General features: G+C 45.4%; 1 protein-coding gene across 1 annotated transcript; it reads right to left on the reverse strand.

Moving 5' to 3' along the window:
• Window positions 1-27,122: 27,122 nt before the first annotated feature.
• TADA (tRNA arginine adenosine deaminase) lies at window positions 27,123-35,744 on the reverse strand. The gene is made up of 4 exons (XM_048685124.2): window positions 31,296-35,744; window positions 31,122-31,209; window positions 30,530-30,657; window positions 27,123-27,653 (listed from the first exon to the last, which is right to left on the reverse strand). Exons 1-4 carry the CDS (start codon window positions 35,597-35,599, stop codon window positions 27,380-27,382), a joined length of 4,794 nt encoding a protein of 1,597 aa, XP_048541081.1. The 5' UTR covers window positions 35,600-35,744; the 3' UTR covers window positions 27,123-27,379.
• Window positions 35,745-72,089: the final 36,345 nt, after the last annotated feature.

Genomic DNA, 72,089 nt, shown 5'->3' on the forward strand with positions numbered 1-72,089 from the left:
AGAGATTTAGCAACAAAAGTCTTGCCTTCGGATCTGTGATAGAAGGTGTATCCAATAGTTTCCTTTGGATATCCTATGAAGACACATTTCTCCGATTTGGGTTCGAGCTTATCAGGTTGAAGCTTTTTCACATAAGCATCGCTGCCCCAAACTTTCAGAAACGACAACTTTGGTTTCTTGTCAAACCACAGTTCATAAGGCGTCGTCTCAACGGATTTTGATGGTGCCCTATTTAACGTGAATGCGGCCGTCTCTAGAGCATAACCCCAAAACGATAGCGGTAAATCAGTAAGAGACATCATAGATCACACCATATCAAGTAAAGTACGATTACGACGTTCGGACACACCATTACGCTGTGGTGTTCCGGGTGGCGTGAGTTGCAAAACTATTCCGCATTGTTTCAAATGTACACCAAACTCGTAACTCAAATATTCTCCTCCACGATCAGATCGTAGGAATTTTATTTTCTTGTTACGATGATTTTCAACTTCACTCTGAAATTCTTTGAACTTTTCAAATGTTTCAGACTTATGTTTCATTAAGTAGATATACCCATATCTGCTTAAGTCATCTGTGAAGGTGAGAAAATAACGATATCCGCCACGAGCCTCAACATTCATCGGACCACATACATCTGTATGTATAATTTCCAACAAATCTGTTGCTCTCTCCATAGTACCGGAGAACAGTGTTTTTGTCATCTTACCCATAAGGCACGGTTCGCAAGTACCAAGTGATTCATAATCAAGTGGTTCCAAAAGTCCATCTATATGGAGTTTCTTCATGCGCTTTATACCGATATGACCTAAACGGCAGTGCCACAAATAAGTTGCACTATCATTATCAACTCTACATCTTTTGGCTTCAACATTATGAATATGTGTTTCACTGCTATCGAGATTTAATAAGAATAGACCATTCTTCATGGGTGCATGACCATAAAAGATTTTACTCATATAAATAGAACAACCATTATTCTCTGATTTAAATGAATAACCGTCTCGCATCAAACAAGATCCAGATATAATGTTCATGCTCAACGCTGGCACCAAATAACAATTATTTTAGGTCTAATATTAATCCCGAAGGTAGATGTAGAGGTAGCATGCCGACCGCGATCACATCGACTTTGGAACCATTTCCCACGCGCATCGTCACCTCGTCCATAGCCAATCTTCGCTTAATCCGTAGTCCCTGTTTCGAGTTGCAAATGTTAGCAGCAGAACCAGTATCAAATACCCAGGTGCTACTGCGAGCATTAGTAAGGTACACATCAATAACATGTATATCGCATATACCTTTGTTCACCTTGCCATCCTTCTTATCCGCCAAATACTTGGGGCAGTTCCGCTTCCAGTGACCAGTCTGCTTGCAGTAGAAGCACTCAGTTTCAGGCTTAGGTCCAGATTTGGGTTTCTTCTCTTGAGCAGCAACTTGCTTGCTGTTCTTTTTGAAGTTCCCCTTCTTCTTCCCTTTGCCCTTTTTCTTGAAACTAGTGGTCTTGTTGACCATCAACACTTGATGCTCCTTTTTGATTTCTACCTCCGCAGCTTTCAACATTGCGAAGAGCTCGGGAATAGTCTTATTCATCCCTTGCACATTATAGTTCATCACGAAGCTCTTGTAGCTAGGTGGTAGTGATTGGAGAATTCTGTCAATGACGCAATCATCTGGAAGATTAACTCCCAATTGAATCAAGTGATTATTATACCCAGACATTTTGAGTATATGCTCACTGAGAGAACTGTTCTCCTCCATCTTGCAGCTATAGAACTTATTGGAGACTTCATATCTCTCAATCCGGGCATTTGCTTGAAATATTAACTTCAACTCCTGGAACATCTCATATGCTCCATGACGTTCAAAACGTCGTTGAAGTCCCGATTCTAAGCCGTAAAGCATGGCACACTGAACTATCGAGTAGTCATCAGCTTTGCTCTGCCAGACATTCATAACATCTGGTGTTGCTCCAGCAGCAGGCCTGGCACCCAGCGGTGCTTCTGGGACGTAATTCTTCTGTGCAGCAATGAGGATAATCCTCAAGTTACGGACCTAGTCCGTGTAATTGCTACCATCATCTTTCAACTTTGCTTTCTCAAGGAACGCATTAAAATTCAACGAAACAACAGCACGGGCCATCTATCTACAATCAAACATAAACAAGCAAGATACTATCAGGTACTAAGTTTCATGATAAATTTAAGTTCAGTTAATCAAATTAATTAAAGAACTCCCACTTATATAGACATCCCTCTAATCCTCTAAGTGATCACGTGATCCAAATCAACTAAACCATGTCCAGTCATCACGTGAGATGGAGTAGTTTTCAATGGTGAACATCATTATGTTGATCATATCTACTATATGATTCACGCTCGACCTTTCGGTCTCAGTGTTCCGAGGCCATATATGAATATGCTAGGCTCGTCAAGTTTAACCCGAGTATTCTGCATGTGCAAAAATGGCTTGCACCCATTGTAGATGAACGTAGCGCTTATCACACCCGATCATCACGTGGTGTCTCAGCACGAAGAACTTCCGCAACGGTGCATACTCAGGGAGAACACTTCTTGATAATTAGTGAGAGATCATCTTAAAATGCTACCGTCAATCAAAGCAAGATATGATGCATAAAAGATAAAACATCACATGCAATCAATATAAGTGATATGATATGGCCATCATCATCTTGTGCTTGTGATCTCCATCTTTGAAGCACCGTCATGATCACCACCGTCACCGGCGTGACACCTTGATCACCATCGTAGCATCGTTGTCGTCTCGCCAATCTTATGCTTCCACGACTATCGCTACCGCTTAGTGATAAAGTAAAGCATTACAACGCAGTTGCATTGCATACAATAAAGCGACAACCATATGGCTCCTGCCAGTTGCCGATAACTCGGTTACAAAACATGATCATCTCATACAATAAAATTTAGCATCATGTCTTGACCATATCACATCACAACATGCCCTGCAAAAACAAGTTAGACGTCCTCTACTTTGTTGTTGCAAGTTTTACGTGGCTGCTATGGGCTTAAGCAAGAACCAATCTTACCTACGCATCAAAACCACAACGATAGTTTGTCAAGTTGGTGCTGTTTTAACCTTCTCAAGGACCGGGCGTAGCCACACTCGGTTCAACTAAAGTTGGAGAAACTGACACCCACTAGCCACCTTTGTGCAAAGCACGTCGGGAGAACCGGTCTCGCGTAAGCGTACGCGTAATGTTGGTCCGGGCCGCTTCGTCCAACAATACCGCCGAACCAAAGTATGACATGCTGGTAAGCAGTATGACTTATATCGCCCACAACTCACTTGTGTTCTACTCGTGCATATAACATCAACACATAAAACCTAGGCTCGGATGCCACTGATGGGGAACGTAGTAATTTCAAAAAAATTCCTACGCACACGCAAGATCATGGTGATGCATAGCAACGAGAGGGGAGAGTGTGATCTACGTACCCTCATAGACCGACAGCGGAAGCGTTATGACAACGCGGTTGATGTAGTCGTATGTCTTCACGGCCTGATCGATCAAGCACCGAAACTGTGGCACCTCCGAGTTTTAGCACACGTTCAGCTCGATGACGATCCCCGGACTCCGATCCAACAAAGTGTCGGGGAAGAGTTCTGTCAGCATGACGGCGTGGTGACGATCTTGATGTTCTACTGTCGCAGGGCTTCGCCTAAGCACCGCTACAATATTATCGAGGAATATGCTGGAAGGGGGCACCGCACACGGCTAAGAAAACGATCACGTGGATCAACTTGTGTGTCTTAGGGGTGCCCCCTGCCCCCGTATATAAAGGAGCAAGGGGAGGAGGCCGGCCGGCCCTATGGCGCGCTAAGGAGGAGGAGCCCTCCTCCTAGTAGGAGTAGGACTCCCCTCTTTCCTACTCCTACTAGGAGGGGGAAAGGAAGGGGGAGAGGGAGAAGGAAAGGGGGGCGCCCCCCCCCTCTCCTAGTCCAATTCGGACCAGAGGGGGAGGGGGCGCGCGGCCCACCCTGGCCGCCCCTCTCTCTCTCCACTAAGGTCCATAAGGCCCATTACTTCTCCCGGGGGGGGGGGGGGGGTTCTGGTAACCCTCCGGCACTCCGGTTTTCTCCGAAATCACTCGGAACACTTCCGGTGTCCGAATATAGTCGTCCAATATATCAATCTTTATGTCTCGACCATTTCGAGACTCCTCATCATGTTCGTGATCACATCCGGGACTTCGAACTAACTTCGGTACATCAAAACTCATAAACTCATAATATAACTATCATCGAAACCTTAAGCGTGCGGACCCTACGGGTTCGAGAACAATGTAGACATGACCAAGACATGTCTCCGGTCAATAACCAATAGCAGAACCTGGATGCTCATATTGGCTCCCACATATTCTATGAAGATCTTTTATCGGTCAGACCGCATAACAACATACGTTGTTCCCTTTGTCATCGGTATGTTACTTGCCCGAGATTCGATCGTCGGTATCTTAATACCTAGTTCAATCTTGTTACCGGCAAGTCTCTTTACTCGTTCCGTAATACATCATCTCACAACTAACTCATTAGTTGTAATGCTTGCAAGGCTTATGTGATGTGCATTACCGAGAGGGCCCAGAGATACCTCTCCGACAATCGGAGTGACAAATCCTAATCTCGAAATACGCCAACCCAACATTTACCTTTGGAGACACCTGTAGAGCTCCTTTATAATCACCCAGTTACGTTGTGACGTTTGGTAGCACACAAAGTGTTCCTCCGGCAAACGGGAGTTGCATAATCTCATAGTCATAGGAACATGTATAAGTCATGAAGAAAGCAATAGCAACATAGTAAACGATCGGGTGCTAAGCTAATGGAATGGGTCATGTCAATCACATCATTCTCCTAATAATGTGATCCCGTTAATCAAATGACAACACATGTCTATGGTTAGGAAACATAACCATCTTTGATTAACGAGCTAGTGAAGTAGAGGCATACTAGTGACGTTTAGTTTGTCTATGTATTCACACAAGTATTATGTTTCCGGATAATACAATTCTAGCATGAATAATAAACATTTATTATGATATAAGGAAATAAAATAATAACATTATTATTGCCTCTAGGGCATATTTCCTTCACACACTTCATCGAAGGGGCTATGGTGTTGATGAAGAAGCCCTCCGTGACCGATGCCCCCTCCGGCGGAGCTCCGGAACAGGCCCAAGATGGGATCTCGTGGATACAGAAAGTTACGGTGGTGGAATTAGGGTTTTGGCTCCGTATCTGATTGTTTGGGGGTATGTGGGTATATATAGGAGGAAGAAGTACGTCGGTGGAGCAACAGGGGGCCCACGAGGGTGGAGGGCGCGCCTGGGGGGGGGGGGTAGGCGCGCCCCCTACCTCGTGGCCTCCTGTTACGTGTCTTGACGTAGGGTCCAAGTCTCCTGAGTCTTATCTGATGAGAAAATCACGTTCCCGAAGGTTTCATTCCGTTTGGACTCCGTTTGATATTCCTTTTCTTCAAAACCCAAAAACAGGCAAAAACAGCAATTCTGGGCTGGGCCTCCGGTTAATAGGTTAGTCCCAAAAATAATATAAAAGTGGATAATAAAGCCCAATAATGTCCAAAACAGTAGATAATATAGCATGGAGCAATCAAAAATTATAGATACGTTGGAGACGTATCAGGGGGGGCGCAGCCTCTCCTCTCTCTTTTTCCTAAAGTCCAATAAGGCCCATATACTCCCTGGCGAATTCCCGTAACTCTCCGGTACTCCGAAAAATACCCGAATCACTCAGAACCTTTTCGATGTCCGAATATAGTCGTCCAATATATCGATCTTTACGTGTTGACCATTTCGAGACTCCTCGTGATGTCCCCGATCTCATCCGGGACTCCGAACTACCTTCGGTACATCAAAACACATAAACTCATAATACAAATCGTCACTGAACATTAAGCGTGCGGACCCTATGGGTTCGAGAACTATGTAGACATGACCGAGACACGTCTCTGGTCAATAACCAATAGCGGAACCTGGATGCTCATATTGGCTCCTACATATTCTACGAAGATCTTTATCGGTCAAACCGCATAACAACATACGTTGTTCCCTTTGTCATTGGTATGTTACTTGCCTGAGATTCGATCGTCGGTATCTCAATACCTAGTTCAATCTCGTTACCGGCAAGTCTCTTTACTCGTTTCGTAATACATCATCCCGCAACTAACTCATTAGTTACAATGCTTGCAAGGCTTATAGTGATGTGCATTACCGAGTGGGCCCAGAGATACCTCTCCCACAATCGGAGTGACAAATCCTAATCTCGAAATACGCCAACTCAACAAGTACCTTTGGAGACACCTATAGAGCACCTTTATAATCACCCAGTTACGTTGTGACGTTTGGTAGCACACAAAGTGTTCCTCTGGTAAACGGGAGTTGCATTATCTCATAGTCATAGGAACTTGTATAAGTCATGAAGAAAGCAGCAGCAACAAACTAAACAATCATTGTGCTAAGCTAATGGAATGGGTCAAGTCAATCACATCATTCTCCTAATGATGTGATCCCGTTAATCAAATGACAACTCATGTCTATGGCTAGGAAACATAACCATCTTTGATCAACGAGCTAGTCAAGTAGAGGCATACTAGTGACACTCTGTTTGTCTATGTATTCACACATGTATCATGTTTCCGGTTAATACAATTCTAGCATGAATAATAAACATTTATCATGATATAAGGAAATAAATAATAACTTTATTATTTCCTCTAGGGCATATTTCCTTCACTTATTACTTCCCAATGCCTCCCTCTAGGCCCAAACAACGGTGAAGTGTCATGTAGTCGACGTTCACATGACACCACCAGGGGGATGACAACATACATCTCATCAAAATATCGAACGAATACCAAATTCATATGACTACTTATAGCAAGACTTCTCTCATGTCCTCGGGAACAAATGTAACTACTCACAAAGCATATTCATGTTCATAATCAGAGGGGTATTAATATGCATAATGGATCTGAACATATGATCTTCCACCAAGTAAACCAACTAGCATCAACTACAAGGAGTAATCAACACTACTAGCAACCCACAGGTACCAATCTGAGGTTTGGATACAAAGATTGGATACAAGAGATGAACTAGGGTTTGAGAGGAGATGGCGCTGGTGAAGATGTTGATGGAAATTGACCCCCTCCCGATGAGAGTATCGTTGGTGATGACGATGGTGATGACGATGGTGATGATTTCCCCCTCCCGGAGGGAAGTTTCCTCGGCAGAACAGCTCCGCCGGAGCCCTAGATTGGTTCCGCCAAGGTTCCGCCTCGTGGCGCCGGAGTTTCGTCCCATGAGCTAGCTTATGATTTTTCTCCTCGACGAAAGACTCCATATAGCCAAAGATGGGCATCAGAGGGCCACCAGGGGGCCCATGAGGCAGGGGGCGCGCCCAGGGGGGTAGGGCGCACCCCCCACCCTCGTGGACGGTGGGTGGCCCCCCTCTGGTACTTCTTTCGCCCAATATTTTTTATATATTCTGAAAATAATTCCCGTGGAGTTTCAGGACTTTTGGAGATGCGCAGAATAGGTCTCTAATATTTGCTCCTTTTCCAGCCCAGAATTCCAGCTGCCGGCATTCCCCCTCTTCATGTAAACCTTGTAAAATAAGAGAGAAAAGGCATAAGTATTGTGACATAATGTGTAATGACAGCCCATAATGCAATAAATATCGATATAAAAGCATGATGCAAAATGGGCGTATCAGTCCCCAACACACCCAATACAATGGTAAATTGTATAGGTGCACTAGTTCGGCGAAGAGATGGTGATACAAGTGCAATATGGATGGTAGATATAGGTTTTTATAATCTGAAATTATAAAAACGGCAAGGTAAATAATGATAAAAGTGAGCGAAAACGGTATTGCAATGTGTCGAAACAAGGCCTAGGGTTCATACTTTCACTAGTGCAAGTTCTCTCAACAATAATAACATAATTAGATCATATAACAATCCCTCAACATGCAACAAAGAGTCACTCCAAAGTCAATAATAGCGGAGAACAAACGAAGAGATTATTGTAGGGTACGAAACCACCTCAAAGTTATTCTTACTGATCAATCCATTGGGCTATTCCTATAAGTGTCACAAACAGCCCCAGAGTTCGTAGTAAAATAACACCTTATGACACAAATCAACCAAAACCCTAATGTCACCTAGATACTCCAATGTCACAACAAGTATCCGCGGGTATGATTATACGATATGCATCACACAATCTCAGATTTATCTATTCAACCAACACAAAGAACTTCAAAGAGTGCCCCAAAGTTTCTACCGGAGAGTCAAGACTAAAACGTGTGCCAACCCCTATGCATAGATTCCTAAGGTCACGGAACCCGCAAGTTAATCACCAAAATATACATCAAGTGAATCAATAGAATACCCCATTGTCACCACGGGTATCCCACGCTAGACATACATCAAGTGTTCTCAAATCCTTAAAGACTCAATCCGATAAGATAACTTCAAAGGGAAACTCAATCCATTACAAGAGATAGAGGGGAAGAAACATCATAAGATCCAACTATAATAGCAAAGCTCGCGATACATCAAGATCGTGCCAAATCAAGAACACGAGAGAGAGAGAGAGATCAAACACATAGCGACTGGCACACACCCTCAGCCTTGAGGGTGAACTACTCCCTCCTCGTCATGGAGAGCGCCAGGATGATGAAGATGGCCACCTGTGATGGATCCCCCCTCCGGTAGGGTGCTGGAACAGGGTCCCGATTGGTTTTTGGTGGCTACAGAGGCTTGCGGTGGCGGAACTCCCGATCTAGGTTTCTTTTCGGGGGTTTCTGTATTTATAGGAACTTTTGGCGTCGGTCTCACGTCAGGGGGGGGGGGGGTCTCCAAGTCATCCATGAGGCAGGGAGCGCGCCCTCCACCCTCGTGGATGGCTCGGGACTCTTCTGGCCCAACTATTTTACTCCGATGGCTTCTTTTGGTCCATAAAAAATCATCAAAAATTGGCACGTCAATTGGACTCCGTTTGGTATTCCTTTTCTATAAAACTCAAAAACAAGGAAAAAACAGAAACTGGAATTGGGCTCTAGGTTAATAGGTTAGTCCCAAAAATCATATAAAATAGCATATAAATACATATAAAACATCCAAGATGGATAATATAATAGCATCGAACAACCAAAAATTATAGATACGTTGGAGACGTATCAGTAAACTCCAGAGAAGGACACAAGAATGACGTTACATAGAAGCCCCGAAAGATTGAATGTGAAAGTTGCAAGTCTACATACAATTGGGACAAGAGAAGAGGAAGATCTACTATAAACAGAAAACAGTACCGAATATGTGTTGCATCTCGGTAAAAAAACTTGATCGGATGGTGGCGATAACACGAGTAGTGTGCGCTAGGCGGCGACTCTGCCCTTTTCTTCTTCTTCCGCCTCAGCAGGAAGAAATGTTGCATTATCTCTAAGCACTATGTGGAGAGGACACCGCACCCTACGATTATCTTTGGATGAAAAGAGTGGACATGCCCGACAGTTTGCTTCTAATTCGATGGATCCAATGTGCTTGTTTGCACATCTACAGGGAAAAGCCAATAAAACAAGTGCATCAGTCTCTCAAGTTTTCATGTCAATGAATGGAATGTATAGAATTGACAATAAATATATTGGTATGGCCATTGCCCATTATTCAACCCTCAGTGCTCCGGCGCCACTAGGAGAAAGGGGAGAAAGGCCAACTCCTTTTTCTTCCTGCCAGGACTTCCCTCTAGATGGAAGAAGGTTTCCCTCTCTGGTCCTTGGCCTCCATGGAGGGCGGGTGAAAGGATCGATATGGTTGACTAGAGGGGGGGGTGAATAGGCAATTACCAATTTTTAACTTTTCTTTATCAAATTAAACTTTGCATCAAAGTAGGTTGTCTAGATGTGCAACTAGGTGAGCAACCTATATGATGCAATACCAACAAGCACACAAGCAAGCAAGAGAAGTAACACTAAAGAGCTTGCACAAGTAAAGGTAAGAGATAACCAAGAGTGGATCCGGTGAAGACGAGGATGTGTTACCGAAGTTCCTTCCCTTTGAGGGGAAGTACGTCTCCGTTGGAGCGGTGTGGAGGCACGATGCTACCCAAGAAGCCACTAGGGCCACCGTATTCTCCTCACGCCCTCACACAATGCGAGATGCCGTGATTCCACTATTGGTGCCCTTGAAGGCGGCGACCGAACCTTTACAAACAAGGTTGGGACAATCTCCACAACTTAATCGGAGGCTCCCAACAAAACCACGAAGCTTCACCACAAAGGACTATGGCTCAGTGGTGACCTCAACCGTCTAGGGTGCTCAAACACCCAAGAGTAACAAGATCCGCTAGGGATGAGTGGGGGAATCGAAAATCCCTTGGTGGAAGTGTAGATCGGGGCCTTCTCAACCACTCCCGAGAAAATCAACAAATTTGATTGGCTAGAGAGATAGATCAGGCGAAAATGGAGCTTGGAGCATTTAATGGAGCTTGAGCAATAAATGGAGCTTGAGGAGGAAGAGGTAGGTCAAAGGGAAGAAGGAGACCCCCTTTTATAGTGGGGGCAACAATCCAACCGTTGCCCCTCACCAACCAGCCCCGCACATGGCCGTACTACCGCTAAGAGGGGGCGGTACTACCGCTAGGTCAGCGGTACTGCCGCACCAGCCAGCGGCACTGCCGCGCAGAGGAGACTAGTAGGGAAAAGGACCCAACGCGGTACTACCGCGATGGTAGGGGTGGTACTACCGCTCCTGGAACGGTACTACCGCCTCTACAACCGCAACTAGTGCCGCAAAACCCGACACGAGAAAAAGACCCCTCGAATCGAGGCGGTAGGAGCCAGACTGCCCAGCGGTACTACGGCAGCGGGGTCACGGGCGGTACTACCGCTGAGGAGCGGTACTGCCGCTTGTGACCCTTTGGCCGTACTACCGCTTGTAGTGCGGTACTACCGCTGGGACACAGAAGAGAGAGAGAGAATCTCTCCAAAGAGGCTAAGGACGAGGCGGTAGTGCCAGGCACCCCAGCGGTACTACTGCTGTGGAGACACGGGCGGTACTACCGCTGTGGAGCGGTACTGCCGCTTGTGGCTCCTCAGCGGTACTACCGCTGGGTGGCGCGGTACTACCGCAGGGACCCAGACAGGACAAGGAAGAGAGGAGAGATCTCTTCAATGGAATGGAAAAGCTCGGAGGGTGAGAAGCTGATGTGTACGTGTTGATTCCACCCATGCAAACCCCAGCGGACCCCCTCTTGATAGTACGGTGCCCTCTACGTAACTAGTCCACCGAGAGAGAAACGAAAGAGCTACACCGTCTTGAAAGACACTCCGAGGGGAAGAAAACGTCTCGTGCCAGGGGAGAATCTGAGAACTATTCAAAGCACAAGATTAGTCCGCAAACATGTTGTCATCAATCACCAAAACTACCTTGAGAGAGATATGCCGTAACAATCTCCCCCTTTTTGGTGGATTGATGACAACTAGGGATTTGCGCAAGGAAAAGAAATAAAAGTAAGAAAGCTAAGAACTACAAAATATAGACGGGCTCCCCCAGAATGTGTGCACCTAGATAGAGGAGCATTCGGAAAGCAAGACACACACATCCAGATCAACACTCCCCCTATATTTTACAGTCCAACAATACTAAGCACAAGATATATGGGAGAAGAGTATAAAACAGGACAAGCATGCAACTCATAATAAACTACAGTACTGAATAGACATAAGTAATAAGGTAGCGATATGGAGCATATGTCTCACACCATATGTCTAGAACTTAGGTCTCACAGGCACCAAACCAAACCAAACAAAGACACCGAGAGAACACACAAGAAAACACAAGACGACAAACACAAAGCATGACACAAATCCCTACACTCTCTCCCCCTTTGGCAGCGAGACACCAAAAAGGGAAAAGAGCGACGCTACAACTCCAGGTGATGGCAAGCTGAGAATCTCGAAACATCAAATCTCAGCGTGATCGTCTGCATCTCCGTCGTTGGTCGAAAACTGCTCGGCGTCGGAGTCGGTCCAAGGGCAGTGCTGATGAATCCACTCCTCCTCTTCAGTGATCTGACCCTCAGAACCACTGGCAACTGTCGCTCCCAACTGACGCATGAGCTCCTTGTGGCGCATCCTGGCATGCTTCTCCGCCACATGAGTCATGTACTGACCATGAGACTCCATGCAGAAAAGCTTCTTCAACTTGTTTTTAAGCTTCTTCGCCCACGAGGGTTCAGCACTAGAGGGGCCAATATCCTCCTCGTGATCATCAGTGGCTGCCCCACCCTCGGTCTCCATGGCAGCAGCAGCAGCAGCAGACAGACCTCCTGTTTGAGGCGCTGGGGTGACCCAATTGTCCTTCTTCCTTAGACGCTTGATCTCATGAGAAACCAAGTCTCCAGTCTCTAGCAACACTCTAGGATAGGTCTGTGCCCAGGCCCTCTCAATGAGCCTCATGATGAATGGACCATATATCGGGCACTTGCGCTCAGACACGGCAGAGAGAAGTTCAGACCACATGACATGAGAAATATCCAGGCTCTCTCCAGTGCTTGCTTCCTTCTCATGCTGACAGAAAAGGAGCATGTCCACGAGGTAAGAGTGGACCATATCCAGATTCCCGATCTGAGGGAAGAGAGTCTCACGGAAGATGCGATGAAGAATGTCCAGATACGGAGACAACTCATAGGTCTTCTTCTCAGTTACTGGGTGAACTTTCACAGTGCAGTAGGGCCAAAGGGCTTGCTTGTGGGTGGACGTAGCATTGCGGTGAGGGCGGAAACCGACAGGAGTCTCAAGCCCGTGATCCACCACATCAAGTAACTCCATGAAAGCCTTCCACTTGACGGAAAGCAGCTTGCCATTGGCCATCCATGTCAGAGTCCTGTCGACATCCGTCCCAAGATGGACGGTGGCATAGAATTGAGTCACCAAATCCGCATCGAAATCCTTATTGAATTGCATGATCCTGAGAATGTTTAGCTGAGTGCACATCTGAAGGGCTTCGCCAAAGTACTCCAGGTCCTTCTCCATAGCATCAGTGTCAATGGAGCGAACATCAACAAAGAGATTCTTCTTGGCCTTGATCACATCAAAGTAGATGGCAAACTGAAAACGGTTCCAGAACGGGCGGTTGACCAAAGTGGGTTCTTGGTCCACCGCATAGGGGTTGCGGTGACGCTTCTCCCAAAACTCCTTGTTGGTCATCTCAGTCACAGTCTTCCCTTTTGGCTTGTTGGCGGATCTCTTCGATTGCTGAGGAGGTGGAGGAACACTTGCAGATGCGCTTGCTGGAGGCGGTTGGGTGCTCGAGGAACCACCGGGTGGCTCAGAGGTGCGGTAGCGTTTTGATGTTGCACGCCCGGGGTTGATACAGCGAGCTTGATGCTCAGAAGGGTCATCACCTGGAGCCAAACACAAGAACACGCAAAACAACCAGAAAGAACGAGCATAAGCCAACAAACACAACAAAAATAATCAAGGTAAGGTAGGAATTTGATGGAATTTGGCATGCAGGGTAGTACCGTGACATGCCCGCGGTAGTACCACCCAAGCGGTAGTACCGTCCCAAAGAGAGCAGTAGTACCGCTCGAGGTCAAGCGGTAGTACCGCTCCAACGAGAGCGGTAGTACTGCTCGAGCCCAAGCGGTAGTACCGCTCCAACGAGAGCGGTAGTATGGCTCGAGGCGGAGAAACAGCAGTTTCCTACAGCACGAGGCGGAGAAACAACGGTTTCCTACTACCGTGGTCAGATCCGGCACTACCGGCCTGCCAAATTCAAAAATATTCCTACCAAACTCTAATCGAGATAGTCTAGTTGCCTTCTCCAACCAACTCAAGCCTAGATTTAGCCAAAAATCTAGAGATGCAACCACCATTGCCCCTAAGAAACAAGATCTGAAAACGAGACAAAAGGAAAGAAGGAACGGGGGCAATACCAGCATCCATGGCAAGAGAACGGGGTGGGGATCGACTCCACCAAAGGAAATGGAGAGGGACGCCCCGGAGACGGAGATCAGCCGGAGCCCTCCCGCGGCGAGTGGAGGCTGGAGAGAGGAAGAAGAAAGAAGGGGGCGAAGCGAATGGGTATGGGGGAGAAGAAACCTCCCCTGCCCCCGAAATAACCCCCTGGTCTCGTCCCTCAGCGGTAGTACCGTGATGGGGGGCGGTAGTACCGCTTATGAGCGGTAGTACCACGCACCACCAGCGGTAGTACCGCCCAGCACGCCACGGCAACCAAACAAACAAGGCTTTTGCTCGAAGGAAAGACACAAACAGCAAGAAGAGAGAGCACACGAGCAAACGACCAAGACACACCTCTTCAAAAGAGGGCGGTGGCCGAGGCCACCTATGTTTGAGTCAAGAGGTATGGCGCCGCGAAGATTTTAACCTTGGGCCCATGACCAAAACTCATCTTTGAAACACAAGTACCATCAACAATGGCTAAAGTGAAAGACTTGATCAATTTATGCATAATGGGGGGAGGGAGAGTTCATTGAGAGAACAACACTCCCCCTATGTCCATGCCTACACCTAAACTAGACAACAAATTGAGCATGGTGGGGTGTGCAAGGGTTCAAGCCACATTGCTCGAATAAATGATATTTAGCTCATGCCTTAACTCGCGAAATATTGCTTCATCCAAGGGCTTCGTGAAAATATCTGCAAGGTTGTCATGAGTGTTGACATAGTTGAGCTCGATCTCTCCTCGCCTAATGTGATCCCGGATGAAGTGATACCGAATCTCAATGTGCTTCGTCTTGAAGTGTTGCACCGGGTTGAGAGAGATCTTGATGGCACTTTCATTGTCACACCAAAGAGGCACTTTGTCACAAGTGACACCGTAATCCTTTAAAGTTTGCCTCATCCATAGGAGTTGTGCACAACAACTACCGGCGGCAACATACTCCGCCTCAGTGGACGAGAGAGACACACAACTTTGCTTTTTGGAAGACCAACTTACCAAAGAGCAACCAAGGAATTGGCACCCTCTGGAAGTGGACTTCCTATCCACTTTGTCTCCCGCCCAATCAGAATCCGAGTACCCTACAAGCTTGAAGTTTGATCCTCTTGGGTACCATAAGCCAAAGTTTGGGGTATGAGCCAAATATCGAAAGATTCGTTTGACCGCCACATAGTGACTTTCCTTAGGTGCGGCTTGAAACCGTGCACAAATTCCCACACTCAACATGATGTCCAGTCTAGATGCACAAAGGTAAAGCAAGGATCCAATCATGGAACGATATACCTTTTGATCCACCACTTTACCATTGGGATCTAAGTCAAGTTGGCACTTGGTGGGCATTGGAGTGGAAGCCGGCTTGAGGTCACTTAGCTTGAATCTCTTGAGCATGTCTTGAGTGTATTTGGATTGATTGATGAAGGTTCCTTCTCTTCTTTGCTTCACTTCGAACCCTAGAAAGAACTTCAACTCTCCCATGGAGGACATCTCGAACTTTGAGGTCATGAGAGCGGCAAATTCCTCATTGAAAGCTTTGTTAGGAGAACCAAAGATAATATCATCAACGTATAATTGGCACACAAACAACTCCCCTTTGACCTTCTTAGTAAAAAGAGTGGGGTCGATTATCCCAACTTCAAAACCACGGTCTTGTAACAACTCGGTAAGGTGGTCATACCACGCACGTGGGGCTTGTTTAAGGCCATAGAGTGCCTTATCGAGTTGATACACATGATCGGGAAAGTAGGGATCCTCGAACCCGGGGGGTTGCTTGACATAGACCAACTCATTAATAGGACCATTAAGAAAAGCACTCTTCACATCCATTTGTTGTAACTTAAAGTTATGATGAGAATCATATGCAATCAACATGCGAATGGATTCAAGACGAGCAACGGGAGCAAAGGTTTCACCGTAGTCGATACCCTCGACTTGGGAGTAGCCTTGTGCTACCAAACGAGCCTTGTTGCGAATGATAATCCCATGGGCATCTTGCTTGTTCTTAAATATCCACTTGGTTCCTATGACATTGTGATTCCCGGTTGGTCTTGGCACCAATCTCCACACTTTGTTGAGCTCGAAGTTGTTGAGTTCTTCATGCATGGCATTGAGCCAATCCGGATCTTCTAGCGCTTCATAGACCTTGTGGGGTTCCACACAAGAGACAAACGCGTGATGCTCATAATAATTTGCTAATTGTCTACAAGTGCTTACCCCCTTTCTTAAGCTTCCAAGCACATTCGTCATGAGATGATCCTTGGTGGAGAGCTTCGAAGCAACCTTGGCGGCACGACGCTCTAATTCCTCCTCGGGGATGAGACGAGGAGTGGTCACTTAATCATCTTGAGCGTCGTCTTGGGCTTGTTCTTGTTCTTGAACTTGCTCGGAGGAGAGAACTTGACCTTGGGCATCACTTGATGTGTCAACACCGTCTTGAGCGTGATCTTGCCCTTGGTCATGTTCTTGAAGATGAGGGCCTTCATGTTGAACTTTAGAAGCATGTGGGCCTTGGGTTGGTGATGGCTCCACTTGAGTGGAGCTTTGTCCTTCTCCTTCGGTCAAAAGGGGTTCCTCAATGGGTAGGATAAAGCCAACACCCATTCTTCTTATGGCTTGGGGAGGAATTTCATCACCTACATCACAAGTGCCACTTTGCTCCACTTGGGAGCCGTTATTCTCATCAAACTCCACGTTACACGTCTCCTCAATAAGTCCCGTGGATTTATTGAGGACACGGTAAGCATGAGAGTTTGTAGCATAGCCAACAAATATGCCCTCATAAGCTCTAGCCTCAAATTTAGACAACCGAACACCTTTCTTGAGAATGAAACACTTACACCCGAATACCCGGAAGTACTTGAGGTTGGGCTTGTTACCGGTGAGTATCTCGTATGGAGTCTTGTTCAAGCCCTTGCGGAGGTAGAGCCGATTGGATGCATGACACACGGTGTTGATGGCTTCAGCCCAAAAGTTGTACGGAGACTTGAACTCCGCCATCATGGTCCTTACCGCATCCATCAACGTCCGGTTCTTCCTTTCTACAACACCGTTTTGTTGAGGGGTGTAGGGTGCGGAATATTGATGCTTGATTCCCTCATCACTAAGAAACTCATCCAAGGTGTAGTTCTTGAACTCGGTGCTGTTGTCACTTCTTATTGTCAAGATCTTTGCATTGTGTTGACGTTGTGCTTCATTTGCAAAGTCAATGACGGTTTGTTGGGTCTCGCTCTTCCTCTTGAAAAAATACACCCACATGTACCTTGAGTAGTCATCCACAATCACCAAGAAATACTTCCTACCTCCAAGACTATCGAAGGATGGAGGCCCAAAGAGATCCATGTGAAGGAGCTCCAAAGGCCTCTTTGAATAAATGATAGTCGTGGGAGGGTGAGCCTTCTCATGTAGCTTTCCTTCGATACAGGCACTGCAAGCACGATCTTTAGCAAAACTAACATTCGTTAGTCCACGGACATGGTCCCCCTTGAGGAGACTTTGCAAAGATCTCATATTGACATGGGCTAAATGGCGATGCCAAAGCCATCTCACATCAACTTTAGCCATTAGGCATGTCGCGGTCTTAGTGGTCGCTCCGAAAAGTTAATCACATATAGACCGTTCTCGACATGCCCAACAAAAGCTACTTTAAGAGTCTTGCTCCACAAGAGGGCCATGGTATCGATATCAAAGAAAGTGGCAAAGCCCATGATTGCAAGTTGACGAACGGAAAGTAAATTGTATGCAAGGGACTCAACAAGCATGACCTTCTCGATCGTGAGATCATGAGAGATGACCACCTTGCCAAGTCCCAATACCTTAGAAGATGAGGCGTCACCCCACTCGACATTGGTGGGCATAGATGGAACCTTGTGCATGTCCACCACCAAGTCCTTGCTTCCGGTCATATGATTTGTAGCTCCGCTATCGAGCAACCATGATCCTCCACCGGAAGCAAACACCTACAAGAGATCAATGCTTGGTTTTAGGTACCCATTTTGTAATGGGTCCTTTGATGTTAGTAACAAGGGTTTTTGGAACCCAAATAGACCATTCAATGTATTCATGAGGAGAACCAACAAATTTGGCATAAACATGCCCATCACTAGCACGACATAACACATAGGAAGGGTTAAAATCGCCGGCTTTGTTGGGAGGGGTGACATTGCCCTTCTTGACATTGTTCTTCTTCTTCTCCTCGAAGGCACTCTCTCCCTCCTTGACAAAGGTTTGCATGAGAGGAGGAGGTCGTTTGGTCTTGTCATTCTTCTTCTTGTTCTTGGAGTCGGGCACGTACCCAACCCCTTCCTTGGCCACAACTCCCTTTTGGTTGATCAAGAGATCGTTGAGGTTCTTCTTGCCTTGTATGCAAGTCGCAAGACCTCTCTCAAGTTGCCCCTTTAGCTTAGCGTTCTCCTCAGCGAGATGCACATGCTCACAACACGGGTTAGTAGCATTTGCATTATCAATTAACATCATACGAGGGAAAGTGGCTTTTTCCTTGGTTAGCTTTACTTGAAGTTGATCATGAGACTCTTTGAGGCTAGCATGAGCACCCTTCAAGACCTTGTGAGCCTTGTCAAGTAGATCAAACTCCTCTTTGAGTCTAGCAAGATCAACCTCAAGTTCGGCCTTCTCGGAGTTTAGCACATGAGAAACTATGAGGACATGATCATAATCTTTCTTTAACTTAGCATGATCAACGTTGTGTGACTCCTCAAGAGCCAAACGAAGACCACGCTCTTCCTCAAGAGCATTGGAAAGATCCGAAATCTCATCGGCATAGTCATGACTATGCCCTTCCATCTTAGTGATGGTGTTTTCGTGAGCCTCGATCACGTCATTGGCTTCACCAAGTTGTTCCAAGAGAGCAACAAAGTGCTTCTTGGATTTTCCCTTGAGTTTGCCCATAAAGGCCTCAAACTCGTTGGCCTCCACATTAGCTCCCTCAAGTTCATTAATGCTATCTGTCGGAGAAGGATGATTAATGATGGTAGTTTTGATATTGGGGGTTACCTTGTTGGTGGCTTTAGCCATGAGGCACTTGGCGGTGATGCTCTCATTGGGTGAGTCTAAGAGAGACACCCGTGAAGTCGTCGCAATGGCAACGGAGGCCATGGCAACCAACTCATCATCTTCATCATCGTCATCATCCTCATTGTACTCTTCTTGTACAACCAATGCCTTGGGAGGAGTCTTCTTGGTGAAGTTGTTCTTGTTGGGGAACGACTTGGCCTTGTCCTTTCGGATGAGCTTGCCACCATTGTCTTCCCTCTTCTCATACGGGTATTCTGCAACAAAATGACTCACGTTACCGCAATTGTAGCAAGTCCTTACACGTTGCTTGCCCCTCGTGCCACTCGAGTTGTTTTTCTAAAGTTTGGCCTCGAGTTTTTCTTGCTCCAAAATTGCCTTGAAGCAAGTGCCATGTGTTCATGATATGCATACTTCGTATCTTCGGGGTTGCTCTCCTCTTCTTCCTCTTCTTCTTCTTCAACGGTGAGCTTGGCCTTCAATGCAAGGTTAGGCTTCTTTGCCCGTTGAGAACGGAGCACCACATTGTCGGCGGTCTTGTCCAAAATGTTCATGGCCACAAACTCATCCAACACTTCGCTTGAGGTCAAAGTGTGGAAGTCCGGTCTTTGACGAATGACGGAGGACATGGCCTTGTGGTAGGGCATCATTGCCTTGAGGAATTTGCGCTTGATACAATTGTCATCCGTGTCCTTACTCCCGTGATCTCGTAGTGAGACCGCGAGTTTGGTTACTCTCCGATAAAGCTCATGAGGTTCTTCATATTCTTTCATAGCAAACTCATCGGCCTCATCTTGCACCACTTCATAGTTGGAGCGTTGAATGCTTGCGCTTCCCCGGTAGAGAGAGACAACACAATGCCATGCATCTTTGGCCAAGGTGAAGGGACGAAGATGAGGTAGGTCTTCGGGTGGAATTGCATCTTGAATGATGAAGAGAGCATTCTCATTGAATTGATTATCCGTGGTTTCTCGAGGAGTGAAGTTGCTTGGATCATGCGGATAAAAACCTTCTTCAATGATTCTCCAAAGGTTAGTGTTCACATGATTTAAATGACGTTTAAAGCGGTAAACCCAAGAATCAAAGTCCTCATTTTTCACAATCTTAGGGGAAGGACCGGCATGATTCAAATGAGTAGAAGGAACCGGTCCACCATAAACAAGTGGTGGTTCCACATGAGCAAAGATGCCGGTGCCATTTTTACCACTAGAAGATGGAGCCTTTTCACTACTAGCTTCCCCCTTGTCGGGGATAACATCCGTCACCTTGTTCGTGGGATCACCCACTTTCAACGGTGCGGTGGAAAGTTTAAGCCCCTCAAGAAATTTAGTAAACATGCTTTCAACCTCGGTCGTCATGGAGGTCTTCAATGTCTCTAAGGCCACATTGAATTCCTCACGAGAGACCAAGGTTCCCCCATCGCCCGTGGACGAGATCGGATTCACACCGGAGTGTTCCTCCACACCGTCTACGGTATCAACCATACTCTTTGGACGGTAAAGTCCTTAATAAAGAGACGAGGCTCTGATACCAATTGAAAGGATCGATATGGTTGACTAGAGGGGGGGGTGAATAGGCAATTACCAATTTTTAACTTTTCTTTATCAAATTAAACTTTGCATCAAAGTAGGTTGTCTAGATGTGCAACTAGGTGAGCAACCTATATGATGCAATACCAACAAGCAAACAAGCAAGCAAGAGAAGTAACACTAAAGAGCTTGCACAAGTAAAGGTAAGAGATAACCAAGAGTGGATCCGGTGAAGACGAGGATGTGTTACCGAAGTTCCTTCCCTTTGAGGGGAAGTACGTCTCCGTTGGAGCGGTGTGGAGGCACGATGCTACCCAAGAAGCCACTAGGGCCACCGTATTCTCCTCACGCCCTCACACAATGCGAGATGCCGTGATTCCACTATTGGTGCCCTTGAAGGCGGCGACCGAACCTTTACAAACAAGGTCGGGGCAATCTCCACAACTTAATCGGAGGCTCCCAACAAAACCACGAAGCTTCACCACAAAGGACTATGGCTCAGTGGTGACCTCAACCGTCTAGGGTGCTCAAACACCCAAGAGTAACAAGATCCGCTAGGGATGAGTGGGGGAATCGAAAATCCCTTGGTGGAAGTGTAGATCGGGGCCTTCTCAACCACTCCCGAGAAAATCAACAAATTTGATTGGCTAGAGAGATAGATCGGGCGAAAATGGAGCTTGGAGCATTTAATGGAGCTTGAGCAATAAATGGAGCTTGAGGAGGAAGAGGTAGGTCAAAGGGAAGAAGGAGACCCCCTTTTATAGTGGGGGCAACAATCCAACCGTTGCCCCTCACCAACCAGCCCCGCACAAGGCCGTACTACCGCTAAGAGGGGGCAGTACTACCGCTAGGTCAGCGGTACTGCCGCACCAGCCAGCAGCACTGCCGCGCAGAGGAGACTAGTAGGGAAAAGGACCCAACGCGGTACTACCGCGGTGGTAGGGGCGGTACTACCGCTCCTGGAACGGTACTACCACCTCTACAACCGCAACTAGTGCCGCAAAACCCGACACGAGAAAAAGACCCCTCGAATCGAGGCGGTAGGAGCCAAACTGCCCAGCGGTACTACGGCAGCGGGGTCACGGGCGGTACTACCGCTGAGGAGCGGTACTGCCGCTTGTGACCCTTCGGCCGTACTACCGCTTGTAGTGCGGTACTACCGCTGGGACACAGAAGAGAGAGAGAGAATCTCTCCAAAGAGGCTAAGGACGAGGCGGTGGTGCCAGGCACCCCAGCGGTACTACTGCTGTGGAGACACGGGCGGTACTACCGCTGTGGAGCGGTACTGCCGCTTGTGGCTCCTCAGCGGTACTACCGCTGGGTGGTGCAGTACTACCGCAGGGACCCAGACAGGACAAGGAAGAGAGGAGAGATCTCTTCAATGGAATGGAAAATCTTGGAGGGTGAGAAGCTGATGTGTACGTGTTGATTGCACCCATGCAATACCCCAGCGGACCCCCTCTTGATAGTACGGTGCCCTCTACGCAACTAGTCCACCGAGAGAGAAAGGAAAGAGCTACACCGTCTTGAAAGACACTCCGAGGGGAAGAAAACATCACGTGCCAGGGGAGAATCTGAGAACTATTCAAAGCACAAGATTAGTCCGCAAACATGTTGTCATCAATCACCAAAACTACCTTGAGAGAGATATGCTGTAACAGCGGGAGCCCCTCCAATATTGGATCCTTCCTCCTTGGTTTCTCTCTGTTTTCGGTTATGTTTTCTGGCCGAACACCATTTTTTTTATAGCCGGAGATCCGTAGCTCTGGTCGGGCTAAAATTTTGAGGGGATTTCCCTCATTAAATTAGCTTCCTTGTGACCGAAGGAGAGCTCCAACCGACTTGAGGGATGCCCACACGGGCCCAGGGCGCGACAAGGGGGTGGTTGCGTCATGTGGCAGCGCGGGGCCCTCGGGCACAATTTTCTGTTGATGATTTCGCCCAAAAATCACATATATTCTAAAAAACATATTAAATCACCGGGGTATTTTGACCTTCCTAAAAATTGATTCTCTGTAAAACTAAAAACATGTAGAAATAGGAACTTGCACTAGGCACTAGATGTCTAGATTAGTATGTTAGTTCAGAAAAAAATTGTTGCCAAAAATATGTAAAAGTGATATGATAATAGCATGAAACAATAAAAACATATAGGTAACAAAATAGATGGGTACAAATGGCATCATGCCGACAAGCTTCACCTTTTTCTGTAACACATTTCAGATGCTGCCTAATAACTATTTGAACCAACACTAAATCATGAATACTAAATTATGCTGGTGGCATATGGTATTATCTGAAAAAGGCCATATTATCCCCTTCCACATTCAGAGAAGTGTAGATAAACCCTCCTACTGCTCCTGATAGCCTTCCCACACTCACGTCGTCTCGGTTGTTGCCGCGTCCTCAAGTATCGGTGAGGGTAGGAATCAGGTCGTGGCACCTCTCCATCTCCCTCACCTCCCCTTCCGCTACTATGGCGTCCGTGGTAAACTCTAGTTGGCTGACGTGCCCTCTAGCTTGTGACGCACACAAACTAAAATGTACATTGTTTTTGAGTTTTTTTAAATATGGGGTATAGTTGAAATGGTTATTTGTATGCAAAAGGATGTGTGAATTGGCCAAATGAAATGGGAATTAAGTTTAGGGGATGTGTTAAATGACATCCTCGCAATGCATAGGATCTTATAGGAATTAAGTTTTGGGATGAGTTTTTGGAACTATCGTCATGTTTGGCAATATCAACAAAGAGAAAATGGGAGTTTAAAGGCGGGAGTTTATCAAGGGATTAGGCGTGGGAAGTTGATTATTGGTCTCAAATCCATGCTTGGTGTGTGTGGCGGGAATTCATAGTAGAAATTTGACAGGAAATTTCATCATGCATGAATTAACACGGGACTAAGGAAGATATATGTGGGTATTAGCCTCTTAATTATCTTTTTTTCCTTTCCTCCGTAGTTTCCTTCCCCCAACCAAACAATGGATCATCGGCTCAACCTATCTCACATATTTCCTTTCTACCTTGCCTCGCAACCCAGGTGAAACTGACCTTCCCGCAATGTGAACTAATTCATGAGTTTAATATATGAATCCAGGGGCAGAGGGTGATTACTAATCAACTAGGCAGGACATCACATTGCATTGTTTTGTACTCTTTGGGTACGCATGGTTGGTATATATGGTACGAATCTTCGCTGGCTTGCCTCATGCCAGGTGATATAAGGGGCCACCAGAATCATGTTTTAGCTGACTCGATCATTGGAAAACCAGTACGGTCTAGGAACCATACATAAAACTATGAGCAGAGAAGGTGCCTCTCATCTGAGACTGTTGTTGTTCTAGGCGAGCAGTGATAATGAGGTCAAGTCATGCTATCTAGCGGATTCGTAGGCTTGAGAGGCATAGGAATAATGTGCTCTCCTAGTGGTTGACACATGTCTCGCCATTAGTCTCTGCCTCTTTCAAACTATGAATGTCAACCACGTGCAGACTACGATTCGGGTGTGGCTTCGGTGCTGGGTGCAATCGCGGTCTGAGAATCATGCTTGTTGTCATACTTTGGATTGAGTTCTCAACAAAAATCTAGTTTCTAGGAACACGGAGGAGCCGTCTCCACACCCGTGCGCTACTCTGCAGTCACAGAAGCGGCAAACAAGCTCCCCCTCTACTTTTGACAGACCAATATCAACCTTTTCCAAAGGCTACGGGAAACTCTAATCTTGTACTCCTCAACTACACACAAGAACTTAGAACTTTCGGAGAGTAGTATTTTATTGTTTACCCCCTTACCACTAGTACAAATGAAATATAGACAAGTTCTAAATTCCCTTCTCTCTGAAAACAATCATTCACAGGTTTTGTCGACATAAACCTGCCAGAGAACTTATTTTCAGTATTATTACATCTAAATAGCCTTACATAACAAAAAGAACACAATCGATGCACAAAATGATACATTAGCTTGACAACCAAAGAAGGAGACAAGGATGACGTTGCACAGCAACCAATGAAAGGTTTAATGTGAAAGTTGTGAGTCCACATACAATTTGGACAAGAAAAGAGGAAGCGCTACTATAAACAGAAAACAGCGCCGAACATGTGTTGCATCTTTGTAAAGAACTTAATCGGATGATGGCGATGCCCCGAGAAGTGCGCGCAAGGTGGCGACTCTGCCCTCTGCTTCTTCCTCCTCAGCTGGAAGAACTGTTGCATTATCTCTGAGCACTCCGTGGACAGGATACTGCACCTTACGGTTATCTTCAGATGGAAAGAGTGGACAGGCCCGACAGTTTGCTTCTGATTCGATGGGTCCAATATGCTTGTTTGCACCTCTACAAGGAAAAGCCTATAATACAAGTGCAACAATCTCTCAAGTTTTCATGTCAATGAATGGAATGTATAGAATTGACAACACATATATTGGTATGGAATCCACTGGCCATTATTCAAAGCAGTCCACTTGTACATGACTTGACTCTCAGAACTATTTGTAGGTGATTTAATCTCATGTATCAACTGGAATGTCTAAGTAAAGTCCCCATCTAAAATTTTCGGATCTGTCAATCTGATTTGTGTCTGAGAGGGATACTAGAATGGAATGCAAAGTTAAATATGTGTTAGCTAACGAAAAGCAACACATCTAATAGGTTCTTTACTTGCTTGGACAAGTGGGGAATAATTGTTTTTACTACCATTTTAAATATAATATTAAGCTATTTAGGAGTGAGTTTACCAAGGAGCTAGGCTTGGGAAGTTGATTATTAGTCACGAATTCATGTTTGATGTGTGGTGGGAATTTGAGAGAAAGTTTCATCCCGTGTGAATTAACACCGGACTAAGGAAGAGATATGTGGGAATTAGCCTCTTAATTCACATTTTTTTTCCTTTCCTGCGTAATTTCCTTGTCCCCAACCAAAATACCTTCCAAAATCTCATCCCCTGCCACTACTTCCCCCTTAACAAACAAGTTATAAGCTTTGGGGTGGCATTAGAGTTGCTCTTAGGTGTAGGGGTTGTTCAGTTCAGCCTGAGTTGGAGACAGGACAGATATGGGAACAAGTGGAATAGGATGAGCGGATGCACTATTGACCTTGGCATTGGTGGTGCGTTTATTACATATTTATTTTTATTTACATATTTTGTGTGAACTAATTCATGGGTTTAATGTATGAATCCAGAGCCTCGGTCCACCCATCTAGAAAAGAGAGGGCAATTACTAATTAGCATAATTCTAGACAGGACAATGTATTGCATTGTTTTGTACGTTCTGAGTACACACGGTTGGTATGGTAGGAATCTTCACTGGCTTGCCTTGTGCCAGGGTGATATAAGGAGTCGTCGGGACCATGTTCCAGCTGAGTTGCACATTAGTAGATTGGTAGTACAATCTTTTGGAACTATGCATAAAACTGCGAGAAGACAAGCTAGCCTCTGATCCGAGACTGTTGTTGTTCTAGGTGAATAGTGATACTGATGTCAAGTCATACTGTCTAGCGGATTCATAAGTTTGAGAGGCATCGGGATAACGTACTCTCCCATACATCACTCTGTACCTCATCATTTTCTTTTAGAACGAAGGCTTAAGAAAAGCTCGGCTTTGAATTAACAAAGCCATCAACCAGCTAGGATTATAATGTAAAATTACCCGTGCTTCATCATTAGTGTCTGCCTCCAGCAGGAGGAACGGGAACCATGTGCCCACCACCTCATCATTTTCTTTTAGAATAAAGGCTCAAGGAGGGTCCGACTTTGAATTAATAAAGCCATCAACCAGCTAAGATTACAATGCAAAATTACATATGTGTCATCATTAGTGTCTGCCTCTAGCGGGAACAGGAACCATGTGCCCACCAATAATTTGGTGTGGCTTCAATGCTGGACTGGCCTGAGAATTATGCTTGTTGTCATACTTCTCGTTGAGCTCTAAACATGACTGGTGTTTCTAGGAACACGTAGACGCCATCTCCACATCGGTGCGCAGCTATGCATCCATCTCCACGCCGATGCAACTCTGCATCTACAAAAGTGATTAAAAAACCAAAAACCCAATTCAGTGCCTAGGCTCGTCTGCACCCGGTCAGAAAAAAATCAAAACAAATACTAAAAAATGCAAAAAAAAAATCCAATATTTTTGTGTGATAGATAATTATATGTGTGAAGTTCGTTCCAAATTTCAACTTATTTGGACATTTGAGCAGCTCTCGGCAAAAAAAAAACAAATTGGGTCAGAACAGTGTGTGAACAGTAAACTTTTTTACAGACCCTGAATTTGTCTTTTTTGCTGAGAGTTGCTCAGAGGTCCAAATGAGTTGAAACTTGAAGCACACCTCACGCATAAACTTATCTACCATACAAAAAAAATTGGAATTTTTTGAATTTGTTTTGATTTTTTTCGTTAAGGAGGATGCAGATGAGCTCGGGAGCAAAAACGCCGCACTCTGCACTGTTTTTTACACATCCATATCGAACTGTCTCAATGATAACCTTGTGCTCTCTTTTTTACCCTTTTGCCACTAGTACAAATGAAATGGACGAGTTCTAAGTTCTCTTCTCCCCAACACAAGGAAATTATTTGCAGGCTCTGTAGACATAAACCTGCCAGAGAACTTATTTTCAATATTATTACATCTAAATAGCCTTTGCATGACAAAGAAAAAACACAACCGATACACAAAATGACAATTAGCTTGGCATCCAAAGAAGGAAACAAGGATGACGTCGCACAGAAGCCCTGAAAGGTTGAATGCGAAAGCTGCCGAGTCTACAACTACATACAATTGGGACAAGAAAAGAAGTACTACTATAAACAGAAAACAGTGCCAAACATGTGTTGCATCTTGGTGAAAAACTTGATCGGATGGTGACGATGCCCCGAGTAGTGCGCGCGAGGTGGCGACTCTGCCCTCTTCTTCTTCCTTCTCAGCTGGAAGAACTGCTGCATTATCTCCGAGCACTCCGTGGAGAGGACACCACGCCTTACGATTATCTTTGGATGGAATGGGTGCACAGGCCCGGCAGTTTGCTTCTGGTTCGATGGATCCAATGTGCTTGTTTGCCCATCTCCAGGGAAAAGCCTATAAAACAAGTGCAGCTGTCTCTTAAGTTCATGTCTATGATGAATGAGGTGTATAGAATTGACAGTACATATATGATGATGAAAGCCATTGCCCATTATTCAAAGCAGTTCACTCATACATGACTTGACTCTGGAAACCATTTCTAGGTGATTTAATCTTATATATCAATCTGATTTGTGTTTGAGACTGTTAGAGTACGTAATGAGCCTAATGGCCTGGGCTGGCGGTATAGCCCATTAGTCTTAGGGTTAATTAGAGATAAGGGTCGCTTGCTTAGGAGTCAAGTAAGCCTTGCTGGGGAGTCAAGTAACCTCTCTATATAAAGAGAGGAGATATATCAATCTAATCAAGCAAGAATTAAGAAGGAAATCCTCTCCCTCTTGCCCGGTCGTGGCGCCCTCCTTCTAGCATCGCCATAACAATTTGGTATCAGCTAACTTCAGTTCGATCATGTCTTCACCGCTGCCCAACCCGTTTCTTCCGCTGCCGGTCACCTCGGCGACCACCATGACCGTCGCCCCGCTCCTACCCGTGCCGGGATCCTCCGTCGCGCCCGCCCCCGCCGTCCTCACCTCGGAGGAGGTGTCCGGGGCGCTGCGGGACCTAACCCAGGCGGTCCAGGAGATCCGCCTGTTCTTGGCCGGGTCCTACAGGCCGCACCCGGCTGCGCCGCCCATCGCCGCCACCGCGCCGTCGTGGCTGCTGTGGCAGCCGCCGCACCAGGAGGCCTCCACCGCGCTCGCAGGGCCGCTGCATCTGCCATCCACCGCCACCACCGCCCCGCCCTGGCTGCAGTGGCAGCCGCCGCTCCTGGCGGCCTCCGCCGCGCACGGCGCTCTGCCGCAGCAGCCACTGCTGCCCCAGGGTGTCCCCGCCGCGCTCGCCGAGCCGTTGCAGCTGCCATCCACAGCCACCACCGCCCCGCCCTGGCTGCAGTGGCAGCCACCGCGCCCGGCGCTCCGTGCAGCAGCCACCGGCGGTCAGCTCCGGTCCCACATCGATCGTGCCGACGGGAGTCCCGATCCACCAGATCAAGTTCCCGTCGTCGCCATCGCCGCTTCCCCAGGGCGTCCCCATCCAGCAGATCAAGTTCCTGCCGTCGTCGTCACCGCTTCTGACTTGGATCACTACCCGCCACGTGTCGGCGGCGGTGAGGCTGCAGGCTGCCGCGCGCGGCCTCCTAGCGCGTCGGCGTGTGCGGGAGATGCGTGGTCTGCAGCTGCCGCTCCTCCAAATTGCCCTTCGCTGCGCAAAGGACCTCGATCTCATCCACTGCGTCGGGGATCTTGGGCATGCGGTTTCCCCCACGGGCGACGGGCATGCTGTTTTTCCCGCGGACAGCGACCTCAAAGTCTGCGACATCGGCGGTTGGGGGACGCACCCCTCCTCGTCATTCTCCATCGCAAGCCCTCCACTCTTCCCTGTGTAGTGCAGACCAACAGCCGTCCGGCGGGGAGAAGGCAGGGTGTCACCGACAGGAGCACACCGCGTAGCACCACTGCATTCCGCCGTCGGCCGCCGCGAGGGCGCCTCTGCTGGTCGCTCTTGCGACCACTTCCAGGTGGCCATACACATGCACTCCTTTTGTCCAGGTGGTGTCCATCGGAACCAGGTGGTTGTACACGTGCACGTCCGACGTGCGGATGGTGTCCACTTTTTGTTAAGGGGTCCAAAATAAAGCATCCCAATCCATTTCAGGTTGAGAGTAATAAAACAAGCCGAGATGTAAAAGGCTTGTTTTTAGATGTTAGGTTTGTGTTGCGTCGAGTCATGGTTATAAGTTGGTTAGGCTGCAGCTCGAGGACAAGTTGCATGTCCAGGTGAGGTGTAGTGTTAGAGTACGTAATGGGCCTAATGGCCTGGGCTGACGGTATAGCCCGTTAGTCTTAGGGTTAATTAGAGATAAGGGTCGCTTGCTTAGGGGTCAAGTAAGCCTTGCTTGGGAGTCAAGTAACCTCGCTATATAAAGAGAGGAGATGTATCAATCTAATCAAGCAAGAATTAAGAAGGAAATCCTCTCCCTCTTGCCCGGCCGTGGGCAAAAAGGCCCCCGGCCGGCCCTCTCGCGCCCTCCTTCTAGCATCGCCATAACAGAGACAGATACTAGAATGAAATGCAAAGTCAAATCTTTGTTAGCTAACGAAAAGCAATACATCTAATAGGATCTTTAGTTGCTTGGAGAAGTGGGGAATAGCTGTTTTTACTTCCATTTTTTATATAAAATTAGGATATTTAGCATTACAAAGTAGATGGGCATCAGGGCAACAAGCTTCACCTTTTTCTGCAACACGTTCCACATGCAGCCTAATAACCATTTGAACCAGCAAAAAATGAATAAACGCAACTTATGGTGCTGGCATATGGTATCTATCTGATAGAAAGGAAAAGGCCATATTATCCCCTTCCACGTTCAGAAAAGGCTAACAAGATACACCATTGCCATCGCACTCCAACTAACGTGTATGTACAATCCCACCACCTGGAGTCAAGTATTCATTGACTCGAACTTGGGTTTCTATTTATCGTATTGTCGGAGCCTCCCTTGTAGTTTTTCTGTAAAAAATGTTAGGGCATACCTTGAAGATGGTGGTGTAATCATTCAACCAATAAGGTACATGGATAATCCTTTTTGGCTGTGGAGAACAGGTATGTGTGCGTGTTGGGGAGGGGGGTATGACTAGGATTTTCTCCTTAACTCACTAAGACCAGAAAACGACTAACTACAGCCCAGCATCTGAACTATAACATCATCTTGAGAAGTTAGATTGCCAGATGAATCCAAATAACAATATTTTGAAGGCAAAATATTGTGGTATAAAAAAATAACCAACTATGATATTGTGCTACATGGTAATATGGTATACTTCCCATACCTAACCCAGCTTCCATCCGCTCCAAGAAGCTTGTTCGGGGCTCCCCATACTACAGTGTCAACTCTTGCTTGAAGAATAGCACCAGCACACATTGCACAAGGTTCCAGTGTCACATAAAGTGTTGTATCCTGCATTAGTTTTAGTTAGCAAATTTGTGGAAAGGATGATACATATGTAACAGTCTAAGGATTCACAAAACTGAGGAATTTTGCATACATAACTTTTCATTAAAAAATATTTTACAAGAAATTTCAAAAAAGAAAGATGTACATTGCTTGTGATAACTGAAAAGCAATAGTCTTGCTGAACTTCAAAAATAACAACGAACAAAATTACAGACAATACATCAAGCAAAGACCAAGGACATGGACCTGTCTGAAACTATGAGCCATACACATGTAATTATTGTGCATCGTCAATTATCCATGCCCAATTCCCAAATGTCAAGTTTGAGATGATTGTGCACCATATAAATATAAATAATAATCAATATAACAAAGGAAATGACTTAATAGGAGGGCAATGGATTCTCTTGCGATGCTTTGACAGGATTGAGTAAGAAAGAAAAATGGTATTGGGTGTGAAATAGTACCGCCAGGCGCCACGTCTTCAGTTTGCTAGAAGCTTCTCTTATACAAACAATTTCAGCATGTGCAGTTGAATCCCTGAGATCTTCAACTCTGGACACAAAGTTAAGATTTCAGATTCTTTTGGCCAACTGTTGGCTACATCGTACTATAATATACGAGTATTATACCATACTTACAGATTGCAACCACGAGCAATAATTTCACCATTATGTACTAGCACAGCTCCAACTGGCACTTCCCATATATCTGCAGCCCTCTGAGCTTCAAGTAAAGCCTCCTTCATGAATAGTTCATCAGTCTTTCTCTGTTTAGCATCATGCTGGTATGCTTCCTCCCATTCATCAAATGTTTCCTTCAATACCTGCTTATTTCTCTGAATCTTTCTCCTCTTCAGCTCAGCATCTTTATCTTCTGTTCTTAAAACTTCAGGGGCCTTATGCCCAACAATCTTTTCTTTCATCCCAGTGGAACCACCAGTAGGTAATTCCGTTAATTCTGAGAAAGCAGATGAGGTAGTTTCATGTGGTACCATTGCCTGGGTCTGAGGAAACTGGTAAGGTGTTATAGCAACTGAAGGTCCATATCTCCAGCTACCTGCATCGTCACTGCGACCAGCTTCCTTAGCTTTGATGGTCGTAGAAGAGGTGCCGGCTGAGACTCCTTTTCCAGCATTAATTTCAGCGGAACCCTGAGTTGAGATTCCGGATGAACTAGCAGCTTCATGTTCGGGTGAATGTCCTACTGTGACATCTACCAAAGTTGATATGCTATCCTCAGCTGAGCTTCCGATGGTATTTCCTTTAGGTGATGCACCCACTTCAGACTGTTTTGCTCTCTCCCCTGAAATCTGCACATCATCCTTGGTTATTTTGGGTGCGGAGTCTCCTTTGGATCTACCTACTTCAGGTACATTGCCAGCTCCTGATATTTGCAAACCTTGTGTACCTGTAGGCAAGCTTTCATCCTTTAGCGTTGATGCTACTATAGATTCTGATTCTCCACTGTGTGACTTCATCAATGAATGGTCATTTTGTTTGCTACTCCAATTTCTCTTTTGAATGCCATCATTATCATGCCCGTGACTTGACAGCCAACCCTCCGACCTCTGAGAATTACTGGATGAACTTTTCCTAAATGATTTGCTGGTAGAGTCATGAGATTCACCATGCTTAACCCAACCAAGACGGACTATGTCTGCAACATAGGCCCAAAGTGACTTGTGAACTTTTTTAGCAATAGCAGTTTCACTTTTGGGTGTCTGAGAGGCTGAGTTGGTACCTCCATCAGCTGAGAACCCTTCCTCCTTATCAGCCGTCTTAAAGGTCTCTTGAGAAGTAGTACTTTGAACATCCCAAATCTCATCTGATGGTCCCTTCATTCTGGACCTGGATGACGATCTCGTTGTACCTTCCATTATGGACTTCTCGGTTTTCTTTGTTGAAGTAGTATCTGCATCTGAGACTCCTCTTTGGAGCTCACTAACGAATTGTCCTACATGAAATGTAGATGATTTCTCTAATCGAGCAGCTGATTCTAACAAGCTTTCGTTGACAGACTTTCTGGTAGATGAACCACCTTGTATATTTTCTCTTGCGGTAGTTTCAGACGTTCCCAGTATTGTTCCTCTTTGCTCCATATCTACATTAATGATAGATGCCTCTTCGGTGCTCTCGATCCCCAAACTAGTAATATCTTTGTCATCAGAGATTCTGCCAGTGCCTGTATGCTGTGAATTCAAAACTGTGTCATGGTGCACTAATCTCCCGGTTTCTTCTACTCTTGTCAGTCTTTCTCTAGAATCCTGGGAGGATTCAGAAAATGTGGTCCCAACTTGATTGCTTCTGTCTATAACAGAACCTTGTGTAATTTGCAGATCACTCTCATCACGGCTATCCCTTGCCCCCACAATATTGAGGGCTGAAGTCCTACGAGCTTCATTGTTGCTTCGGTTATGCGAATTGCTAACAACCGCAGTGTCACTAGCGTGGATCTTAGTAAGATCAATTTGTTCCTCCACACTACTAACAGTGTTTACAGATGAGGATGGCTGAAATTGATCATATATTCTTGTTTGGATATGGCTTTCTGAAGTACTTGTTGTAGCAGCATTGTTAGTACAGGCCTTAGTAAGTTCCGCTTGTTCTTGCATCTCTTTTGTGCTGTCAATAACTGAAGCCGAGTGAACTTGACCATACACTCCAGTGTCATGATGACTCTGTGAACCCCTGACTATTGTACTATCGCCAGCAATGACCTTGTTTTGATGGATTTGTTCTTGCTCGCCCCTTGCCTGGTCAATGAGACTTATGCTAGTGATAGAGTTTACATCTGATCTAGTGTCAGAACGATTTTGTGAGCTCCTAGAGGCAGAAATATCACTAGCATGAATTGTGGAAACATCAACATGTGTAACATTCTGCACATCTATGTCCGTTTCATGTATCACCTGCTGGTTTACATACCTCCTTTTGTCTCTTGTAATATGAGTTATATTTTCTACAGAGGTAGATCTATCATCGATATCCAGCTGATTGACTTCCTCATAATTTCTCTGTGAGTGAGAGGCCCTGCTAACATGTTGACTACTATCCATCTTTATATCTGTGAGCTTTTCTGTGTTTGTACTTGAGTCAGTGAGTGCGACAACCTGCTGATCCACCACATCATGCTGATCAATTTGTCTTCTACTGTCACTAGCCATCTTTACAGAACTTAGAAGAGAAGATGACTTATTATCAATGTAGTTTCTTCTATCTTCCAGTTGATTACTCCGTGTTTCTGAATCCAGTTCAGTGTTGTTACCTCTGTTTACTGATATCTCCACTATCCTCTGTGAGCTCTTTGATTCATCCTTTTGTGCCGCTACTTGCTGGTCCACATCGCTACTGTGCTTCAAAATGGAAGAGTTCTTTGAACTGGAAATCAACCTCGTATCATCCTCGGTTATAACCTTGACATCTTGTGTTCCTGTCCTATGATCTCTTACCCTGACAAGCTGTGCATCATCATAACCGTACTCATCTTTCTCATCATTTGACAAACCAACTAAGGAAGAATAGCGTCGGCCTCTCTCTTCCAATGTTTGTGAAGCTCGTCGGTCTACATTATCATCCCACCGCACCCTCGAGGATGAATTCCCCCTTGAAACTCTTGTATCAACAGTCTTCCTTGAACTCGAAGCCCTCTGTGAATCATCCTCATGAAATGCAGATGCAGACCTCTGAGACCTACCATGTGAGTAGTGCTTGCGCTCAGCAATATCTTGATCATCCTCCTCCATATACTTCTTTCTCCTTGTGTTCTGAATAACAAATCTTTCATCATCATTTCTAACGCGCCTCCCATCTCTTCTCACATCATCCTCACTATCGATTTCAAAATCCATCCTCCCTGTTCTCCGATCAAATCTTCGGTCATCCTCATTGTACCTGCCAGCTCCCACTCTTCTAGCATCATACACATCCTCATATTCAGAATCCCTTCTTTCTCTTCTCCGATCATATTTCCTGTCATTCTCACTGTATCTTCTAGCACCAGCATTCCTTGCCTCATCAGATTCAAACTCACTCCTGTCTCTCCCTTCCATCAAGTCGCTTCTTCGCCTTGCATCCTCGTCGTCGATGTAACCCCTCTGCTCCAACCTCCTCCGATGATACCGATGCCTGTCATGCATCCCATTCACATCCCGAATTTCCCTCCGTCGGCCACTGTACCCGCCTTCATCATAGTATTCATTTTCCACACCCTTCCTCTGACGGCAATCTCTACATCTATCATCTTCATCTTCTTCTTCTTCTTCTTTCCACTTCCTTCTAAAACTCGACTTACCTGGCCGCTCCCACTGAGCGTGACCACATTGATCCTCATCCTCTTCATCATCCCAATCACTATGGCATTCCGTCGAACAACTTCTGTGCGGCCACTGGCCGCCCTCATACTCCCATACTTCCTGCCGCACCGCCCTCCCCAGCAACCTCGGCGTATCCCGATGTCCACAGCTAGTTCCGAGGCCTAACCTGTCACTGCCGTAGCTGCCGCAACCGCATCCCCGCGCCTTCAATCGCCGGCAACCCACTCCGAGATCCGACCGTCCAGCGCCCTGCCCGCAGCATCGGTGCCCGCGCCCCTCCAATCCCCAAGTAACGTGCTGAACATACGACCTTCCGCCGCCGCTGCCGCCGCTGCAGCAGCAGCGGACGGCCGCACGCCGGTGGCAGCAGCTGTGCGGCGGATGCTGCGGGGGCGGGGGCCGGAGCCGCGCGGAGAGGAGGAGGAGGTGAGCGGAGTGGCGGAGGAGGTACCCGTCGAGCAGGAAGCGGGGAGAGAGGTGAGGGTTGAGCGGGAGTAGCTCGCGGTGAGCACCGTCACCGTCGTAGTGCTGCTGGCTGCAGTGGTGCGACGGGGCGTAAGGGGAATGGGAGCTATAGGCCGGCTTCGCGGCCCTGAGGGCGAAGGCGGCGGCGGAGTAGGAGCTGTACATGGCGGGAGCGGGACGAGGGACGCGCGGCGACCGCCGGCGGTCCGACCGCCGGAGAGTGGAGCTGTGGGCGCGGGGTTTGAGGTGGGAGTGTCGTCCCGGGCTGGAGACTGGATCGCCCGTGACCGGACGTCAGGGGACTGCCAAACCCACCAGACATGCTTCCCCTGCTGTCCGATCGGAAATGGACGGCTCGGATTGGGCGCCACTGGTTCCTGACACTGGTTCAGTGAGCCACCTGCGGCGCATGCTGTGTGCCGGATCAGACAGCATCGTTAAATTTTTTTCCGTCACGCGACTGCTAGCGGCTTAGCAGCTTGAATTGCGTGTACGCGACTGGTTTGCGTTTTTTTTTTGGAATGTTGGCAGGAGAGCTGCCAAATTCATTGATCAGAAAAAGATATTACAAGTAACACCCTCAGAGGAGGAATGCATTGCATAAGGCGAGTGCTAAAAAAGAAAAAATGAGAAAGGGTTGCTCAGTTTATCAAGGAAAACCGGGCGAAAACCTTAGCGGCACCTAACAAGACTAGGCCTAAAGCATCACAACACATACAACATGTCAGAAGGCCAACACCCCACGACACACCCGGCCGGGCACTCGAGCGCTTACATCGCTACCAAGGTGCACACCGACAACCGTCGTATCAATCCGGGCTGCCACTAGCATATCCACCAAACTCGACGACACCAAAGAGGAACGCTATGTCCGATAGAGCAAACATATGCCGCTTCAATCCCGCAAGGTTGGCTGACATAACTCGCCCAACACACTTTGCATGCGGAGGGTGCTTCTGCTGCTCTCACGGAGATGCTACACAAGCCGTTGCCATCCACCTACATGAGCACTGAGTCCCTCTGGCCGAGTCTAACTTCAAGACGATGTCCTCAAGAGGAGACACGATGCCAAGCAAAGCCAGCGTCGTCATTGTCCGACCCGGAAGACCGGATCTAGGGTTTCCCCCGAAGAATGTCAGACAGGGGAAGGGAGCGGCTGCGACATCGATGCCTCCAACAAGGGGACGGTGCCCGTAGGCGCCGCCATCGACTGCTCCGGCCACAATCGGAGCGCGGCTTTCACCGGCAGCCTCACCCACCCAAATCCGTGACCCAGCCAGCCCTTCCTGCATACCAATTCCATGGCTCACAAGCACCGTTCCACATCTCAGCCCTCAGGCCGCGCCCAGGAGGTCGCCGGCCAGCTATCCCGACAGATCTGCATCGGGAAAGCAAAATGCCCAGATCGGGCTCAGCCCCTGCTCACCACGCCCAGGAGCTTGATGCTCCCGCAACGCCCGCACACCTTCGCACTGTCCCACGCCCAGCCGACCGCCATACCCGCCGCCGCGATTGCGGCACGTCAGATCCACGCGTGCCCGCACCACAGCAGCTCACACTCCGCGTGCGCCGCCCAGCCTCCAGCTCGCAAGGACGTGCCGCCTGACTCCAGCGCGTGCCAGGCCGCGCCGCGCTCGCGCCCGACAACGCCCTTCACCCGCGCCACCGAGCGCCTCCTCCGCCCAGGGGAGCAGCCCCGCGCAGATCCAGCACCAGGCGAGAGGGAAGAGAAAGGCCCGCCGCCGCCGACGCCGTGCGGGCTTTGCCCGACGGCGCTCGCCGGCGGCGGCGGAGGGAGGGGGGTGCAGGTCTGCAGCCTGCGACGGCTAGGTTTTCGCGCCCGGGCCGCCCCGCGAGGGAGCGGCACGGGGCTGGGGGAGAGCTACAAAAGATAAGATACTGGTTTGCGTTTGGAAAAGGTGGCTTGCTGCAGGTCATGGGCGGCGCGACGACAAGATGCGAGATGTGGATGCAACGTGGGGTATCATGGCCTCACGGCATCTTCATGCGGAGGCCTTCGCAGACGATTTTTTCGCGTCGGCACCGAAAAAACGGCTCAGTCGCACCTCAGGAGTCCGATTTTCGTCGGTCTGGGCCAAAATCAGCGACGGCGGATTCAGGCCGAACCCGGCACGCTGGGGGCGCTCGGGGGCGCCGGGGCGAGCGGTTTTGGCGCGAGAAAGCCGCGGGCTAGCCGCGTCAGCGACACCGCGCCTCGTCCTCCCCCAACGCCCCGGTTTCCCGCGCGGGGAATCAATGGTAAGGCTGCCGCCGGTCAGCCTTGCCATTGATTCCTCACGGGCGGCTCGTCACGGGACGATGCGCCGACGCCTCCCCTTCCTCGCACGCGTACACATGGGCGCAACATGACTATATAAGTCGGTGGCCTCGCTCGCCTGTGGCCACACAAGCCCCGCCCTCGCCGCCGAGCTTTACCTCTCCCGAGCGCCGCCGCCAAGCCCTCTCTCTCCCGTGAGCCACCGCCCAGCCCCTCCCTCTCCCCCCTCTCCCGATGGTCGAGCGTTTCCTAGGAGACAAGGCGGCGGCCAACGGCTTCGGCCGCCGCACTCTCCGCGAACAGGAGTCGTGGCTCCTGTTCCAGGTGAACATCCCGGCGCCGCCGGACATGCGCGCCAGGCCGACGGGCTGGAAGCTCAGCAACGGGGGAGTGCCCATTCCCCCGTTGCCCGACGACAAGGTCGAGGTCGTGCGCGCCTCCCTCACCGACGCCCAGCTCTCCCTCCCCCAGTACGCCGCCGACAACCACGCGGCTTGGGCGGCGTACTTCCAACGCCGTCAGCAGCAGCGGCTGGCGTCCACCAACGACGCGGCGGTGGTCGGCGGCCTGAAGAACAGCGAGGAGCGCCACCTGTGGTGGGGCGTCCCCGGCCGCACACTCGAGGGCATGCTGACGCACCTCGAGGGCGACAACAACCCGCCGTTGGCGTACCCCCGGCGAGGGTGGCCGCGGCGCCCCGCCGACGCGATGGGCCATGGGCGCCAAGGAGGTTCGGCTCCTCCTCCTCTTCCTCCTCGCGCTCTTCCTTACACTCCTCCGGCACTCCGGTGCTGCTCGGCGTCAAGGCCGAGCCCGCGGCGGAGACGCGCTCGGCCGACGCACTCGCAGCGCCGGCATCGTCATCAACAAGGGCGGTCGGCGCGCCTCCTCGTCGGCTCCTCCTCCGTGCTTCGTCAAGCCAAAGACGGAGTCGGGGCTCGCGCCGGTGAAGGCGGAGCCGGGTCTCCCCGCCGTGAAGACAGAGCACGGCGAGGTTGAGCTCAACGACGACGCGACCCTTCAACCGTGAAGACAGATCGGAATCGACCGCGATCTGAATCGATGCGTGTATGACTCCATCAACCGCGTTCTTGCAACGTTTCCGCTTAGCGATCTTCAAGGGTATGAAGATGCACTCCCTCTCTCTCATTGCTAGCATCTTCTAGATTGATCTTGGTGACACGTAGGAATTTTTTGAATTATTGCTACGTTCCCCAACAGTGGCATCGTGAGCTAGGTCTATGCGTAGATTCTATGCACGAGTAGAACACAAAGCAGTTGTGTGCGATGATTTGTTCAATTTGCTTACCGTTACTACTCTTATCTTGATTCGGCGGCATTGTGGGATGAAGCGGTCCGGACCGACCTTACACGTACGCTTACGTGAGACTGGGTCCACCGACTGACATGCACTTGATGCATAAGGTGGCTAGCGGGTGTTTGTCTCTCCCACTTTAGTCGGATCGGATTCGATGAAAAGGGTCCTTATAAAGGGTAAATAGCAATTGGCATATCACCGTTGTGGTTTTGCGTAGGTAAGAAACATTCTTGCTAGAAACCCATAGCAGCCACGTAAAACATGCAACAACAATTAGAGGAAGTCTAACTTGTTTTTGCAGGGTATGCTATGTGATGTGACATGGCCAAAAGGATGTGATGAATGATATATGTGATGTATGAGGTTGATCATGTTCTTGTAATAGGAATCATGACTTGCATGTCGATGAGTATGACAACCGGCAGGAACCATAGGAGTTGTCTTAATTTATTGTATGATATGCATGTCAATGAAAATGCCATGTAATTACTTTACTTTATTGCTAACCGTTAGCCATAGTAGTAGAAGTAATAGTTGGCGAGACAACTTCATGAAGACACGATGATGGAGATCATGGTGTCATGCCGGTGACGATGGTGGTCATGCCGTGCCTCGAAGATGGAGATCAAAGGTGCAAGATGATATTGGCCATATCATGTCACTTTATGATTTGCATGTGATGTTTGTCATGTTTACATCTTATTTTCTTAGAACGACGGTAGCATAAATAAGATGGTCCATCACTAAAATTTCAAGAAAAGTGTTCCCCCTAACTGTGCACCGTTGCGAAGGTTCGTTGTTTCGAAGCACCACGTGATGATTGGGTGTGATAGATTCTAACGTTCGCATACAACGGGTGTAAGCCAGATTTGCACATGCAAAACACTTAGGTTGACTTGACGAGCCTAGCATGTACAGACATGGCCTCGGAACACGAGAGACCGAAAGGTCGAACATGAGTCGTATAGTGGATACGATCAACATGGAGATGTTCACCGTTGATGACTAGTCCATCTCATGTGATGATCAGACACAGCCTAGTCGATTCGGATCATGTATCACTTGGATGACTAGAGGGATGTCTGTCTGAGTGAGAGTTCATTAAATAATTTGATTAGATGAACTTAATTATCATGAACTTAGTCTAAAATGTCTTTACAGTATGTCTTGTAGATCAAATGGCCCACGCTAATGTTGCCCTCAACTTCAACGCGTTCCTAGAGAAAACCAAGCTGAAAGACGATGGTAGCAACTATACGGATTGGGTCCGTAACTTGAGGATCATCCTCATAGCTGCTAAGAAAGCATATGTCCTTGAAGCACCGCTAGGTGACGCACCCATTTTCCCAGCAACTCAAGACATTATGAACGCCTAGCAGTCGCTGATAACCCACAAGTATAGGGGATCGCAACAGTTTTCGAGGGTAGAGTATTCAACCCAAATTTGTTGATTCGACACAAGGGGAGCCAAAGAATATTCTCAAGTATTAGCAGCTGAGTTGTCAATTCAACCACACCTGGAAACTTAGTATCTGCAGCAAAGTGTTTAGTAGCAAAGTAATATGATAGTGGTGATAACGGTAACAAAGTAAAGATAGCAAAAGTAAGGTTTTTGGTATTTTTGTAGTGATTGTAACAGTAGCAACGGAAAAGTAAATAAGCGTAAACCAGTATATGGAAAACTCGTAGGCACCGGATCAATGATGGATAATTATGCCGGATGTGGTTCATCATGTAACAGTCATAACATAGGGTGACACAGAACTAGCTCCAGTTCATCAATATAATGTAGGCATGTATTCCGTAAATAGTCATACGTGCTTATGGAAAAGAACTTGCATGGCATCTTTTGTCCTACCCTCCCGTGGCAGCGGGGTCCTATTGGAAACTAAGGGATATTAAGGCCTCCTTTTAATAGAGAACCGGAACAAAGCATTAACACATAGTGAATACATGAACTCCTCAAACTATGGTCATCACCGGGAGTGGTCCCAATTATTGTCACTTCGGGGTTGCCGGATCATAACACATAGTAGGTGACTATATACTTGCAAGATAGGATCTAGAACTCACATATATTCATGAAAACATAATAGGTTCACATCTGAAATCATGGCACTCGGGCCCTAGTGACAAGCATTAAGCATAGAAAAGTCATAGCAACATCAATCTCAGAACATAGTGGATACTAGGGATCAAACCCTAACAAAACTAACTCGATTACATGATAAATCTCATCCAACCCATCACCGTCCAGCAAGCCTACGATGCAATTACTCACGCACGGCGGTGAGCATCATGAAATTGGTGATGGAGGATGGTTGATGATGACGACGGCAACGAATCCCCCTCTCCGGAGCCCCGAACGGACTCCAGATCATCCCTCCTGAGAGATATTAGGGCTTGGCAGCGGCTCCGTATCGTAAAACGCGATGAAACTTTCTCTCTGATTTTTTTCTCCTCGAAAGCCAATATATGGAGTTGGAGTTGGCGTCGAAGGGCCACCAGGGGGCCCACGAGGTAGGGGGCGCGCCCAGGGGGGAGGGGCGCGCCCCCCACCCTCGTGGACAGGGTGTGGGCCCCCTGGTCTTCATCTTTGGCGAGGATTTTTTATTATTTATTCTAAGATATTCCGTGGAGTTTCAGGTCATTCCGAGAACTTTTGTTTTCTGCACATAAAACAACACCATGGCAATTCTGCTGAAAACAGCGTCAGTCTGGGTTAGTTCCATTCAAATCATACAAGTTAGAGTCCAAAACAAGGGCAAAAGTGTTTGGAAAAGTAGATACGACGGAGACGTATCAACTCCCCCAAGCTTAAACCCTTGCTTGTCCTCAAGCAATTCAGTTGACAAACTGAAAGAGAAAAAGAAAAACTTTTATAAACTCTGTTTGCTCTTGTTGTTGTAAACATGAAAAGCCAGCATTCAAGTTTCAGCAATTATTATGAACTAACCATACTCACAATAACACGTAGGTCTCACAATTACTCATAGCAATAGCATAATCAGCTAGCGAGCCATAATAATAAAACTCGGATGACAACACTTTCGCAAAATAATCATAACATGATATAACAAAATGGTATCTCGCTAGCCCTTTCTGAGACCGCAAAACATAAATGTAGAGCACCTTTAAAGATTAAGGACTGACTAAACATTGTAATTCATGGTAAAAGAGATCCAGTCAAGTCATACCCAATATAAACCAATCATAATGAATGCAAACGACAGTGTGCTCTCCAGCGGGTGCTTTTTAATAAGAAGGGTGATGAATCAACATAAAAGTAAATAGATAGGCCCTTCGCAGAGGGAAGCAGGGATTTGTAGAGGTGCCAGAGCTCGATTTTTGAAATAGAGATAAATAATATTTTGAGCGGCATACTTTCACTGTCAACGTAACAACTATGAGATGGCTGTATCTTCCATACTACATGCATTATAGGCAGTTCCCAAACAGAATGGCAAAGGTTTATACTCCCCCTCCTCCACAAGCATCAATCCATGGCTTGCTCGAAACAACGAGTGCCTCCAACATTCAACGGGTCCCAGGGGGAGTTTTGTTTAATTATTTTGATTTGCTTTGATCTTTTTGGATCATGGGACTGGGCATCCCGGTTACCGGCCCTTTCTCATGAATGAGGAGCGGAGTCCACTCCTCTTGAGAATAACCCACCTAGCATGGAAGATATAGGCAGCCATAGTTGCACATGAGCTGCTCGAGCATACAAAACAGAATTTCATTGGAAGGTTTGGAGTTTGGCACATACAAATTTACTTGGAATGGCAGGTAGATACCGCATATAGGAAGGTATAGTGGACTCATATGGAACAACTTTGGGGTTTAAGGAGTTTGGATGCACAAGCAGTATTCCCGCTTAGTACAGGTGAAGGCTAGCAAAAGACTGGGAAGCGACCAACTGAGAGAGCGACAACAGTCGTAAACATGCATTAAAATTAATTCACACCGAATATAAGCATGAGTAGGATATAATCCACCATGAACATAAATATCATGAAGGCTATGTTGATTTGATTCAACTACATGCGTGAACATGTGCCAAGTCGAGTCACTCAATTCATTTAAAGGAGGATACCATCCTATCATACCACATCATAATCATCTCAATAGCATGTTGGCACGCAAGGTTAACCATTATAACTCATAGCTAATCAAGCATGGCACAAGCAACTATAATCTCTAAATGTCATTGCAAATATGTTTACTTCATAATAGCTGAATCAGGAACGATGAATCATCATATTTACAAAAACAAGAGAGGTTGAGTTCATACCAGCTTTTCTCATCCCAATGAGTCCATCATATATCATCATTATTGCCTTTCACTTGCACGACCGAACGGTGTGTATAATAATAGGAGTGCACGTGCATTGGACTAAGCTGGAATCTGCAAGCATTCAACTCAAGAGAGAAGACAAGTAATATGGGCTCTAAGTTAAATAAACAATCATGCATATAAGAGCCACTAAGCATTTTCAATATAGTCTTCTCGACCCCCAAAGAAAGGAAAAGAAAAATAAAAACTATTTACACGGGAAAGCTCCCAACAAGCAAAAGAAGGACGGGAAATATTTTTGGGTTTTCTTTTTAATTCTACTACAAGCATGGAAAGTAGACTAACTAATTTTTTTTGTTTTTTTCTTAAGGTTTATCAAACACACAAGAAGAAAGCTAGAAAAATAAATTTAAACTAACATGGATATTACAATGAAAGAGTATGAGCACCGATATCTAGCAATGAGTGTGTGTGAACATGAATGTAATGTCGGTGGGAAATACGTACTCCCCCACGCTTAGGCTTTTGGCCTAAGTTGGTCTATTGCCAGGGATAACCTGGCTGATATCCGTAGGTGAAGCTGGGGTCGTACTGCGATGAACAATAGTTGGGATCATAATGTGATGAAGAGGACTCTGACTGCCACTGGCTGGCAACCGCCTCAGGATCCCAAGAATAAACAGACATTCATGGAGGCTCCGGTTCCGAGGCTGGTGCAGGATTCCGATAGGCTTGAACAGCCGCCCACGGAACAATGTAAGTACCTGCAGACAAGTTAAACAAAGAGGGAGCAGGCAAAGTAATAGTCTCAGGGTGATGTTTATCAAAGTACAATTTATATTTAAGCGCCCTTTCGCGATTCTTAACAAGAAAATCATGCGCTACCATACTCTTATAATCTAAATAAGCACGGGGCAGCGTTGTTTCTTCTTTCTCCTCATGCCTAATAGGTATTTCAAAATGTTCAGCTAGGCGTGAAGCATAAATGCCTCCAAAGATGGGGCCCTTAGTACGGTTCATACTCAACCGTCTAGCAACAATTCCACCCATACTAACAGAGTTATTGCGGTATAAACCATGGAGCAAAATAATAATATCAGGAATACTAAGGTTCCCACAGTTCCCGCGACCAATCAAGCAACGACTAGCAAATAAGGCAAAGTAGCGTAAAACAGGGAAATGTATGCTAGTAATTCTTGCATCAGAAACCTTCCTGGTTTCTCCCACAGTGATAGTGTCAATATAAGCTTCCACTTCATTACGGTGTGGTTCATCTAAAGAACCCTCGAAAGGTATTTTGCAAACCTCGCAAAATGCAGCTAATGTCATCTCCCTCGCAACATCATATAAATGGAACTCTACTGTTGGAGGTGATTTCTTAGGAAAAAAGTAGAAGTTCTGCACAAAAGTATTTGTGAGTAAGAGATACTGATGACGTTGGTCGCGGAGGAAGTTGGTGAGGCCGGCGTTCTCAATCAATAGATAGAAATCTTCATAAATCCCGGCACTCCTCAAGAAGTCATCAGAAGGGCATTCACACGGCCGGACCTCCGCGATACGAGGCAGATTAAATTTGGGCTTATGTTCTTCTTCCTTTTGTTTCTCCTTAGAACTTCGGCTCGACGAGCCCCTCAAAAGTCTCTTCATTATTTCTGAAACAATCTGAAATTTTTAGTAACTTCAAACAAAGTGAACCAACTTCAATAAGATTGATAGCAACTACTCATACAAGTGCCTAAAGCATATATCAAGCATTAGAACTACTTGGAACCACATATATTTGACATGCAAGCTCAAGAACATGGTCACCTATGCAGCACAAATTTGTAGTGAATAAAGCACTAGAACAAAAACTAATTGGACCAATGGAGGAGTCACATACCAAGGAACAATCTCCCCAAGCAGTTTTGTGAGAGGTGCTTTGAGCAAGGAGATCGAAAATCGCAGCAAAAGTTGCTAGAACACGAGCTTGAGTTGGTTTTTCGGGTTTGTGCGAGACAGAGGAAGAAGATGGGTGCAGGAATAAGTGGAGGAGGGCCACCATGGGCCCACGAGACAGGAGGGCGCACCCAGGGGGGTAGGGCGCGCCCTCCACCCTCGTGACCAGGTGGCAGCTCCCCCCGCGGTAATTTTTGCACTAAAAATCCTTAAATATTCCCGAAAAATCATATTAAATTGGCATGGCATTCTGAGGACTTTTATTTTCGGGATATTTTTATATTGCACGGATAAGTCAGGAAACAGACAGAAAAATACTATTTTACTTTATTTCTACTAAAGAACAGAAAATATAAAGAGGGTACAGAAGGTTGTGCTTCTAGTTTCATCCATCTCATGCTCATCAAAAAGAATCCACTAACAAGGTTGATCAAGTCTTGTTAACAAACTCATTCCGATAATCATGGAACCGGAGAAATTTCGAATAACACTATGTTACCTCAACGGGGATATGGACATCCCCAACAATAAGTATATCATATTTCTTTTTGACAGTAGGAAGAGGAAATTCAAAACCTCCAAATATAATCGATGGAATTTTTCCAATAGAGTTGACACTATAAACTTGAGGTTGTTTCCTCGGAAAGTGCACCGTATGCTCATTACCATTAACATGAAAAGTGACATTGCCTTTGTTGCAATCAATAACAGCCCCTGCAGTATTAAGGAAAGGTCTTCCAAGAATAATAGACATACTATCATCCTCGGGAATATCAAGAATAACAAAGTCCGTTAAAATAGTAACATTTGCAACCATAACAGGTACATCCTCACAAATACCGACCGGTATAGCAGTTGATTTATCAGCCATTTGCAAAGATATTTCAGTAGGTGTCAACTTATTCAAGTCAAGTCTACGATATAAAGAGAGAGGCATAACACTAACACCGGCTCCAAGATCACATAAAGCAGTTTTAACATAATTTCTTTTAATGGAGCATGGTATAGTAGGTACTCCTGGATCTCCAAGTTTCTTTGGTATTCCACCCTTAAAAGTGTAATTAGCAAGCATGGTGGAAATTTCAGCCTCCGGTATCTTTCTTTTATTAGTAATGATATCCTTCATATACTTAGCATAAGGATTTGTTTTGAGCACATCAGCCAATCGCATACGCAAAAAGATAGGTCTAATCATTTCAGCAAAGCGCTCAAAATCCTCATCATCCTTTTTCTTGGATGGTTTCGGAGGAAAAGGCATGGGTTTCTGAACCCATGGTTCTCTTTCTTTACCATGTTTCCTAGCAACGAAGTCTCTTTTATCATAACATTGATTCTTTGATTGTGGGTTATCAAGATCAATAGCAGGTTCAACTTCTACATCATTATCATTACTAGGTTGAGCATCATCATGAACATCATCATTAACATTTTCACTAGGTTCATGTTCATTACCAGATTGTGTTTCAGCATCAGACATAGAGATATCATTTGGATTATCAGGTGGTTCAGCAATAGGTTCACTAGAAGTTTGCACAGTTCTATCATTTTTCTTTTTCTTCCTTTTAGAAGAACTAGGTGCATCAATATTATTTCTTTGAGAATCTTGCTCGATTCTCTTAGGGTGGGCTTCAGGATACAAAGGTTCCTGAGTCATTCTACCAGTTCTAGTAGCCACTCTAACAGCATAATCATTTTTCTTACTATTCATTTCATCAAGCATTTCTTTCTGAGCTTTAAGTACTTGTTCTACTTGAGTGGTAACCATAGAAGCATGTTTGCTAACAAGTTTAAGTTCACCTCTAATATTATCCATATAATCACTCAAGCGTTTAATCATAAAGGTATTCTGCTTTAATTGTCTACCAAAATAAGCATTAAAGTCATCTTGCTTAAACATAAAGTCATCAAACTCATCCAAGCATTGACTAGCAATTTTAGTAGGAGGGACTTCAACTTTATCATATCTATAGAGAGAATTTACCTTTACTACCTGTGTCGGGATATCGGGAGGTTCTTCAGTAAATAAGTAATTGAGATCATATACTTCTTCAACAGGCGGTAAATTAAGACCATGTATTTCTTCAATAGGAGGTAAATTCTTAACATCTTCAGCTTTAATACCTTTTTCTTTCATAGATTTCTTTGCCTCTTGCATATCTTCGGGACCGAGAAATAGAACACCTCTCTTCTTCGGAGTTGGTTTAGGAATAGGCTCAGTAATTGGCTCAGGAGCTGGCTCAGGAGTTGCCCAATTATTTTCATTTGCCAACATATTATTCAATAAAATTTCAGCGTCATCCGGTGTTCTTTCCCTGAAAAGAGAACCAACACAACTATTCAGGTAATCTCTGGAAGCATCAGTTAGTCCATTATAAAAGATATCAAATATTTCAGGTTTCTTAAGAGGATGATCAGGCAAAGCATTAAGTAACTTGAGAAGCCTCCCCCAAGCTTGTGGGAGACTCTCTTCTTCAATTTGCACAAAATTGTATATTTCCCTCAAAGCAGCTTGTTTCTTATGAGCAGGGAAATATTTAGCAGAGAAGTAATAAATCATATCCTGGGGACTTTGCACACAGGCAGGATCAAGAGAATTAAACCATTTCTTAGCATCACCATTTAATGAGAACGGAAATATTTTGAGTATATAAAAGTGGCGCGATCTCAGATTATTAGTAAACATGGCAGCTATTTCATCTAACTTACGAAGATGTGCCACAACAGTTTCAGATTCATAGCCATAAAAAGGATCAGATTCAACCAAAGTAATTATATCTGGATCAACAGTAATATCATAATAATCCTGATCAGGAACACAGATAGGTGAAGTAGCAAAAGCAGGGTCGGGTCTCATCCTACCTCTAAAAGATTCCTTACTCCACTTAATTAGTAACCTCTTACGTTCAGGTTTATCCGGACAAGCAAGAATAGCTTCATAAGATTCATTATTAAAAAGATAACCCTCAGGAATAACAGGCATAGGTTCATCATCACTAACATCATCGTGTTCAGGTTCACTAATTTCTCTTTCTCTAGACTTAGAAATTTGCTCATCTAGAAATTCACCAAGTGGCACAGTAGTATCAAGCATAGAAGTAGTTTCATCATAAGTATCATGCATAGCAGAAGTGGCATCATCAATAACATGCGACATATCAGAATTCATAGCAGTAGTAGGTTTAGGTGTCGCTAGCTTACTCATAACAGAAGGTGAATCAAGTGCAGAGCTATATGGCAGTTCCTTACCTTCCCTCATAGTTGAGGGATAAATTTTTGTCTTAGCGTCTTTCAAGTTCTTCATAGTGTCTAGCAGATATAAATCCCAAGTGACTCAAAGAATAGAGCTATGTTCCCCGGCAACGGCGCCAGAAAAAGGTCTTGATAACCCACAAGTATAGGGGATCGCAACAGTTTTCGAGGGTAGAGTATTCAACCCAAATTTGTTGATTCGACACAAGGGGAGCCAAAGAATATTCTCAAGTATTAGCAGCTGAGTTGTCAATTCAACCACACCTGGAAACTTAGTATCTGCAGCAAATTGTTTAGTAGCAAAGTAATATGATAGTGGTGATAACGGTAACAAAGTAAAGACAGCAAAAGTAAGGTTTTTGGTATTTTTGTAGTGATTGTAATAGTAGCAACGGCAAAGTAAATAAGCATAAACCAGTATATGGAAAACTCGTAGGCACCGGATCAATGATGGATAATTATGCCGGATGTGGTTCATCATGTAACAGTCATAACATAGGGTGACACAGAACTAGCTCCAGTTCATCAATATAATGTAGGCATGTATTCCGTAAATAGTCATACGTGCTTATGGAAAAGAACTTGCATGACATCTTTTGTCATACCCTCCCGTGGCAGCGGGGTCCTATTGGAAACTAAGGGATATTAAGGCCTCCTTTTAATAGAGAACCGGAACAAAGCATTAACACATAGTGAATACATGAACTCCTCAAACTATGGTCATCACCGGGAGTGGTCCCGATTATTGTCACTTCGGGGTTGCCGGATCATAACACATAGTAGGTGACTATAGACTTGCAAGATAGGATCTAAAACTCACATATATTCATGAAAACATAATAGGTTCACATCTGAAATCATGGCACTCGGGCCCTAGTGACAAGCATTAAGCATAGCAAAGTCATAGCAACATCAATCTCAGAACATAGTGGATACTAGGGATCAAACCCTAACAAAACTAACTCGATTACATGATAAATCTCATCCAACCCATCACCGTCCAGCAAGCCTACGATGCAATTACTCACGCACGGCGGTGAGCATCATGAAATTGGTGATGGAGGATGGTTGATGATGACGACGGCAACGAATCCCCCTCTCCGGAGCCCCGAACGGACTCCAGATCATCCCTCCTGAGAGATATTAGGGCTTGGCAGCGGCTCCGTATCGTAAAACGCGATGAAACTTTCTCTCTGATTTTTTTCTTCTCGAAAGCCAATATATGGAGTTGGAGTTGGCGTCGAAGGGCCACCAGGGGGGCGACGAGGTAGGGGGGCGCGCCCAGGGGGGAGGGGCGCGCCCCCCACCCTCGTGGACAGGGTGTGGGCCCCCTGGTCTTCATCTTTGGCGAGGATTTTTTATTATTTATTCTAAGATATTCCGTGGAGTTTCAGGTCATTCCGAGAACTTTTGTTTTCTGCACATAAAACAACACCATGGCAATTCTGCTGAAAACAGCGTCAGTCCGGATTAGTTCCATTCAAATCATACAAGTTAGAGTCCAAAACAAGGGCAAAAGTGTTTGGAAAAGTAGATACGACGGAGACGTATCAGTTGCGTAGTGATGATTACTCCCTGGTTCAATGCGGCATGCTTTACAGCTTAGAACCGGGGCTCCAAAAACGTTTTGAGCAGTGATACGTCTCCAACGTATCTATAATTTTTTATTGTTCCATGCTATTAGATTATATGTTTTGGATGTTTATGGGCTTTATTAGACACTTTTATATTATTTTTGGGACTAACCTATTAACCCAGATCCCAGTGCCAGTTTCTGCTTTTTCCTTGTTTTAGAGTATCGCAGAAAAGGAAAATCAAACGGAGTCCAATTGACCTGAAACTTCACGGAACTTATTTTTGGACCAGAAGAAGCCCACGGAGTATCAAAGATGGACCAGGAGAGTCCCGGGCTGCCCACGAGGGTGGGGGCGCGCCCACCCCCTGGGCGTGATAACCCACAAGTATAGGGGATCGCAACAGTTTTCGAGGGTAAAGTATTCAACCCAAATTTATTGATTCGACACAAGGGGAGCCAAAGAATACTCTCAAGTATTAGCAGCTGAGTTGTCAATTCAACCACACCTGGAAACTTAATATCTGCAGCAAAGTATTTAGTAGCAAGGTAATGTGATAGTGGTGATAACGGTAACAAAAGGTAATAGTAGTAAAAGTAATGTTTTTGGTATTTTGTAGTGATGATAGCAATAGCAACGGGGAAGTAAATAAGCGAAGAACAATATATGGAAAGCTCGTAGGAAATGGATCGGTGATGGAGAATTATGCCGGATGCGGTTCATCATGTAAGAGTCATAACCTAGGGTGACACAGAACTAGCTCCAGTTCATTGATATAATGTAGGCATGTATTCCGAACATAGTCATACGTGCTTATGGAAAAGAACTTACATGACATCTTTTGTCCTACCCTCCCGTGGCAGCGGGGTCCTTACGGAAACTAAGGGATATTAAGGCCTCCTTTTAATAGAGTACCGGAACAAAGCATTAACACATAGTGAATACATGAACTCCTCAAACTACGGTCATCACCGGTAAGTATCCCGATTATTGTCACTTCGGGGTTAACGGATCATAACACAGAATAGGTGACTATAGACTTGCAAGATAGGATCAAGAACACTCATATATTGATGAAAACATAATAGGTTCAGATCTGAAATCATGGCACCCGGGACCTAGTGACAAGCATTAAGCATAGCAAAGTCATAGCAACATCAATCTCAGAACATAGTGGATACTAGGGATCAAACCCTAACAAAACTAACTCGATTACATGACAGATCCCATCCAACCCATCACCGTCTAGCAAGCCTACGATGGAATTACTCACGCACGGCGGTGAGCATCATGAAATTGGTGATGGAGGATGGTTGATGATGACGATGGCGACGGATTCCCCTCTCCAGAGCCCCCAACGGACTCCAGATCAGCCCTCCCAAGAGGTTTTAGGGCTTGGCGGCGGCTCCGTATCGTAAAACGTGTCAATTCTTCTCTCTGATTTTTTGTCCCCGAAACACAATATATAGAGTTGGAGTTGGAGTCGGAGAGGCACCAGGGGGCCCACGAGGTAGGGGGCGCCCTAGGGGGGCAGGCGCGCCCCCCACCCTCGTGGAGAGGTGGTGGCCCCCTGGCCTTCATCTTTTCCAGGTATTTTTTATATTTTCCAAGAAGTTGCTCCGTGAAGTTTCAGGTCATTCAGAGAACGTTTGTTTCTGCACATAAATAACACCATGGTAATTCTGTTGAAAACAGCGTCAGTCCGAGTTAGTTCCATTCAAATCATGCAAGTTAGAGTCCAAAACAAGGGCAAAAGTGTTTGGAAAAGTAGATACGACGGAGACGTATCAACTCCCCCAAGCTTAAACCTTTGCTTGTCCTCAAGCAATTCAGTTGATAAACTGAAAGTGATAAAGAAAAACTTTTACAGACTCTGTTTGCTCTTGTTGTTGTAAATATGTAAAGCCGACATGCAAGTTTTTAGCAAAGATTATAACTAACCATATTCGCAATAACGCTTAGGTCTCAAGTTTACTCATATCAATAGCATAATCAACTAGCGAGCAATAATAATAAATCTCGGATGACAACACTTTCTCAAAACAATCATAATATGATATAACAAGATGGTATCTCACTAGCCCTATCTGAGACCGCAAAACATAAATGCAGAGCACCTTTAAAGACCAAGGACTGACTAGACATTGTAATTCATGGTAAAAGAGATCCAGTCAAGTCATACTCAATGTAAACTAACAGTACTGAATGCAAATGACAGTGGTGCTCTCCAACTGGTGCTTTTTAATAAGCGGATGATGACTCGTCATAAAAGTAAATAGTTAGGCCCTTCGTAGAGGGAAGCAGGGATTTGTAGAGGTGCCAGAGCTCGGTTTTGAAACAGAGGTGAACAATATTTTGAGAGGTATACTTTCATTTTCAACATAACAACCAAGAGATGGCGATATCTTCCATGCTACACACATTATAGGCGGTTCCCAAACAGAATGGTAAAGTTTATACTCCCCCTTCCACCAACAAGCATCAATCCATGGCTTGCTGGAAACAACGAGTGCCTCCAAGTAACAAGAGCCCCAGGGGGAGTTTTGTTTGCAATTATTTTGATTTAGTTTGCATAAAGCATGGGACTGGGCATCCCGATGACCATCCATTTATCTCGTGAGTGAGGAGCGGAGTCCACTCCTCTTGAGAATAACCCGCCTAACGTGGAAGATACAGACAACCCTAGTTGATACATGAGCTATTCGAGCATACAAAACAGGATATTTATTTGAAGTCTTAGAGTTTGGCACATACAAATTTACTTGGAGCGGCAGGTAGATACCGTATATAGGTAGGTATAGTGGACTCATGTGGAATAACTTTGGGGTTTAAGGGATTGGATGCACAAGCATTATTCCCGCTTAGTACAAGTGAAGGCTAGCAAAAGACTGGGAAGCGACCAGCTAGAGAGCGACAACAGTCATGAACATGCATTAAAATTAATCAACACCGAATGCAAGCATGAGTAGGATATAATCCACCATGAACATAAGTATCGTGAAGGCTATGTTGATTTTGTTTCAACTACATGCGTGAACATGCGCCAAGTCAAGTCACTTAAATCATTCAGAGGAGGATACCACCCTATCATACCACATCATAACCATTTCAATAGCATGTTGGCACGCAAGGTAAACCATTATAACTCATAGCTAATCAAGCATGGCATAAGAAACTATGATCTCTAGTTGTCATTGCAAACATGTTTATTCATAATAGGCTGAATCAGGAACGATGAACTAATCATATTTACAAAAACAAAAGAGATCAAGTTCATACCAGCTTTTCTCATCTTAGTCAGTCCATGATATATCGTCATAATTGCCTTTCACTTGCACGACCGAATAGTGTGAATAATAATAATAGTGCACGTGCATTGGACTAAGCTGGAATCTGCAAGCATTCAATAAACAAGAGAAGACAGGGCAATATGGGCTCTTTTGTCAGATCAACAAGTATGCATATAAGAGCTACTTCAACAATTTAATTATGGTCTTCTCCTATCGACCCCCAAAGAAAAGAAATAAAACTATTTACACGGGAAAGCTCCCAACAAGTAAAAGAAGAACAGGAAATATTTTTGGGTTTTCTTTTTAATTATTACTACAAGCATGGAAATTAAAACTAGCTAGGAGTTACAACTATTTTTTTTGGTTTTTCTTAAGGTTTATTAAACACACAAGAAGAAAGCATAAAAAGGAAATTAAACTAGCATGGATGATACAATGAAAAAGTATGAGCACCGACATCTAGCAATGAGTGTGTGAACATAAATGTAATATCGGTGGGAAATACGTACTCCCCCAAGCTTAGGCTTTTGGCCTAAGTTGGTCTATGGCCATGGCTGGCCTGGCAGATATCCATAATAGTAGTTGGGGTCGTACTGAGATGAAGAAGAGGAAGACTCTGATTGCCACTGGCTGACAATCATCTCCGGATCCCACTGATAATTAGACTGTCGTGGAGGATCAACTTGTGGTTCTGGCTCTAGCTCCATGGCTGGTGCAGGGTTCCGATAGGCGTGAATAGCCTTTAACGGAACAAGGTACTAGCCTACAGATAAATCAAACAAAGAAGGAGCAGGCAGGGTAATAGTCTCAGGATGATGTTTATTAAAGAACAATTGGTATTTAAGCTCTCCTTCCCTATTCTTAATAATAAAATCATGTGCCACCATACTTTTATAATCTAGATAAACACGAGGCAGTGCCTTTTCTTCCTTCTCATACTGCCTAATAGGTATGTTAAAATGTGCAGCTAGGCGTGAAGCATAGATGCCTCCAAAGATGGGGCCCTTGGTACGGTTCAGACTTAACCGTTTGGCAATAATACCGCCCATACTAACAGAGTTATCACCGTATAAACCGTGGAGCAAAATAATAATGTCAGGGATACTAAGGTTTCCATAGTTTCCGCGACCAATTAAACAACGACTAGCAAATAATGCAAAGTAACGTAAAACAGGAAAATGTATGCTAGTGATTCGTGCATCGGAAACCTTCCTTGTTTCCCCTACAGTGATAGTATCAATAAACCCCTCCACATCATCGCGATGTGGTTTTTCTGTCTTGCCCTCAAAAGGGACTAAACAAACCCGACAAAATTATAAAGTGACATCTCCTTATGCTCATCATATAAATGAAACTCCACCGTAGGTGGTGAGCTCCTAGAATGGAAATGAAAGTTTTGCACAAAGGTATTTGTGAGTAAGAGATACTGATCGCATTGGTCGTGGAGGAAAGCGGTGAGCCTGCATTCTTAGCCAATTCATGAAAATCTTCATAAATACCGGCTGCTCTCAAGAAATCATCGGAAGGCCATTCACACGCTCGAACCTCCGCGATGCGAGGCAGATTATACTTAGGCTTTGGTGCCTTTTCCTTCGAGCTTTGGCTCGATGAGCCCCTCAAAAGTCTCCTCATCATTTTCTGAAAAATTATGAAATTTTTAGTATCTTCAAAATAAAAGTAAACCAAACTCAATAATATTTATAGCAACTACTCCTACAAGTGCCTAGGGCCTATATCATGCATCAAAACTACTTGGAACCATATAAATTTTACATGCAAGCTCAAGAACAGGGTCACCTAAGCAGCAAAAATTTGCAATGAATAAAGCACTAGAACAAAAACTAATTGGACTAATGGAGGAGTCACATACCAAGGAACAATCTCCCCAAGCAGTTTTGTGAGAGGTGCTTTGAGCAAGGAGATCGAAAATGGCAGCAAAACGAGCTTGGACTCGGGTTTGAGTTGGATATTCGTGTTTGGGGGAGGAAGAAGGAGTGTGTGGGTGAAAGGATAAGTGGAGGAGGGCCACCGTGGGCCCACAAGGCAGGGGGCGCGCCCTCCACCCTTGTGGGCAAGTGGTTGACCCCCTGATGTGTTCTCAGTGCAAAATATTCTCAAATATTCTAGAAAAAATCATATTTAAATTTCAGGGCATTTGGAGAACTTCTATTTTCAGGGTATTTTTATATTGCACGGATAATTAGATAACAGACAGAAAAATATTTATTTTTATTTTATTTAATATAAATAATAGAAAGTAAAAGTGGGGTACAGAAGGTTGTGCTTTCTAGTTTCATCCATCTCATGATCATCAAAAGGAATCCACTAACAAGGTTGATCAAGTCTTGTTAAAGAACTCATTCCGAATAACATGGAACCGGAGAAATTTCGAATAACACTATGTTACTTCAACGGGGATATGCACATCCCCAATAATAAGAATATCATGTTTCTTCTTGACAATAGGAAGAGGAAATTCAAAACCTCAAAATATAATCGATGGAATTTTTCAAATAGAATTGATACTGTGGACTTGAGGTTGTTTCCTCGGAAAGTGTACCGTATGCTCATTACCATTAACATGAAAAGTGAGATTGCCTTTAGTGCAATCAATGACAGCCCCTGCAGTATTCAAAAAGGGTCTTCCAAGAATAACAGACATACTATCGTCCTCGGGAATATCAAGAATAACAAAGTTCATTAAAATAGTAACGTTTGCAACTACAACAGGCACATCCTCACAAATACCGACAGGTATAGCAGTTGATTTATCAGCCATTTGCAAAGATATTTTAGTAGGTGTCAACTTATTCAAATCAAGTCTACGATATAAAGAGAGAGGCATAACACTAACACCGGCTCCAAGATCACATAAAGCAGTTTTAACATAGTTTCTTTTAATAGAGCATGGTATAGTGGGTACACCGGGATCTCCTAGTTTCTTTGGTATTCCACCCTTAAAAGTATAATTAGCAAGCATGGTAGAAATTTCTGCTTCCGGTATCTTTCTCTTATTTGTAACAATATCTTTCATATACTTAGCATAAGGATTCATTTTGAGCATATCAGTTAATCGCATACGCAAAAAGATAGGTCTAATCATTTCAGCAAAGCGCTCAAAATCCTCATCATCCTTTTTCTTGGATGGTTTGGGAGGAAAAGGCATGGGTTTCTGAACCCAAGGCTCTTTTTCTTTACCATGTTTCCTAGCAACAAAGTCTTTCTTATCATAACGTTGATTCTTTGATTGTGGGTTATCAAGATCAACAACAGGTTCAATTTCTATATCATTATCATTGCTAGGTTGAGCATCATCATGAACATTATCATTAACATTATTACTAGTTTCAGGTTCATTACCAGATTGAGTTTCAGCATCAGAAATATAAATATCATTTGGATTCTCAGGTGTTTCAGTAATAGGTTCACTAGAAGCATGCAAAGTCCTATCATTTTTCTTTTTCTTCCTTTTAGAAGGACCAGGTGCATCTATATTATTTCTCTGAGAATCTTGCTCAATTCTCTTAGGATGGCCTTCAGGATACAAAGGTTCCTGAGTCATTCTACCAGTTCTAGTAGCCACTCTAACAGCATAATCATTATTCTTACTATTCAATTCATTGAGCAAATCATTTTGAGCTTTAAGTACTTGTTCTACTTGAGTGGTAACCATAGAAGCATGTTTACTAATAAGTTTAAGTTCACCTTTGACATTAGCCATATAATCACCCAAGTGTTCAAGCATATTTGAATTGTATTTCAATTGTCTACCAAAATAAGCATTAAAGTCTTCTTGCTTAGCCATAAATTTATCAAACTCATCTAAGCATGGGCTAGCAAACTTAATAAATGGGATTTCAGCTTTATCATATCTATAGAGAGAATTTACCTTTACTACCTGTGTCGGGTTATCAAGACCATGAGTTTCTTCAATAGGTGATGGATCAAGATCATATGTTTCTTCAACAAGCAGTAAATTAAGACCATGTATTTCTTCAATAGGAGGTAAATTCTTAACATCTTCAGCTTTAACACCTTTTTCCTTCATAGATTTCTTTGCCTCCTGCATATCTTCAGGACTGGGAAATAGAATACCCCTCTTCTTCGGAGTTGGTTTAGGAATAGGCTTAGGAATTGGCTCCGGAGGTGTCCAATTATTTTCATTTGTCAACATATTATTCAATAGAATTTCAGCTTCATCCGGTGTTCTTTCCTTGAAAACAGAACCAGCACAACTATCTAGGTAATCTTTGGAGGCATCGGTTAGTCCATTATAAAAGATATCAAGTATTTCATTTTTCTTAAGAGGATGATCAGGCAAAGCATTAAGTAATTGGAGAAGCCTCCCCCAAGCTTGTGGGAGACTCTCTTCTTCAATTTGCACAAAATTATATATATCCCTCAAAGCAGCTTGTTTCTTATGAGCAGGGAAATATTTAGTAGAGAAGTAATAAATCATATCCTGGGGACTACGCACACAACCAGGATCAAGAGAATTAAACCATATCTTAGCATCACCCTTTAATGAGAACGGAAATATTTTAAGGATATAAAAGTAGCGAGTTCTCTCATCTTTAGTAAACAGGGTAGCTATATCATTTAATTTAGTAAGATGTGCCACAACAGTTTCAGATTCATAGCCATGAAAAGGATCAGACTCAACCAAAGTAATTATATCAGGATCAACAGAGAATTCATAATCCTTATCAGTAACACAAATAGGTGAAGTAGCAAAAGCAGGGTCAGGTTTCATTCTAGCATTTAGAGATTGCTTATTCCATTTAGCTAATAACCTCTTAAGTTCGTTTCTATCTTTGCAAGCTAAAATAGCTAAAGAAGCTTCTTGATCAAAGACATAACCCTCAGGAATAACAAGTGATTCCTCATCATCACTTTCATCAGTATTATCAGATTCAATATTTTCAATCTCTCTAGCCCTAGCAAGTTGTTCATCAAGAAATTTACCAAGTGGCACAGTAGTATCAAGCATAGAAGTAGTTTCATCATAAGTATCATGCATAGCAGAAGTGGCATCATCAATAACATGCGGCATATCAGAACGAATAGCAGAAGCAGGTGTAGGTGTCGCAAGCTTACTCAAAATAGAAGGTGAATCAAGTGCAGAGCTAGATGGCAGTTCCTTACCTCCCCTCGTAGTTGAGGGATAAATCTTGGTTCTTGGATCTTTCAAGTTCTTCATAATGCTAAGAAGATATAAATCCCAAGTGAGTCAAAGAATAGAGCTATGCTCCCCGGCAACGGCGCCAGAAAATAGTCTTGATAACCCACAAGTATAGGGGATCGCAATAGTTTTCGAGGGTAAAGTATTCAACCCAAATTTATTGATTCAACACAAGGGGAGCCAAAGAATACTCTCAAGTATTAGCAGCTGAGTTGTCAATTCAACCACACCTGGAAACTTAATATCTGCAACAAAGTATTTGGTAGCAAGGTAATGTGATAGTAGTGATAACGGTAACAAAAGGTAACAATAGTAAAAGTAATATTTTTGGTATTTTGTAGTGATGATAGCAATAGCAACGGGAAAGTAAATAAGCGAAGAACAATATATGGAAAGCTCGTAGGCAATGGATCGGTGATGGAGAATTATGCCGGATGCGGTTCATCATGTAACAGTCATAACCTAGGGTGACACAGAACTAGCTCCAATTCATTGATATAATGTAGGCATGTATTCTGAACATAGTCATACGTGCTTATGGAAAAGAACTTGCATGACATCTTTTGTCCTACCCTCCCGGGGCAGTGGGGTCCTTACAGAAACTAAGGGATATTAAGGCCTCCTTTTAATAGAGTACTGGAACAAAGCATTAACACATAGTGAATACATGAACTCCTCAAACTACGGTCATCACCGGTAAGTATCCCGATTATTGTCACTTCGGGGTTAACGGATCATAACACATAATAGGTGACTATAGACTTGCAAGATAGGATCAAGAACACTCATATATTGATGAAAACATAATAGGTTCAGATCTAAAATCATGGCACTCGGGCCCTAGTGACAAGCATTAAGCATAGCAAAGTCATAGCAACATCAATCTCAGAACATAGTGGATACTAGGGATCAAACCGTAACAAAACTAACTCGATTACATGATAGATCCCATCCAACCCATCACTGTCCAACAAGCCTACGATGGAATTACTCACGCACGGCGGTGAGCATCATGAAATTAGTAATGGAGGATGGTTGATGATGACGATGGCGACAGACTCCCCTCTCCGGAGCCCCGAGCGGACTCCAGATCAGCCCTCCTGAGAGGTTTTAGGGCTTGGCGGCGGCTCCGTATCGTCGTAAAACGCGATGAATTCTTCTCTCTAATTTTTTTCTCCCCGAAACACAATATATAGAGTTGGAGTTGGAGTCAGAGAGGCACCAGGGGGCCCACGAGGTAGGGGGCGCGCCCCCACCCTCATGGAGAGGTGGTGGGCCCCCTGGCCTTCATCTTTTGCAGGTATTTTTTATATTTTCCAAAAAGTTGCTCCGTGAAGTTTCAGGTCATTCCGAGAACGTTTGTTTCTGCACATAAATAACTCCATGGTAATTCTGCTGAAAACAGCGTCAGTCCGGGTTAGTTCTATTCAAATCATGCAAGTTGGAGTCCAAAATAAGGGCAAAAGTGTTTGGAAAAGTAGATACGACGGAGACGTATTAGGGCGCACCCCTGCCTCGTGGACAGCCCGGAGGTCCACCAAGGGGAATCCCTCTCCGGTGGCCATCTTCATCATCCCAACGCTCTCGATGACGAGGAGGGAGTAGTTCTCCCTCGGGGCTGAGGTTATGTACCAGTAGCTATGTGTTTGATCTCTCTCTCTCTCTCTCTCTCTCTCTCTCGTGTTCTTGAGGTGGTACGTATAACACCCACGATGCGGCTATATCTCCCACCTGTCGGAGCACGACTTAGAGGCATAACCGCATTGTAGGCAATGTCGCAAGAGGGGTAATCTTTACACATCCCATGTACTGAATAAGAAAAGAGGTACATAGTTGGCTTACAATCGCCACTTCAAACAATACATAAATATAGCATTACAATCATCCAGATACAATCAAGGTCCGACTACGGAACCAAAATAAAGACAACCCCAAATGCATAAGATCCCCGATCGTCCCAACTGGGCTCCACTACTAACCGTCTGGAAAGGAAACGTAGTATCATCCTGAGTCCTCATCGAACTCCCACTTCAGCTCAGTCGTATCTCCTGGAACGGTATCATCGGCACCTGCATCTGGTTTTGGGAAGTAATCTGTGAGTCACAGGGACTCAGCAATCTCACACCCTCGCGATCAAGACTATTTAAGCTTATAGGTAGGGAAAAGGTATGAGGTGGAGCTGCAGCAAGCACTAGCATATATGGTGGCTAACATACGCAAATGAGAGCGAGAAGAGAATGCAAAGCACGTTTGAGAATCTATGATCAAGAAGTTATCCTAGACTACTTATGTTCAAGCATAACACGAGACCGTGTTCTCTTCCCGGACTTCGCCGAAAAGAGACCATCACGGCTACACACGCTGTTGATTCATTTTAATTAAGTTAAGTTTCAAGTTTTCTACAACCGGACATTAACAAATTCCCATCTGCCCATAACCGCGGGCATGGCTTTCGAAAGTTCAAATCCCTGCAGGGGTGTCCCAACTTAGCCCATCACAAGCTCTCACGGTCAATGAAGGATATTCCTTCTCCCAGGACGGCCCGATTAGACTCGGAATCCCGGTTACAAGACATCTCGACAATGGTAAAACTAAACCAGCAAAGCCACCCGAATGTGCCGACAAATCCCAATAGGAGCTGCACATATCTCGTTCTCAGGGCACACTGGATTGTCTAAACTTCCGGTAGGCCAGCCCAGAGTTGCCCCTGGTGGCCACCGGCGGCTGACAAGTTGGACCAACACTCAGAGGAGCACTGGCCTGGGGGTTTAAAATAAAGATGACCCTTGAGTCCGCGGAACCCAAGGGAAAAAGGCTAGGTGGCAAATGGTAAAACCAAGGTTGGGCCCTGCTGGAGGAGTTTTATTCAAGGCGAACTGCCAAGGGGTTCCCATTATAACCCAACCGTGTAAGGAACGCAAAATCAAGGAACATAACACCGATATGACGGAAAGTAGGGCGGCAAGAGTGGAAAAAACACCAGGCATAAGGCCGAGCCTTCCACCCTTTACCAAGTGTATAGATGCATTAAAGTAGACAAGATATAATAATGATATCCCAACAATAAACATGTTCCAACAAGGAACAAACTCCAATCTTCACCTGCAACTAACAACGCTATAAGAGGGGCTGAGCAAAGCGGTAACATAGCCAAACAACGGTTTGCTAGGACAAGGTGGGTTAGAGGTTTGACATGGAAATAAGGGAGGCATGATAAAGCATGTGGTAGGTATCGTAGCATAGGCATAGCAATAGAGCGAGCATCTAGCAAGCAAAGATAGAAGTGATTTCGAGGGTATGGTCATCTTGCCTGCAAAGTTCTCCGAGTTAACGTAAGCTTGATCCTCGTAAGCGTACTCAACGGGTTCCTCAATCATGTACTCGTCTCCCGACTCTACCCAAATAAAGAACACAAGCAAAGGGAGACGCAATCAACCACGATGCAATGCGCAAGCAACATGATGCAAAACATGGCATGGTATGCGGGATGTGATATGCAATGCATATGCGTGCTTCGGAAAGGAAAGATTGAATAAGGCCTCAACTTGGAAAACCAAGAGCGTGACTGGAAAGATGAGTTGATTTCGGTCGAAATGGATATAAAGATCACCAAAATCGGATGCACGGTTTGCAAATGGCAAGCAAAACAATAATGGCACAAAGCTGCGATTAACAGCACGAGGCCATCTAAATGCATCAAGAAAAATAAGCTACTGCACTCTAACATAGCAGAAAAACACATGGCAATGATCCACTCAAGATGCTTGACAAAAGATGAACACTGAGCTACGGCTAATTCACACAATAGCAGGTTCAAATAAGCATGGCAAAAGTGCAAAAGATAACAGGTTCACAGACTTAGTGAAATAACCAACATGTCAGGAATTAACATCAGGAAACAATGTTTAGAGCAAGAAAACAACATGCTACAGGAACATATCATGGCAAAGCAAGGCATGACATGATACTACTCAAAGCATATAACAAAAGTCCCTTACTGACCATAAGCCAAAAGGGATCAGAAAATACAATGGCAACCATGTGAACATAGCAAGTTTCGTTAACAGATTCAGACTTAGCAGAAAACTGGACATTGCGGAAACAGAGTTACGTAGGCATGTTTGCGAGCTCGATGCACTCACCACAAGGCATTGCATGACAAACTAAGCATACACCCAGCAAGTAGACATGATAAATAAGCTAACCATGGCAAGAACACTCTCATAGCATGCATGGATCAACTACAACAACCTCGGCAAAATTGATTAACATGTAAACAATCTGCCAGGAACATTTTATAGCAAAAGTAGAGCAAGATTGAGTCATGCTAGGGCACTCCATAATTGCAAACAAAGGCATGGATGGATAGAGCATAACAATATCTCAAAATCATCCTTACTGAACATGCTCAAAAGACGCATAGGATCACTCTGTAGCAACAAGAATACATGGCATAAAAATATCAACAGGGAGATGACTTAGAAGAATTCTAAGTCCCTAAAATCAGCAACATCACGAGAGCTACTTTGCATGCTTGTGCTAGTCACCACATTGATAACAAAAATACATGGCATATTGATGTCTACTACACAACCTTCTTCTTGTAGACGTTGTTGGGCCTCCAAGTGCAGAGATTTGTAGGACAGTAGCAAATTTCCCTCAAGTGGATGACCTAAGGTTTATCAATCCGTAGGAGGCGTAGGATGAAGATGGCCTCTCTCAAGCAACCCTGCAACCAAATAACAAAGAGTCTCTTGTGTCCCCAACACACCCAATACAATGGTAAATTGTATAGGTGCACTAGTTCGGCGAAGAGATGGTGATACAGGTGCAATATGGATAGTAGATAATAGTTTTTGTAATCTGAAATTATAAAAACAGCAAGGTAGCAAGTGATAAAAGTGAGCGTAAATGGTATTGCAATGTGTGGAAATAAGGCCTAGGGTTCATACTTTCGCTAGTGTAAGTTCCCTCAACAATACTAACATAATTGGATCACATAACTATCCCTCAACATGCAACAAAGAGTCACTCCAAAGTCGCTAATAGCGGAGAACGAACGAAGAGATTATGGTAGGGTACGAAACCACCGCAAAGTTATTCTTTCCAATCAATCCATTGGGCTATTCCTATAAGTGTCACAAACAGCCCTGGAGTTCGTACTACAATAACACCTTAAGACACAAATCAACCAAAACCCTAATGTCACCTAGATACTCCAATGTCACCTCAAGTATCCGTGGGTATGATTATACGATATGCGTCGCACAATCTCAGATTCATCTATTCAACCAACACAAAGGACCTCAAAGAGTTCCCCAAAGTTCTACCGGAGAATCACGACGAAAACGTGTGCCAACCCCTATGCATAGGTTCCCAATGTCACCAAACCCGCAAGTTGATCACCTTAATATACATCAAGTGGCACGTGATATCCCATTGTCACCACAGATATCCACGGCAAGACATACATCAAGTGTTCTCAAGTCTTTAAAGACTCAATCCGATAAGATTACTTCAAAGGGAAAACTCAATTCATTACAAGAGAGAAGAGGGGGAGGAGAAACATAAGATCAAACTATAATAGGAAAGCTCGCGATACATCAAGATCATGCCAAATCAAGAACACGAGAGAGAGAGAGAGATCAAACACATAGCTACTGGTACATACCCTCAGCCCCGAGGGAGAACTACTCCCTCCTCGTCATGGAGAGCACCGGGATGATGAAGATGGCCACCGGAGAGGGATTGCCCCCTCCGGCTGGGTGCCGGAACGGGTCTATATTGGTTTTCGGTGGCTACGGAGGCTTCTGGCGGCGGAACTCCCGATCTAATCTGCATTCTGGAAGTTTTAGGGCACGTGGAGTTATATAGGCAGAAGAAGCACGTCAGGGGAGCCACGTGGGCCCCATGAGGCAGGGGGCGCGCCCTAGGGGGCGCCCCCCACGCTCGTGGGTAGCTCCCGTATCTTCTGATGTGGGGTCCAAGTCCATCAAGTGTGTTTCCTTCCAAAAATAACTTCTCCAGTTGATTTCCTTTTCTTCAAAACACTGAAATAGGCATAAAACAGCAAATCTGGGCTGAGCCTCCGGTTAATAGGTTAGTCCCAAAAGTAATATAAAAGTGGAAAATAAAGCCCAATATTGCCCAAAATAGTAGATAATATAGCATGGAGCAATAAAAAATTATAGATACGTTGGAGATGTATCAAGCATCCCCAAGCTTAATTCCTGCTTGTCCTCGAGTAGGTAAATGATAAAAAGATAATTTTTGATGTGGAATGCTAGTTGGCACAATTTCAATGTAATTTTTCTTAATTGTGATATGAATATTCAGATCCATAAGATTCAAGACAAAAGTTCATATTGACATAGAAATAATAATACTTCAAGCATACTAACAAAGCAATCATGTCTTCTCAAAATAACATGGCCAAAGAAAGCTATCCCTACAAAATCATATAGTCTGGCTATGCTCCATCTTCACCACACAGAATATTTAAATCATGCACAACCCTGATAAGAAGCCAAGCAATTGTTTCATACTTTTGATGTTCTCAAACTTTTTCAATCTTCACGCAATACATGAGCGTGAGCCATGCACATAGCACTATAGATGGAATAGAATGGTGGTTGTGGAGAAGACAAAAAGGGAGAAGATAGTCTCACATCAACTAGGCGTATCAACGGGCCATGGAGATGCCCATCAATAGATATCAATGTGAGTGAGTAGGGATTGCCATGCAACGGATGCACTAGAGCTATAAATGTATGAAAGCTCAACAAAATAAACTAGTGGGTGTGTACCAGACCTATTGTATACCCTGCCCTGAGTTTGGCAAAGGAGTACAATAGTGATCTAGGAGTAGATCACTAGACATTGGTCAAAATTATCCTTAGTGGAATAAGGATATGTTTCTCGATTATGGAAGTGACAAAAGGTTCGTCGTAAAGGGTTACGTCGATGCAAATTTTGACACTGATCCAGATGACTCTAAATCTCAATCTGGATACATATTAAAAGTGGGAGCAATTAGCTAGAGTAGCTCTGTGCAGAGCATTGTTGACATAGAAATTTGCAAAATTGGCTAAACTTCTCTCACAAGCAAAATATGATCACACCTTAGTACTCTTTGGGTGTTAATCACATAGCGATGTGAACTAGATTATTGACTCTAGTAAACCCTATGGGTGTTGGTCACATGTCGATGTGAACTATGGGTGTTAATCACATGGTGATGTGAACTATTGGTATTAAATCACATGGCGATGTGAACTGGATTATTGACTCTAATACAAGTGGGAGACTGAAGGAAATATGCCCTAGAGGCAATAATAAAGTTATTATTTATTTCCTTATGTCATGATAAATGTTTATTATTCATGCTAGAATTGTATTAACCGGAAACATAATACATGTGTGAATACATAGACAAACAGTATGTCACTAGTATGCCTCTACTTGACTAGCTCGTTGAATCAAAGATGGTTAAGTCTCCTAGCCATAGACATGAGTTGTCATTTGATTAACGGGATCACATCATTAGGAGAATGATGTGATTGACTTGACCCATTCCGTTAGCTTAGCACTTGATCGTTTAGTTTGTTCCTATTGCTTTCTTCATGACTTATACATGTTCCTATGACTATGAGATTATGCAACTCCCGTTTACCGGAGGAACACTTTGTGTGCTACCAAACGTCACAACGTAACTGGGTTATTATAAAGGTGCTCTACAGGTGTCTCCAAAGGTACTTGTTGGGTTGGCGTATTTTGAGATTAGGATTTGTCACTCCGATTGTCGGAGAGGTATCTCTGGGCCCACTCGGCAATGCACATCACTATAAGCCTTGCAAGCATTGCAACTAATGAGTAGTTGCGGGATGATGTATTACGGAACGAGTAAAGAGACTTGCCGGTAACGAGATTGAACTAGGTATTGAGATACCAACGATCGAATCTCGGGCAAGTAACATACCGATGGCAAAGGGAACAACGCATGTTGTTATGCGGTTTGACCGATAAAGATCTTCGTAGAATATGTGGGAGCCAATATGAGCATCCAGGTTCCGCTATTGGTTATTGACCGGAGACGTGTCTCGGTCATGTCTACATTATTCTCGAACCCGTAGGGTCCACACGCTTAAGGTTTCGATGACAGTTATATTATGAGTTTATGAGTTTTGATATACTGAAGGAGTTCGGAGTCCCGGATGAGATCAGGGACATGACGAGTAGTCTCGAAATGGTCGAGACGTAAAGATCGATATATTGGACGACTATATTCGGACATCGGAAAGGTTCCGAGTGATTCGGGTATTTTTCGGAGTACCGAAGAGTTACGGGAATTCGCCGGGGAGTATATGGGCTTTATTGGGCCATACGGGAATAGAGGAGAGAGGCCAAAAGGAAGGAGGCGCGCGCCCCCCCTCTGGTCCGAATTGGACAAGGGGTGCAGCCCCTTTTTCCTTGTTCCTCTCCCCCTCTTTCCTTCTCTCCTACTCCAACAAGGGAAGGAGGGGAGTAGGACTCCCCCCTTAGTGCGCCCTCCTCCTAGGCCGGCCGCCTTCCCCTTGCTCCTTTATATACGGGGCAGGGGGGCACCCCAGAGACACAACAATTGATCATTGATCTCTTAGCCGTGTGCGGTGCCCCCCTCCATCATAATCCTCGATTATATTGTAGCGGTGCTTAGGCGAAGCCCTGCGACGGTAGAACATCAAGATCGTCACCACGCCGTCGTGCTGACGAAACTCTTCCCCAACATTCTGTTGGATCGGAGTCCGGAGATCGTCATCGAGTTGAACGTGTGCTAGAACTCGGAGGTGCCGTAGTTTCGGTGCTTGATCGGTCGGGCCGTGAAGACGTACGACTACATCAACCGCGTTGTTATGACGCTTCCGCTTTTGGTCTACGAGGGTACGTGGTCAACACTCTCCCCTCTCGTTGCTATGCATCACCATGATCTTGCATGTGCGTAGGAAATTTTTGAAATTACTACGTTCCCCGACAGTGGCATCCGAGCCAGGTTTTATGCGTAGATGTCATATGCACGAGTAGAACACAAGTGAGTTGTGGGCGATATAAGTCATACTGCTTACCAGCATGTCATACTTTGGTTCAGCAGTATTGTTGGATGAAGCGGCCCGGGCCGACATTACGCGTACGCTTACGCGAGACTGGTTTTACCGCCGTGCTATGCACACAGGTGACTAGCGGGTGTCAGTTTCTCCAACTTTAGTTAAACCGAGTGTGGCTACGCCCGGTCCTTGCGAAGGTTAAAACATCACCAACTTGACAAACTATCGTTGTGGTTTTGATGCGTAGCTAAGAACGGTTCTTGCTATGTAACACCCTCGATGCGACTATAGCTCCCACGTGTCGAGGCACGACTTAGAGACATAATCGCATTGAAGGCATATGTCGCAAGTGAGGTAATCTTCACACAACCCATGTAATACATAAGGGAAAGAGGTACATAGTTGGCTTACAATCGCCACTTCACTCAATTACATGAATAAACATTACATCAATCAAATACACTCATGGTCCGACTACGGAACCAAAATAAAAGAAGAACCCCAAATGCGACAAAGGTCCCCGATCGACCCCAACTGGGCCCACTACTGATCAACTAGAACGAAACAACACAAAGGACAAGATCTTCATCGAGCTCCTCCTGAGCTTGGTTGCGTCATCTGCACGGACTCATCGGCACCTGCAAGCTGGTTTTGGAAGTATCTGTGAGCCACGGGGACTCAGCAATCTCGCACCCTCGCGATCAAGACTATTTAAGCTTAGGGGTAAGGTAAAAGTATGAGGTGGGGCTGCAGCAAGCGACTAGCATATATGGTGGCTATCATGCGCAAATGAGAGCGAGAAGAGAAGGCAAAGCACGGTCGATAAAACTATGATCAATAAGTGATCCTATAGCAACCTACATCAAGCATAACTCCAACAACCGTGTTCACTTCCCGGACACCGCCGGAAAGAGACCATCACGGTTACATACGCTGTTGATTCATTTTAATTAAGGTCAAGTTCAGGTTTTCTACAACCGGACGTTAACAAATTCCCATCTGCCCATAACCGCGGGCACGGCTTTCGAAAGTTCAAATCCCTGCAGGGGTGTCCCAACTTAGCCCATGACAAGCTCTCACGGTCAACGAAGGAATAGACCTCCACCCGAGACGTTCCGATCAGACTCGGTATCCCGGTACAACAAGACATTTCGACAGGGTAAAACTAAACCAGCAACACCGCCCGAATGTGCCGACAAATCCCGATAGGAGCTGCACATATCTCTTTCTCAGGGCACACTCAGATTGTCCTAGGTACGGGTAGGCCAGCCCAGAGTTGCCCCTGGTGGTCACCGGTAGCTGACAGTTGGACCAACACTCAGAGGAGCACTGGCCCAGGGGGGTTAAAATAATGATGACCCTTGAGTCCGCGAAACCCAAGGGAAAAAGAGGCTAGGTGGCGAATGATAAAACCAATGTTGGGCATTGCTGGAAGAGCTTTACTTAAGGCGAACTGTCAAGGGGTTCCCATTATAGCCCAACCGCGTAAGGGACGCAAAATCCGGGAACATAACACCGATATGACGGAAACTAGGGCGGCAAGAGTGGAACAAAACACCAGGCATAAGGCCGAGCCTTCCACCCTTCACCAAGTATATAGATGCATTAATTAAATAAGATATAACGTGATATCCCAACAAGTAAATAAATATTCCAACAAGGAACAACATCTCCATGTTCCAACAAGGAACAACTTCAATCTTCACCTGCAACTAACAACGCTATAAGAGGGGGCTGAGCAAAGCGGTAACATAGCCAAACAACGGTTGCTAGGACATGGTGGGTTAGAGGTTTGACATGGCAATTTGGGAGGCTGACAAGCAAATGGTAGGCATCGTAGCATTGGCATAGCAAAAGAGCGAGCAAACTAGCATAGCAAAGATAGTAGTGATTTCGAGGGTATGATCATCTTGCCTGAAATCCCGCAAGGAAGAAGAACGAGTCCATGAAGAAGACAAACGGACGTAGTCGAACGGTTCCTCACAAACTCGACGTTACCGGAACCAACCCGAAGAAGCAATCACCGGAAAAGAGCACACAACATAGTAAACAACCACCACATAGACATGGCATGATGTGCAAACAAGTATGATGCATGTCCGGTTTAAAGATACATGGCATGGCAAAGTGCACAAACAAAGCTACAAGTTAAATGGAGTTCAATATGCAACGAGTTGCATATTGACGGAACACCACATCAATTATTTAGTTCTCTCTCGTTTATGTACCCCAACAATATTAAATGTTGATTAACATGGCAAGAGGTGAAGCACAACAAAACTATCTATCTAGGCAAGTTTAAATGAGGCCGGAAGCAACGAACAACAATTCCGGAAACTCCTCATGAGCATAAATTAGGTTTGGTACTGTTCTGCCCTAAACAATATTTTAGAGTTGTTAAACATGCAAGATGATGCCACCACGTTAAACTAGGCATTTTTCTACCCCATTTACATATAAAGATTATTAAAATCGGAGTTACGGCTACTTAGTTATGAATTAAATCGTTTTAGCATGGCATAGGAGCAAATTAATGCAAACAAAATTTTAAATATTTTAAACATAGATGAAAGTTGGATATTATTAATCTACACAAAAATCTGAGCAAGTTTCATATATAAAACATTTTAATCCGATGCACCATTTGTGAGTTATTAAATGCATGAACTAGGGGGACTAATCTGTAAAACAGCAGTCTCAGGAAAAATTGGACAAATTCATAGAACGAGAAAAAAACATGATCGGGCTGAATCTGTCTGGCCCAAGTGCATGAAAAAAAAAACAGAGGCGGGGCGCTGGGGCGGCTCACCCATGGGCCCGGCCCGTTAGCAGAGAGGAGGAGGTAGGCCGAGGCGGGGACGGCGCGCTGGGCCGGACTCGGGTGCTGGAACTGGGCCTGGGAGGCCAAGGCGGGGAGGAGGCCCACTGGGCGCTCGTCGTTCTCCTCGGTCCAGAGGAGATCGAGGAAAAGCAGGGGGCAGCGGCGCATCTCAGGCGAGGTGGGGCGGCGCTCCCACGGTGGACTCCGGCGGATGGCGGGAACGGGCTGCGGCGGATCGGATCCGGCGGATCCCGTCCGTGGGCGAGGGATGGAGCTCGAGGCTGCAGGAACCCATGGCGGTGGTTGACCTGCGAGGGAGACAGAGGGCATGAGAGAGAGTGCGAGGAAGGAGGGAAGTAGGCCAGACGGCGGCGCGGTTGACCTGGCGAAGCAGCTGGGCGACGCTCCGGCGAGGGTGGTCAGCGAGGCGGCCGGCGAAGGAAGACTCGGGCGGCGGCGGTGCGGATCTGGCCCGGGGCGGCTCGGGCGGGCCGGCCACGGGCTCCTCGGGTCCGGCCGCGCGGGAGGAGAGAGAGAGGGCGAGGTGGCGGCTCCGGATTGGATAGCGACGGCGGCAGGGTGATGTGGTGAGCTCCGATTCGCTGGGGTGAGGTGGCGGTGGCGGTGGACATTGTCCGGCGCGGGGAAGAAATGTCCGGCGGCGCGGATCTGAGAATTTTTTTAGGGTTAGGGGAAGAATGAACCGCGAATTTCGGAGGGGGTGTATATATAGGCATAGAGGGAGCTAGGAGAGTCCAAATGAGGTGCGGTTTTCGGCCACGCGATCGTGATCGAACGCTCTAGATGATGGGGCAGAGTTAGGTGGGTTTTTGGGCCAAAATGGAAGGGTGTTGGGCTGCAACACACACGAGGCCTTCTCGGTCCCTCGGTTAACCGTTGGAGCATCAAACGAAGTCCAAATGGTACGAAACTTGACAGGCGGTCTACCGGTAGTAAACCAAGGCCGCTTGGCAAGACTCGGTCCAATCCGGAAATGTTTTATCCCCACACATGAAAGAAAGGTAGAAATGACCACCGGAGAAGAACGGAACGCCGGATTGCAAAACGGACAACGGGGCAAATGCTCGGATGCGTGAGACGAACACGTATGCAAATGAAATGCGCATGATGACATGATATGCAATGCATGACACGCAAGGAATGACACGGCAACACCAGCAAATAACTGAACGACACCTGGCACATCGGTCTCGGGGCGTTACAACACTCCACCACTACGAGAGGATCTCGTCCCGAGATCTAGAATGGCACCGGAGGGAAAACGGAAGAGAAAGAGAAGAGGTAAACTAAGTTGCTTCTTTGACAAACGAGTGAAACCAAGAACCTTGCGAGGTTGAACAAATTCGAGAAAAGAATACAACGAAGGTGAACTAGGTCGAAAACACTCCGTTAGAAATGAGGGACAAAGAGCATTGCGAAAACCTTGAGGTTGAAGGGAAGATAAATATAGAAAAACACTCCGGTTAAGGAAGGGGATCAAGGACGACCAAAATTCGGGCAGCACTCCGGTTTAAAAGAAAAAGAATTGAATAATAACTTGATAAGATGAGAAGATACTTGAGCAAAAAGGCACAACACTCCGGTTAAAAGGATAAGCACGAATAAAA

This window comes from Triticum urartu, chromosome 7A (assembly GCF_056163025.1).
Source record: "Triticum urartu cultivar PI428250 chromosome 7A, HENAU_Tu73, whole genome shotgun sequence".
Taxonomy (NCBI): domain Eukaryota; kingdom Viridiplantae; phylum Streptophyta; class Magnoliopsida; order Poales; family Poaceae; genus Triticum; species Triticum urartu.

Excerpts from the sequence above, each read along its gene's own strand:
- TADA (XM_048685124.2), bottom strand. The coding sequence starts at position 35,599 with ATGTACAGCTCCTACTCCGCCGCCGCCTTCGCCCTCAGGGCCGCGAAG. Across the intron at positions 31,210-31,295 it reads ATTGCTCGTGGTTGCAATCT|AGTTGAAGATCTCAGGGATT; the intron begins GTAAGTATGGTA and ends CTTTGTGTCCAG. Across the intron at positions 27,654-30,529 it reads GCGGATGGAAGCTGGGTTAG|GCTTTTCCCTGGAGATGGGC; the intron begins GTATGGGAAGTA and ends CTTGTTTTATAG.